This window comes from Carassius carassius, chromosome 2 (assembly GCF_963082965.1).
Source record: "Carassius carassius chromosome 2, fCarCar2.1, whole genome shotgun sequence".
Classification (NCBI taxonomy): Eukaryota; Metazoa; Chordata; class Actinopteri; order Cypriniformes; family Cyprinidae; genus Carassius; species Carassius carassius.
This window is the reverse complement of record NC_081756.1, coordinates 34237696-34309784: the sequence shown is the minus strand read 5'-3', so window position 1 is coordinate 34309784 and position 72089 is coordinate 34237696.

Sequence of the window (72089 nt, the reverse complement as noted above, 5' to 3'; positions counted from 1 at the left end):
ACTGACCATGGTATTACTGTGCTCAATTGGGCTGCCAACTCTCCTGACCTGAACCCCATAGAGAATCTGTGGGATATTGTGAATAGAAAGTTGAGAGACGCAAGACCCAACACTCTGGATAAGCTTAAGGCCGCTATCGAAGCATCCTGGGCCTCCATAACACCTCAGCAGTGCCACAGGCTGATTGCCTCCATGCCACGCCGCATTGACGCAGTCATTTCTGCAAAAGGATTCCCGACCAAGTATTGAGTGCATAACTGAACATAATTATTTGAAGGTTGACTTTCTTTGTATTAAAAACACTTTTCTTTTATTGGTCGGATGAAATATGCTAATTTTTTGAGATAGGAATTTTGGGTTTTCATGAGCTGTATGCCAAAATCATCAGTATTAAAACAATAAAAGACCTGAAATAATTCAGTTGGTGTGCAATGAATCTAAAATATATGAAAGTTTAATTTTTATCATTACATTATGGAAAATAATGAACTTTATCACAATATGCTAATTTTTTTAGAAGGACCTGTAGATTCAGACATATTTCTCAATTAACCGTAACCTTTGGGAGCATTTGGGACATTATTTAACCCAAAATAGGATGCCATATGACAATAAAGTACATGTACGCTCTGCCAGTGCACTGAAAGAAACTGAAAGACTGACAGATTTACAGTTTCACCCTTAACTCACTTTCATACGCAGCCCAGCACGTCATCTGTAGGAGAACATACAATCCGTGGCAACGGTTTTGCAATCCATCCCATCGGTTTATAAACCGTACTCACGAATTCTTAAACTGTTCTCTCGGTTTAACAAATCGTGATGGTTTATGAACTGACAGGATGGATTGCAAACCGTCGCCATGGATTGTATGTTTTTCTCCTACAGGTGACGTGCCGGGCTGCGCGTACTTTAAAGACCCTGTAAAGGCAATTCTAAAAAAAAATTCTAAACACATTATAAATGTTAGAAATGTATTGCTAAAACATATTACAAAGACTGTGAACTGTGAAGTGCTGAATTGTGGCGTTAGACCGTTAAACAGTTTTTCACCATTGCTGTGTTACGGATTTCGGGGGCTCGATGACACACTGAGGCCCCCTGGGCTATTGGACACGCCCCTACTTGATGACGCACTGGAGCCCCTGACGCTGGCCCCTCCCCTAACAATATAAATAGAGCAGATTCACATCAGTTTGCCGCTCAATCGCGAGTTACTGTCAGTATTACATACTACAGCTTTCTACATTCTCTGTTACAGCCTACAGTTTGCTAACTAGCTATGCCTTCGTCACGGAAATGCGCACTACCTGGATGCGATCGCGTTCAAAACAGATCGGTGTCCTTGTTTAAATTTCCGAAAAACGATCACATCAAGAAAAGGTGGATTAATTTTGTGAAGAGCCAACTTGATGGAGAGTTCAGGATCACCACCAAAACCCGCCTCTGTAGTGATCATTTTACACGAGATAGTTTTATTAACTTTAGTCGGAGACAACTGCGATTTACTGATAATCCGCTGTTACTGGTGAATGGGGCCGAACCGACTATCTCCCGCCTCGGCCTTCATCCTCCCGTCGCACCGACAACTGGTGCCATCATCGGCAGTGCGTGCCCACCAATGAGTGTAAGTTGCCTTGTGTGCTTGCTTAATATGTTATAATTATAGTTGGTAGTCCATCGTAACTACTAAATTGTGAAACTCTCTAACGTGATTTTTTTTCTTGTTTGTTTATGCATCAATATGATTCCTTAGTCAAGTAATTTCAACTATGATCTCTTTACAAAGCAGTCCCTTCCAACCACAAGAGAGATAGAGTTCCAGTGTGACAACATGCAAAAAGTCACCCGAGAAGTTGGATGTCAGACAGATTACTTTGTGGGGAAAAGGACTGTGGCCACACAACTGTCTAAAAGAACACTAGCCAACAGAAAGAATACAGGTATGTTGAGAGGTAAAGTGCCTAGTTTGTACGTGTTGTCTTGCTTGTTTTCACATTCAATAGATTTCAAACCATTTCATCGCTAAAAGAGGAAAAAGGTAATTTAATTCCGTTCTCACAGCTCGCGCGCTTTGTGTGCTCACTGCCGCGCAAACCCGAGGCGCGTTTCAGAGAGCGAGTGAACAGGGTTATTATTATTTTTTTTACATATAATTATTACATTTTTGTACCTGAAATAAAAGAGTAAACCTTACTTTATTTGTAGCTTCGATATACTATATTGTATTTATCTATGCTTAATTAATGCATTTTATAGTGATTACTTGCTTTCATAATGTTTTAACTTTATTAGCTAGGCTACTAGTCTTTGCTCTTCTATCAGAGTAGCAGCTAAAGCTTTAAGTATGATTTTTTTTTCTTATTAATCCGAAAAATTATGATTTGTGGCTCATAAAAAGTAATATGATCCGAACTGTGAGTTTTGTGATTCCTTGGACCACTATCTTACACCAAGGAACACGGACAGTACGGTTATCGTTCATTTTTTACTTCTAGTAACATTCTGATGAATGTAATGCGTCATATGAAATCTTGCAAGTACAGAGATGTTTTTTTTTTCTTTTAAATCTGTTCTATTTACATAGCTCCACCTCTCTTACAAATATAAATGCTATACATAACTCTTATTACTATCCTTATATTTTCCAGGTTCTCAAGCTAAGGTGGCCACAAAGAGTGTTGCTGTTGGCAACACCACAGCCAAGCTTCTTCCGCTCTGCTCTTCAACTCCACTTAAGCGGAAAGCAGCATCACCTGATAGACCACCAAAGCGTTCTCTCTTAGAGTTTCCCTCTTTTCAGGACTCTGTAAACCGTTTCAACATGGCAGATCCTGATGACTCCACCTACCTCCCCAGCATGTCTGAATTGGTTGACACCAGCAGTGAACAGTAAGTTAACTTTTTGTTGTAGATCCTTGTTAATCAAACATATGAACAATCTCTTCCTCAGCATAATTTTAATTGATTTTGATGTGATTGTAGTGTAATTTTACTATGAAGTTGAGAAATTAGAAAAATACAAACAAGTTGTTACAAACAAGACTTTTTTTTTTTTTGTGGTTTCCTTTGTCAATAGAGCACCATCCAAGCCACCACTGGACATGGTGAAATACTTGATATATGAGGAGTGCCTGCTTGAGCTTTTTAAAATCTGCCCCACCTGCTCAAGAGTCTGCAAGGTGATCAAATTTGTAAAAGGAACATTCCTTTCTGTGACCCAGAAGTGCCTCTACCAGAGTTGTTCATACACCAGAGAGTGGAAGAGTCAACCACTTCTGGGCAGCTGTCCAGCAGGGAATCTGCACCTATCAGCCGCTGTGTACTACACTGGCTCTTCTTTCATCCAGACTAACAAGGTTTGTAAAAAATAGTTTATTAAAATAGTGACCTTATTTTTTAAAAAGTTTATAAGGCCAGTGCGTAGCACAATGCTGTGGTGGTATGTAGTACATGTAGTAGTACATGCTATTTCTGATTTTACTTTACAGGTACTCAATGCAATGCATGTGAGAACCTTCAGCAGAATGACACATCGAAATCATGTGCACAACTACATTCTGCCTTCCGTGCTGCATAAATGGCGATCACACCAGTCCGACCTGCTTGAGGGACTAAAACAGAGCGAACATGATAGTCCAGATTTGACAGTAAGTTTTGACGCATACAAACATGGTTGACTTTGAAATTTATTAAGTGTATTGAATAATTGTTTACATGGCTCATGTCCCAAACAAGTACAATATATTTTTTAAATTTAAATGGGAGGCCTAAAGCCTGTGTACTCCCCATCTTCATCCGAGTACTCCTGGTGAATACGGAGTACAACACAAGAAGGTATGACAACCCTGTTGTGCTTTCCCAAGTATCCCCAACACCAGGAAACAAAACATCTGTAGGCCTGGTAGCGAGCACGACTGTAATTAAAAAAATAAAAACAAAATGTCATGTCACATAATATATTATTTATATAGGTTTGTATTTGGTCTGTGGTCCTCTCTGATAATTGCAACAAAAACTGACATTGTGAAGTTATCAATATCTGGTGTCTTTGTACAACAAAAACAGCCTTTGTCTTATTTTACCTATTTTTGGTCAGGACTAACAGAATGGGACCCCAGAAGATGACCGTTTGATTCATCAACCTGCAATCTGCCTCATATCATTCATGTATACATTAATAAACATTTCCTAATATGATTGCATAAACAGTGTGACTTTGTTCTTGTGTCCTAAACCTTACCAGTTTTTGAAAGACAGGCATGCCATTTGATCAGCACAAACGTAATTTATACACATTCAAAATTATTTTGTCTTAACTTACACGGCTCTTTCCTTCATCTCCAGTGGCCCATGGTCTGCCTGGTAGGTGTTTAGGGCATTCTGCAGGGAGTAGGGGTTCAGGCAGACAGGCTCAAGGCCTGGATGAAGAGTCCTACACCGTGGCTCTTCAGGAAGCTCTCCGCATCTATTCTGAACCTGTTGGAGTATGTGTTATAAGGTGTTTTAGTGCTAGAGATCTAATACTCTTCTAGTTGGGCATTCATACTTTTAATGATCATTGTGGGAGGGAGACACATTTATAAATCTTTACATACAGCATTAATGTCTTTGCAGCAGACATTCTCATCCTCTGTGGGCATTGTCCTGCATTCTCCACAGGTGCACCTACAGTTTAATTCACAGTGTGACTTAACAGTGTTATAACAGTTACAGAAAAGTTATCTGAACAATTAGAGCATATTTGGAGCATATTCTGTTTCTCAGCTTGTGTGTTATAGTAATATTCAGCAGTCCATTTCTCATGGATTTATGCACATCATTTTCATACTTAAAAACAACCATGATGGCTACTAGTTAGATCCGTAACTATAAAGCGTAAAAATGTTTTATTCTGTTATTTATTGCTAGCTTAACTTTATTTGGCTAAGTGAGGTTATGCTAGTTACATATAACTCTAGCTAACTTGCATAAAAGGGAGAAAAAAATCTTACCATTCTGTTGCAGACCGAGGGGGATGATGATTCTCTAGAAGCTGGTCAATGTCCTCTGAATTATATTCTGGCTCTGGAGGCTCAAACATGTATGGCTTTGTAGAACCAATTAAGCTGCTAGGAGCATCCATTTCGGCTGTAGCGGTGACAGTTGAGTGTGACGACGGCAGCTTTCCCGCGAGTGGGCGTGGTTTCAGCGCAGCCAGCGGACACGCCCGCAGCGTTTGAGAGCAGAGTCTACTGCTCATTTTTTCAATATTTTGATAGCTTATTTTATGTACTTGACGGCTTTCTTATCATTCAAATTTGGCTGGGTGGCTAATAACACATTTTTCTGTGGTGTGATAGACTCAGAACACATACTTTATTTTGACTTTACAGGGACTTTAACGTACGATACTTGCATGATAGCGCGTTTGTGTCTTGACGAAGATATGAAATGACAGACATGATATTCAGCGCTGAGAACAAGCAACGCAAGACAGTAGCGAATATAAGTTTTTAAACATGCTCTAGTCTCAGAGTTTTGCATTAGATAACGTCCATCAAATGACTGGTAAATGTTCCGCGCTATAGCAGCTCTGTCTGCAGAAAGACTGCACATCTGAAGCGGCGAGACAGACACTTCAACACGGTGTTATGAGTCACAAAAACGAAGTTGTTATTAGCGCATAATGAAATGCCGCACTCAATGCTTTCAAAAACAAATACATTTACCATTTGACGAATTCTCTCATTCGAGTAGAAAACCTACTGAATGTAAAGTTAGCTGCTTCAGTCTTCGGCTTCAGACTCCAGTAAACCCAGGCCTCGGCGGGAACAGAGGCGAGAGGATGTGTCGCCGAACAAAAATGAAAGAAGCGTAAAGCATAAATGACTTACATTGTAGGCACATTCCAAAAAGTTATTTTACACGGAACGTTAATTACCTTTTTTAGTGTTTTTTTTTTTTATTCTGCACTTTTAGTGTAAAAGTGAAATTACACCATATAACAACACTGAACATGATTACTATTTAACACTGTAGATTTTTAATTCAACTCTTTGGGAATTAATGACTTTTAACACTGCAAATTTTACACTGCTGATTGTACTGAAAGCCCTGTAATAACCATGCTATAGCCCTATTCGGACAGGACTAACGTTAGTTTTCTAAAATATGTTTGAGTTTCGATTCTTACCACTTGACGTCTGCGATTTTCATGTACCAATTCAGACGGGACTAACATCTCTATGTTTATTACAGAGGTGGGAGGGTCTGATTTGTGCATCTGGGCGTCACAGAGATCAAAGGCTCTGTGTGCATGCATTGCATTCATTCATAATGATTGCCATTAGTATTATTACACAATAAATACTAAATGGCTAGTATAGCAAAACCAAGTTAATGTGTGGTTCCTTTAGTTTAACTTGCTGTCCTTTTTGTTTTGTGTGTGTGTGTGTAGTAGGCTAAACTCACCGTATGTTTTATTTTTTTTTATAAAGGTACATATGTATTTAAAACATGAGTGCATAAATGAACGTGAGTAATCTTACCTGATGTTGATATTACAATAGCCGATATTAACAGTTTACGTGATCTGGCTCTTGATTTTATTATTTTTATTAATTTTATTATTATTTCTTTGCGGGGAGTCAAATATATCAAACATGAGCGCGGTAATACCATCTATGGTAATTTACATTGGCGAAAACACACAAGGAAACGCATTGTGAAATAAAATATCACCGGCAATCACAGACATTCGCATTCGGACGGGATTAGTTTTCTCAGAGGATCATTGAGTTTGCTGAAAAACAGTAGGTAATTTGCTCTGGAATTATCACAGAGGTTGTGTGAGAAAAACAGACGTGGCAGATTCGGATGGGATTAAAATCACCAAGTACTTCTGTGAAACACATATTTCTCTAACGACCCCCTGTAAAACTAGTCTTGTCCGAATAGGGCTTATGACTTCGTCTCCGCCAAAAGAAAGACCGCGGACTGGACGTTCTTTTCAAATGAAAATCAAGCAGACAATCAGGACTGGCTCTTGATATTGTACCTTAACCTTTAAAAGAAATGGTACATATATATATACCTTTAAATGCTTGGGAACATACCTTTTTGACCCTCAAAAAGGACATATATGTACCTTGAGGTCCAATAATAAGCCTTATGGGGTACATTAGTTATATTTATTATAAATAAATGATCAGTTAAAACATGCAACAGTCAGACCTAAACTGAAAAAGTGAATTTAGAGCCAGCTTTACTGTATAATTTTAGACCTATCTCAAATTTGCGTTTCATGGCAATTATTTTATTTTTTTAAATGTGGTCTCTGCACAATTACATCACTCTATGAGCAGTAATTCTATTCTTAATACATTTTAGTCTGGCTTTAGATCCCAGCACGGAACTGAAACAGCCCTTCTTAAAGTATTAAATGACATCTATCTCATACTTCTCGATCTATCAGCAATGTTTGATACTATTAATCACTCTATTCATATTTCTCATTTAGAACACTGTATTGGTCTGCAGGGAAACATTCTAAAATTGTTTATATCTTATTTGACTAACCATTCTTTTTCAGTTAACATTGATAATTTTGCTTCTTCCTTGGCACATCTTGCTTGTTTGTGGAGAACGGCAGGGATCCATTTTAGATCCAACTTTATTCTCTTTATTCTCATGATTCCTTTATGCAATATTCTTATGAAACATGGGATAGTGTTTCATTGCTACACTGACGACACACAAATATACATGCCAATTAAAAAAGGAAATGCAAAGGGTTTAGAAACCTTGACATCCTGTCTTCAAGACCTCATGAAGTGGATGTCCTCAAATTGTCTCCATCTTAATGAATCTAAGACAGGAATCATTCTATCTGGGTCAGATTCTGCTACTGCAGTCCTTAAAACATAATTTAAAAAAGTTTAAACCAAATATGAGATTGTATGTTAAAAATCTGGGCATCCAAATTGACAGTGAACTTAAAATGGATGAACAAATTAGTTCTGTGGTTCGGTCTTGCTTCTTCTATTTACGTCAAATAGCAAAAATTAAGCCGTTCTCACATTTTTCAGATACTCTGAAAATTATTAACGTGCTGATATTTTCCCGCCTAGACCACTGCAACTGAATTTACTGCAGTATTAATAAGGCATCTGTAGATCGGCTGAAACTAGTCCAGAATGCTGCTGCTTGACTCCTGATCTGGACACGAAGATATGAACATATCACTCCCATCCTTGTTTCGTTGAATTGGCTACCTGTAAAATACAGAATTGAGTTAAAAATGCTGGTCATGGAATTTAAGTCTATTAATAACTGCGCTCCACCTTATCTTGCAGACTCTAAAGTACACTCACCTAAAGTATTATTAGGAACACCTGTTCAATTTCTCATTAATGCAATTATCTAATCAACCAATCACATGGCAGTTGCTTCAATGCATTTAGGGGTGTGGTCCTGGTCAAGACAATCTCATGAACTCCAAACTGAATGTCAGAATGGGAAAGAAATGTGTTTTAAGCTATTTTGAGCGTGGCATGGTTGTTGGTGCCAGACAGGCCGGTCTGAGTATTTCACAATCTGCTCAGTTACTGGGATTTTCACACACAACCATTTCTAGGGTTTACAAAAATGGTGTGAAAAGGGAAGAACATCCAGTATGCGGCAGTCCTGTGGGAGAAAATGCCTTGTTGATGCTAGAGGTCAGAGGAGAATGGGCCGACTGATTCAAGCTGATAGAAGAGCAACTTTGACTGAAATAACCACTCGTTACAACCGAGGTATGCAGCAAAGCATTTGTGAAGCCACAACATGCACAACCTTGAGGCGGATGGGCTACAACAGCAGAAGACCCCACCGGGTACCACTCATATCCACTAAAAATAGGAAAAAGAGGCTACAGTTTGCACGAGGTCACCAAAATTGGACAGTTGAAGACTGGCAAAATGTTGCCTGGTCTGATGAGTCTTGATTTCTGTTGAGACATTCAGATGGTAGAGTCAGAATTTGGCGTAAACAGAATGAGAACATGGATCCATCATGCCTTGTTACCACTGTGCAGGCTGGTGGTGGTGGTGTAATGGTATGGGGGGTGTTTTCTTGGCACCATGTACCCATCCTCTGATGGCTACTTCCAGCAGGATAATGCACCATGTCCCAAAGCTCGAATAATTTCAAATTGGTTTCTGAACATGAAAATGAGTTCACTGTACTAAAATGGCCCCCACAGTCACCAGATCTCAACCCAATAGAGCATCTTTGGGATGTGGTGGAACGGGAGCTTCGTACCCGTGTGCATCCCACAAATCTCCATCTGCAACTGCAAGATGCTATCCTATCAATATGGGCCAACATTTCTAAAGAATGCTTTCAGCACCTTGTTGAATCAATGCCACGTAGAATTAAGGCAGTTCTAAAGGCAAAAAGGGGTCAAACACAGTATTAGTATGGTGTTCCTAATAATCCTTTAGGTGAGTGTATGTTTATAATTGTAAATCATGTACTTCATGAATATACAGTAGGATATGAAAGAGATTAATACAAATGTACAGAGCTTTATAATCCTGCAAAAAATGGTGTCCACTGTTAGGTTAGGCCATTTTTGAAGCGCCACAGTATAGATAGTTTAAAATGGCCCCTCCCTTCCTGTTTTGTGTACCAAAGAGAAAATAAATACTTATGGGATTGAAAAAAGTCCCTCATGCTCTTCCATCCCTTCATTTACTCACTAAAATGATGCTCAGTGAACCATCATGAGGCAGCTTGACACCACTTTTTAATAGGCTCCCATTAGTGCCATTCACACTTGTCTCAGCATATTATAATAAACCAATAATGTATGTTGTGCAAATGGCTCCCTTAGTATTCGTTAAGTGAGGAAGACATTGCCTCCAACTTAAGCCATGGTGGTGGGATGCAGAATGATCTTTAAGATGACAGTGCTCATATGGGCTATTGTCTTACAGTGGCCAGTAATTCGTAGCATTGGGAAAGAGCTCTGTCTGAGGCTGATGGGTAAGTGATGGCTGATAATTGTCTGGATACGCACAAACACACACACACACACACAAAATTAGTTATCCCTTGGTATTCAGACAGATACATTATCTGATAGGAGTGTGTTCTCATAAAACAAAAGGCTTAAAAACATACAAAACTGTGTGTTATTAAATTGCCAGTAGTTTTCTATAAGTGTTAGGTAGATGGTGTAGGGCGATAGAAAATACAGTTTGTACAGTATAAAAACCATTACGCCTATGGAGAGTCCTCGTAAACCACAAATGCAAGTATGTGTATGTGTGTGTGTGTGTGTATTCATGTGCTCAGGTTTGACAATAAAGAAAAATAAATATATTTTCGATGAAAGTCACAAGGGTCAATTCATTAAACAGTTAAACTCTTAGTATATCAATGAATATCAGCATCTATTTGAATGCTTGGCCAAAGAGATGTGTCTTTAATCTAGATTTAAACAGAGAGAGTGTCTCTGAACCCCAAACATTATCAGGAAGGTTATTACAGAGTTTGGGAGCCAAATGCGGAAAAGCTTTACCTTCTTTGGTGGACTTTGCTATCCTAGGAACTACTAAAATAGCTTGGTAGAGGGCTAGTTAGGTACGCAGGAGCTAAACCATTTAGGGCCTTATAGGTAAGTAATAATATTTTGTAACTGATACGGAACATAATAGGCAGCCAGTGCAGAGACTCTAGAATTGGGGTAATATGATCATATTTTCTTGAGCATGAGACGTTGTTATTTTTATCGGGCCATGCTCCCCGTCAGTGTTATACATAAACGCACATTAACTATGCACAGTACAATCAGGTTGCGTGAGATTTTCCTGTTTTGTTGTTGCCGGAGCATGAGTCCTAAAAGATCTAAAAATTTCTGCCTATCTTTATATTCATCAAAGAATACTGAAAATTGTATTACAGTTTTAACAGAATATTAAGCATTACAACATTTGTCAACATTATTAATGATAAGAAATGTATTTTGAGCACTAATAAGCACAATAAAATGATTTCTAAATTTCAACCATGTGACACTGAATATTGAAGAAAAGTCACCCGTGCCATCACAGGAATAAATTACTGTATAAAATATAAAATATATAAAAATAGAGTTATTTTTGAAGGGTAATAATATTTAACAATATTGCTGTTTTGTTTGCCATGTTTAAGCATTTTCTAATTGATGTTGAACAAATAAAACATCACATTTACATAAAAAATTTTTTACATTTCATTTTTAATTACTTTTTTTTCTCCTGTGATTTTATGTTGTGAATAATGTTGAACTCTAGAGCAGTTTACCATAAACATAAAATTGTTTCTTTGACAGTGAATGAAAAATGGATGGATGGGCTGAATTCTTACTACTTGTTTGTTTCAGACATTTCATTAAGCTCAAACATCCGGAGACTGCTGAGAAAAAAAGAAAAAAAAACCTTGAAGGCATTATAACTCGATTAACAAGGGTAAACCTAATCACAAAAAAGTAAATGAGGGACCATTTATTTTTTTTAATCAATCAATTTCCAATCAGGCTTAAGAATATGTATAACAGTGGGGTGGAGGTAGGCAACATTAGCTACACACTGAATGAGGAATGGGTTATATAGGAAACATTTAGAGAGCTCTGTCATACGAAACAAGTCTCCTGAGACTTGTGTGCATGCATTCCGTAGTTAAATGAGCTGATATAAATGGTCCAATGATATACGAAAAAAAAGTGTACTTTGGGAAATCACAGAGTAAGAGGAGTGGGAATGTTGCTTTTCATTACCTGTGAAGCCTAGAAAATCCATTTCCAGCATTCTAAATCTCTACTGAGCCCTGCAGCCTGGTGGACTACAGCAAAGCATGATGGGATATCTAAGATACAGGTAGAAATCTGACATGTGCATCTACACACAGACACACACTCACTCACTTACACAAAGTTGTATGATAATGTCTCTAGGTTCTCATTATATAAGACTAGGAGAGAATCAGCCCTCTCATTGCAAGACTACAGGACTGCAGGCAAAAGAGCAATGTTTCAGAATACTATAGCATCGAGTGCTTGCCTTGAGAGAACAAAATAAATCAAAACAAACACAAGACTTGCATTTCATGCTAGAATGCAGATTGCACTGCTTCTCTACACTTAAACTGGGCAGTTTTTTCTTCTCTCTATTGTTTTGTTGGCCCAAGTCTGTTGTGTCTAGCTCCATCCCTCCGTTTCAGTTGGTAGTGTGTGTGCATTCATTACAAGGCTGTGAATGCCTAACCAGCCATCTGAAAAGAAAGAGAGGTGTGTGGGGGTGGTGGAGTCAGCTAAGGGCATCATTGGAGGCACTGTTTTACATTGTCTGAGGTGTGATTACTCCCATGGCCATCTTATCCAGGTTAAACAGGCAGCGTTCCTGGCCAGTGGAGATGTGCTTGGAAGGCCCTAGTGGGGCTTTACTGTAGAGCGGTGGAAAAAACAAACAAACAAAAAAACTTTATTTGCAGTAGTTTGTACCTCAAGGAGCCACCAGCAATCCTGAGAGAAAAGTCCGAAAGCCAGTATTATGCCCAGAGTCATGGGAATGCAACTGGGATTTATAAAGAAGGAAAAAAGATACCTGTGAGAGTTTGAAAGAAATGGAGACAAAGAATATACCATTTTGTGGCCTAGATGAGTGTGTTTTAATGTAAAAAATTAATAAATAAAAATATAAAATTAAAAATATAAAATAAAATATAAATGCATGTGTATAACTGTCTATATATGGCATATTTTCAGTTCATGCATGTGAATTTTAATTGATTTGGCCTCATCCCACATGATATTGAAGATCAATTTGAATTGGTATGACAAAATTGTAATAGACTGCAAAAGCTGGTTTCTGGAAGTAAATGTAGCCCTGAGTGTTTATTGCCCCTTTAAGAGACACATATGAACATTGCCCCTTTAAATTTTGATTTCAGTAACGGAGTTCTGATGATAAGAATTACGGTGACATTTGGTGATAATACTGTTGTGATGTATTTTTAGAACAAGTGTTACTGTTGTGAAACTCAGCTTCACCAACAGAGGGCACCCTTAGCTGTACGCTCGGCTGAGGATTGGTCACTGACGCTAGAGTGAAAGAGCGATCAGTATGTAACGAGTGAGTTTGAGTGCACATGCTACAGAGAGTGTTCCCGATCTAAACTGTCTTTCTCATACTTTCATACAGGTAAGCTGACAAAATTCACCTTCTAGTAATTCACAGTGGTATTATGTGCTTCTAAAACAGAAGTTCTTGCAAGAAATATATTTAGATGTTCAATGTTACACTGGTTCAGCGTTTTGCACCTAAAATGGTGGACGATCAGATTAACAATCCTGATAAAAGATCGTAACTTTCTGCAAGAGTGAAAATAATAGTAAGTGTGTAAAATACCATGATTCACATAAAAATGTAAGATAAGTGATAGGTGATGCACTAAATTGATGTTGAAGACCTGAAGTAGTCATGTGTAGTGTTAAAGAAGTTAAGCTAAAATGCACACATGTGAGTAGGCCTATAGTCATCCCACTCACGTGTTAACTTTATCGAGAGTCATTCCATCATTAGCCATTAACTGTGGAAAGAGCATTTCATGGTGCATTATTAATAAGAAATCAGACTCGGTGTGTTAATGATTTTATAATCCATTTGCTGAGAATGTAATGTTAAAACATAGAAACCGTTATTGGGTTAAAACTGTGATTTAAAGTAATTAATAAAATGATAAAAAGAGCAATAAGAAAAAGTTTATACAATTTATAAATGCTGGAATAATGTAGCCATACACTGAATTGTAATTTTCAACGTTTGAGTAGAGAGTTTGCACTGTATTTATGTTACCAGAGTCTAATGTGATACTTTAATGTTATTTACTATACTTGCCTCTGCACAGTGTAAGAGTAAGTATTGAACATGTTTAGATTTATTGTGTTATAGTGTTAATGGGTTTAGAAAGGGTAACTTTAAGGATATTGTAATGGTGTGTCCGGTCAGTGTCATGAATATGCATAAATGCTTGCACTTTGAGACATTATTTTTGATACTGTTAAGAAAACTGACGCTAGTAGAGTGAAAGAGCGATCAGTATGTAGCGAGTGAGTTTGAGTGCACACGCTACAGAGAGTGTTCCCGATCTAAACTGTCTTTCTCATACTTTCCTACAGAAATAAATGTGTTGCACAAAGGAAGAGCACTGCCTCATCTTTGAAAAGTGTAACATAAACATCCCATTCATATTTTCCATATTCGAAATTCATTGTTAATGATCATTTATAAACCACTAAAGAAGTCCTAAGAAGATATCTGTGGTTGTTAATGAAAGATATAAGCTTTTGTTGAAGTCTTCAGCCTGCATTGTTTGTATTATTTGAGTAATTAAAAAAATTAATAAAAAAATAAATAAATCATGTTTAACATTGGAATTCCTGGAGGAAAAAAAAAAATCTTTACCAACCAGAGAATCTGAATTTTTCTGTTCATTTAAATTATTCAGCCTTACATTTAAAATTCAAATTCAATTCAATTGCAATTCTACACTTGTTCTTAATATCATTAGAAACTGAAAGTATCTGAACTTCTTATCTGAATGATATTTTCGCTAAATATTACACTTTAAACAACTGTGGCAAATAAAAAGTGGAGAGTTAGTTGATGCTTTGTGGGGCAGAGGTTGAAAACACAACCCAATGTCAGGCCAGATCAAGCTTATAATGAGCACCCAAAAAATTGCTCTAATCAGCAGTAATGATTAGACTATATAAATCGTATTAGATGACAATAAACCTGTTCTTCAGAAGACAGAGGGCCATCTGCAATTTAATCAGCATGGATCATTGATTGGGCAACAGTAGCAAGTGTCAGCAGACCACATCTCTGCTGTTTACTGGACTTGAATGACCTTACCTGTACCACATAAAAAAGAAGCTCAACAGTGCCTTCATTTTCCATGAAAAATGTCTCAGTGGTCTAACTGTTTCTGTAAGCTGTTACTAAACCACAAGAGAGAAGTGCATCTGGGGATGTCAGAAGATTATGGAGCTTCCCTCGAGTCACTATGAGGAAATGTGATAATTAGAGGGTACAATTTAGGGTCCTGTGAGTACTGATGGCAAGCTTGACAATTCATGGTCATGGATTGTACAAATAAGGGGACAGTGAGTGAAGTTTGTAAAGTGGGGGTGTAAGATTACTAAAGATTCATGGTTCTAAAAAAGCAATCTTCTTACTGGGCAGCTCTATAGACAAGCACAAAACGGTCTAATGTTATGAATTGTGTCAGTGGTGTTGTACTGTATATACCAATCATAGACAAAGATCATTGAATAGCTATGAAAAATAATTTTGTGTTGTAAAATTATGTTTTAATTTCTATGAAGCAGGTATGTAAGCATATGAAGGAGTAATTTAGCTTCAACATTATCTCATTTAGGCAATCACAACTTCATAATAAATAAAACCCTTAGCTGGGCACTTCATCACAGAGTCACATCTCCTGTGCCCAAATAGCTATTCAGCTCATTTGCTTAAGTCAATCTAAGATTAATCAAAATTATATGAAAATTATATCTGCAGCCTGCAAAATACAGTTAAGATTGTAATACAATCATGGTGACAAGTGAGAAGTTAATTTGACAAAAGTAGAAAATTAAATGATCTAAACAGCTCACTTTTAAAACTGTTTCACACTTAATAAACTATCTATCTATCTATCTATCTATCTATCTGTCTATCTATCTATCTATCTATCTGTCTGTCTGTCTGTCTATCTATCTAGTATTTGATTGTACTGTTGTTCACCATTTTAAAACAGCAAAAGTATGGTGAAAATTGAGAAAAGCACATTACCTTTTGCTTAGAGTTTACACAGCTCATCAAACACACTTAAAAGCAAATTAAAGGATTCACAATACTCTGGAAAAAGCAGGCAGCCTCATTAAAGGGTCTAATTGCAAATTAAGTATTCATCACAAATGAGAAAAAGCTATTGAGGGTGTGTGTGTGGAAGGTAAGGCAAGGACAAAGAGGAACATGGACAGTACTGTTGCTCTGTTGATGTCATGACGTCACTAGGGTTGTCTCCTGGGGCAACCAGATGCTCATTGAACTCTCCCTTGTGAGGAAGACGTTGAGACAAATGGTTTCTGGTGGCGAATTCGGTATGTTTTCCCAGAGGAGGAATAAGGAGGAGAGATAAAGATGAGAGTAAAGTTTTTGATAAAGTTTTCAAGAGAGCGAGAAGGGAAATGTGTGTTGTTCCTTTCACTTCCTGGTAATAACAAAATCAGAGCTCATAATTTTTTTTTTTTTTTTTAGAAATAATTTTCTACAGCTGTTTGAGTAGCACACATAACCTGCTGTTGACAGTTTAAACATGCACGATTAAAATTTTATAAAAAATTAGGCATAATGTTTCCTTGTCAATCAGAGGTGTAGCAGCAGACCAGGGTGGAAAGAACTAGATCAAGAGCAGAATTTGTAATTTGGCTTTGTGTCAGGCATGCTGACATCTGGTACATGCCCTTCCATGGCAGTCGAAGATTGAAGATTATGTGTTAACAAGAGGAATGCAGTGCCTCATTTAACAACATATTCATCTAATGAAGAATGCAATGTATTTTACCAGAACACATTCTAAGGTCTAGAAATTGATCATTCTCTCTTTTGCAGTCAATAACTTTGAACTTTGCCAATAATATGTCCACCCTCATGCCTCTGTCCTTTTTATCTTTTAGTTTATCCATATAATTTTGAAGTGAACATGGCTACATGTCTAAATTAAGATATGTAATGTACATCTATATAGACGATTTAAATTGTTACAATAGATATACAATAAGTTAGGGATGCACCGAATATTCGGCCACCGAAGATTTTCGGCCGAAAATGGCCCAAAAGAGCATTTTCGGTTTTTGGCCGAAAGACTTTTATCACCGAAACAACACGGCCGAAATGTTGTGATGATGACGCAAACAGAAACCGCGACCTGAACGTGCACCTGCATAGCGCAGACCACGAGCTCCCCGCGACATTCACTTCACACCAGTGAGAACATTCTCTCTCTTCTTATTCCTTTATTCGCAGCACTAAAGCGTCTCCTAACAAAGAGATTGAGACGGACCACGAAGTGAGAACAAAGAAAGGTACAGTCTTATAGAGTCTGTTAGCACACGTCTCACTGAGATCTTTTCGGATCCTCTGCACTTCATCGCGAATGTGCTTGATCCGCGTTATAAAGATCATTACTTGGATGCGGAAATAAGGCAGCGCGCACGAGAAATGATCCAGGCCGCGCTGGATGCGGAGAGCCCGCGTGGAGACGGAGAAGCGCCAAGCGCAGGAGACAGATCAGAGCGCGGAAAAAAGACTCGTCTCTTGGCATTCACCCTCGTTGTCTGATATTTTCAGTGAAATTCTGCAAGAAAGTGCCTCAAATAATAATACATTGGCTATTGTTCTAGTTCTTAGGCTACTATATATGTGACATTTTATTTACAGTAGCCTATATATATATATATACACACACACACACACACACATATATATATACATATACATACATAATATCAGATTGTAGCCATATTTCTGCTAGATTTTCTGCTAGATTTCTGCTTTAATTTGATAAAACAAATTATTTATGCCCTGCCCCTATTTAAATACACTCTCTCAAATATTTCTCAAATGTCAGGCAGATGACAAGCTCAACTGCTCAACAGCTAGATGGTTATCTGTCTGAAGTCCCCATCCCCAGAAGTGATAACAGTCTTGCCTACTGGAGAAGTAATGCACTTTCTTGTCCTACAGAGAACAATTTCAAATGCACTTGACCTAAATGCACTTTGTTTTTATGAGAGAACAGTTCATTTTAAAACCTTTCTGCAGGCCAGTAGGCCTGTACATTATTATTTAATATTCACATGAGTGGGATACATTTTTAGTTTGAATTTTATTTTATACTGTGCATTGTTGCAATGTGCTTAATAAATATTGCATAATTTGTAATTATGTATTTTTATGTTTTTTTATAATTTATGTAATTGTAATTATCTTTGAAACTTTAATATTAATTTATGCAATTGCAATGTCTTAATTTTAGTAAAGTTAGTACATGGTCATAGCAATAAATGCAATGGAATAATTGGCATAATTTCTTTCGGTGTTTCGGTTTCGGTTTTCGGCCTTGGTTTTCTCTTTTTCGGTTTTCGGTTTCGGCCAAGAATTTTCATTTCGGTGCATCACTACAATAAGTTTCAGTTGTAAATTTCAAATCTAAGCTGTTTTTTATTTTTCTGTATCTCTTTCTTTAGAGAACAGCAGCTGGGTCACCTTTAAAAAAGGGGAGGGAAGGGAGGGGGTAGGGGCAATAGGACATTGTAAAATTGCTGATGCTGACGATTCCCACATTACCCAGCAGTGAGAAAAGCGGATGTCCATTACCTGCAGAAGTTGTCCTCACTTGTGTGCATTTATTTTGGCACAGGAGCCTGTTGGATAGGAGTTGATTGGCAGACGGATAGATTTTTTCACCCTTTTCTACTGTTAGCCTCTCAGTTCTTTCAAAGTGGGACATCTTTTCTCTGTCAGCAGAAGAAAATAAAATAAAACATAATCCATTATTATTACTTTTCAGCAGAAAAACTTTTTTTTTTTCAAGCTCCTTTGAGCTATAAACCGTTTACATAATTCAAGATGTGTTAATATAATTATTTACAGTGTGTTTAGACAAGATTTTTTTGTTTTGTTTTTTGCAACACCACTACTCATGCATGTGGCTGTTAAATAAAGACAGTAATTAGGGAACAGGGACATTAAGCCATGGTGTAATGCTACTGTGGGAGCTGAGAAAGGCGAGATGAGACAAATTCATGTCCATGGAAAGATGTGCACTGAAACGGCTCGACTGTATCTCAGCAGTGAAGTGTGGGCAATCAGGGGATGCCAGGCGGCCCAGTTTGTTCTTTGTCCAATTCTGTAAGAAATGACAAACAGATTAACATATTAAAGTTCGTCTCAAGCAGTTATTCAGCAAACTGAGATGTCGGTGTGGATCCCTGCTTTTGCTGATGAGCATGGACCTGGAACAGCTTTGCTCCAATTTTTACAGCTCTATCTGTGAGCTACATGCAGGTTCACAATGCCACTTTAATGTGATTTAAAAAGTTGTGAATTATTTGCTGTAAATTAAGTTTTATTAGAATTAGGAAACTACATATTTCATGATGCATGTAATATATATATATATATATATATATATATATATTACACACACACACACACACACACATTACATACACAGGCTTTGCTTCCATGATCTCACCCCACTCATAACAATGAAAAGTATTTACAATTTGCTTCCATTTAACAGAACATTCATTCATATAGATAAGTGTTGAAAACAGCACACTGACATGTACTAATATAGTTACCAAAATGGCTCACAATACTTACATGTAAATAATGTAACAACATGCAGTATGTATAGTCTTCAAGTTTTGCTGTCCTCAACCTAACCACAGGCTCTACTCTTCACCACAATGGTAATGTGGGGCTTAGAATAATATTCCCTGTAATGTTAATGTTTTGAGAAAGAGTACCCCCCCCCCAAATGTCTTTATTTTATTTTCAATTTTTTGTAATGTTCACTTAGTTCATATTTATTCTAAATTTATGATGGGGTTAATGCAGGAAATGTGTTTAAATCAAGGTTGGTGCAAATGCATTAATTTATAGTGAGTGATGCTCACTATAAATTAAGGCATATTGTTATAGCGATCTTACAGGAGAGGGCGCCCATGGAAGACAGGGGCGGGCACGGAGAAGACGCAGAAGAAGAGTGGTTTTTGTAGTATTGTGAACGCACACAGTTTTGTTTAATGTGAATAAATACCATGCAGTGAACAAGATTAAACGAACCCATCAAATTATGCACGTCTTGGAATTGATTCATTTCGACATGCAACAGTAACACTAAAAAAACAACATATCAGAAACCTATGTACTATAAATCCTAACATACAATATTTAAGTACTAACTAATGTCTTTCTATGTTAATATTGTGTAAAAACACACAGAATAACACTTGATTTCTACACTTTCCTTGTTGTGTCATGCAAAGCATGCTGGGAACTAGAAATCACAATCATTTTAACTTCACCTTACTACAACAACGTTTTGAGTTGATAAAACTTATTTCAATTAAGTCCAATAAACTTTCATTATTATTTGAGTGAAATTAACATTTCATTTTTTTTATTAATTTCACAGTTTGCTTTTACACTGAGCACATAAACTGCACTTGTTAAAATTACAAATGACTTGCTTCTTGTGTCAGACCAAGACTGCATCCCATTGCTAGTTTTACTTGATCTTAGTGCTGTGTTCGACACCATAGATCATGACAGTCTCATATCGATTACAAAACTATACAGGTATTCAAGGGCAGGCTCTAAAATGGTATAGATCCTACCTGTCTGATAACAACCACTTTGTTTATTTGAGGAGAGTCATTTCAATTATCACCAGTAAAATATGGAGTGCCACAAGGATCTGTCCTTGGTCCTCTTCTGTTTTCAATATACATGGTATGCAATTTTTTTGATTACAATTTGTTATATTATTATAGTTATATTATAGTTATATTAGACAGCAATTTGTCTTTTGAAAATCATATTTCCCATGTTACAAAAACAACATTCTTCCATCTTAGAAACATTGCCAAGCTACGGAACATGTTATCTGTTTCTGATGCAGAAAAGCTAGTTCATGCATTCATGACCTCTAGACAGGGCTATTTTAATGCATTGCTAGGTGGTTGTCCTGGAGCTAATTTTACACAATGATTTAAAAATTTGTTTTTATTTAATGAAAAATTAACTGTTATTTTTAAAGTTTGTTTTCCTTCTGGGGCCTAAAATGGAGGAATTTGGTTCAATACTGCTAATTAAACAATATTTAGCTGAATGTGTTTTTGTTCTAGATGGTTTAGGTCTTTCATTGATAAAGATGACAATAAAACTGCCAGTAGGTGGCAGCAAATCCCTGTTTTAATAAATGATTTATTGACTCATTCAAATCAAACAATTTGTTCAAAACGGCTGAAAAAAGTGAATGGCCCATTTAATTACTGGCTCACGATTCTTTCAAAAACAGATTAATTAAAAAAAGGAAACTCAGCGTTGCTATACTCTTAAAAAATAAATAAAAAAATAAAATAGAACGTATTTATCTGCTGATATTCAGAAAAGTACATTGCTTGAGCAATGAATATAAAAACATATAAAATAAACTAACTAAACTAAAAAACTAAAACAACTTTCATTGATTGAATTATAAGGGCATCCTGACTGCATTCCAGTGGGTTTCATCACGCAATAAATGCTTCTGGACTCTCAAGTTGTGTTTTTGTTTATTTACTTGTCATATTTTGTTTTTTGTTAACATGTCAGCTCTCCAATCATCACTCAGTCCCTCAAAGTCACACATTTAATCACAATAACATTATGTTAGGGGAATGTCTTTAAATTCTAATCTTACCATTTGTTGTCTTCTTTTTAAAGAATTTAAAAAGTTGCGCTTGAACAATTTTGTACGAAAAAAGACAGAAACTTGCTTCTGCTTAATGCAGCTTGTTACAATACCGAGTTCTGAATGGACAATCACTGTTATTCAGTTTGTGAATTATCATGAGTAGAGAATTTTAACATTTAATTTGCATTTTACATAATACATAACTTTATTGATCTAAAGGGGATGGTTAGGGAGGATGGTGGTTTGACTAGGGGAATGCTTTTTGTCATTTTTCTTCCGAGGCATCCCCCCTCAATTCGAGCCCTGCCTATAAGGCCCTTAATGGTTTAGCTCCTGGTTACCTAACTAGTCTTCTACCACACTACAATCCATCATGCTCCCTAAGGTTACAAAACTATGGACTTTTGGTAGTACCTAGTATAGCAAAGTCCACAAAGGAGGTAGAGCTTTTTTGCATTTGACTCTAAAAGTCTGGAATAGTCTTCCTGATAATGTTCAGGGTTCAGACACACTTTTTCTGTTAAAATCTAGATTAAAGCATTCAAATAATGCATCTCATAATCATGGACTGAAGTTATATCTGATCAAAAGCACATTATTATTCTTTAGCTTGGGTTGAACTAAATAATTTACTTGGTTGGAACAGCAGCTATGCTAATTATGTCTGTTTGTTTCTCTGTTTTTAACTATGATTTACACACGCTTCATGGATGCAGAACACCTGAGAAGAAATGATGCCAACTCCTTAGATGATGCCAACCCTGAAACAACATACAGAACTACCAAATTGTGCTATAAGTTTGATTGCATCATAATAATTGATGTTAATAGTGTTTTTCATCTGTTTGATTACATCTTTAATTGATTTCTCCATACACTTCTGCCATACATAAACTAACAGTCACCACTGATAAGCTAATACTAAATATTTCATAATATTCTGTAAAGCTACTTTGCAGCGATTTGTACTGCGCTATATGGTATGAAGTGTAAAATAACCAGGCATGCCAGAGTCCCCACTGTCATAGGCTCCATTACAGTTCAGATGGATCTCTCAACCCTGTCAGGAGGGCCATTATTATCCAGAAGTGCTTTGCTAGTCATATACCAGGAAAATAAGAACTAGTGCTACGTTCTGTATTCCCACATGGAAAAAAACCTATATAAACATATTATGTTTCAATATAGGTTTTGATATAGGTTTCTTAATATATGTGACATATATAAAATTGGCCGTTTTCCTATATTATATGTACATATGTGCACACATATATATGTACATATATATGAACATATATATGTACATATATGCACACATATTTACACATATATGTACAAATATATACACATACATGTACATATATGCACACAGTGCATTTCAAGAAAAAGGTTATAAACACATAGCAGCAATGTAATGATCGTTTTCGTAGTTGGAAAAGTGTAAAAACGTTGTTAAAGTTGTTACAAATGAAATAAAACTAGGTTACTGGTTATTTATCTAAAACAACCAAACAAGTCAAAAACTATCAGATATGTTTTTGTTAAGCAACACGTGAAAAAGATGTGAGAGCTTGTAGCATTACAATTTAAAAATGGTGTTTTGTTACCAGCTAGAAAATAAAGAAAACTAGGTAATAGAGTTTTAGCATTTGTACCTTACCTCAAACTGAAAAAAAGAAACCAATGTAAAGCAGCGATACAAACCAGAAAAGTAGGAGTTTTGTCACGATGTTAGAGAAAAGTTAAAACAAAAGAAAAAAGATGGTAGGCATTTACGCTGATCTCAAAGAAAATACATCGGACCCCGTCTTTAAAACACCAGCACAAGATACTTGTCAAAACTATGTTGTACTTTACCACTAACTAAAATTTTACTGACAAGAGTTAAACAAAAGAAAAAAAAGATCTCAAAGCAAAGTGTTACGACGTCTCCGGCAGAGATGTACAGTATAGTAACGAAGTAGAACTAGAGAGAGAGAGAGAGAGAGAGCGCCGTCATTCACCGTCATAAAACAACACTAGCGCTGTCTTGCTCTCAAATTGCTCTCTATTTGTTTACATAGTTAATGTGCACTGTGAAGTAACATATACAAACAATGAACAGCTGTATTTTTATTAACTAATATTAACAAAGATTAATAAATACAGTAACAAATGTATTGATCATGGTTAGTTCATGTTAGATATTAGTCTAATACATTAACTAATGTAATGTTAACAAATCAAACCATATTGTAAAGTGTTACAAACAAATCATCCACTCAGAACACCTCTTGAAATGAGAATATAAGTGTGCTTACCCCATTTTTTTTAGTAAGAGTGGTTAGTAAGATTTAATCTTAATGAACTACTGTATTTTCAGGTTATTTATATGATAATGTGTGGAAAAATTACCTAAAAAAGAATTTAGCCTAGTTCAGACTGGAGTAAGGTGAAAACAGAAAAAAAGTGCAAAGCAAGTTGCTGTTAGCTCAGCCTGATCTCATAATCAAAACGTACATATTTAGAAGTAAATTCAAACTGTCCAATACGTATGTGCCTTTACGTATTTACAGTGTCATTTACGTATTATCTGGACGTAATTACAGGTTCGATACGTATCAAAATTTACGTAAAAAAAAACCTCAACTACGTACAGATTGAATGTGTTTTCTGACCAGTCAGTTATCCATAGAAATTTGCTCATGAAGCTGCTTTTCAATGCGTAACGGATTATTTTTTTAAATATTTATGTATATTTTCCCTTTTTAGAATTTTTTTGTGATAAATGTAAGATCCCTATACCTCACCCGAACCTAAACCTACCAATTTTATACAGAATGTTAAAAGAATAAAACATAAAACACAATTTTTGTAAAAATATAACATTAAAACGTTATTTTGAACCACTAACGTTAATCTTACACCTACCCCTAAACCTACCCATAACCATTTCTAAAAACTACATAACGTTACTGTTATACATAAACAAATAACAGACAAACAAACATAATGTTAATCATTTATTTTTTGCGAAAAAATATCAAAAGTTGTACCAAAAGTAGTTCAAATGATAATGAGTTCCAGTCGCAGTCCTCTCTGGAGGTAATAGTTTCTATAGGGTACAGAGCAGAATTTAATTAAATTTATTAATCCGTGAAATTATGAATCTGTCTTCTCTCCGTGAAGGCGCACTGGCGCAGTAGTGATCCCTTACGAAAATTAACCATGGTTTTACTACAAATAAAACCAAAAAACCATGGTCACTATAGTTTAACCATGGTAACCACAAATTAACCATGGTTTTGCTAAATTAACCATAGTTTAACCATGGTATTTGTAGTAAATCTGTGGTTATACAAATGGTAGTCAACACGCCAAAAAACCATGGTTTACTACAGTTTTACTATAATAAAACCATGGTTATTTTTCGTAAGGGATGTGTCTTTCTTGAATTATTCGTTCATTTTGAACGAATCTTTAATGTGACTCGGGAAGAACGAGTCATCTCGGGGAGTGATTCGTTCAGTCGTGCATGCGCATTATTCTATAGGTTCTGTTCTAGTAGTAGTGATTCACCTGTCAGTCAATGCAGTCTTGAGCCGGAAAGAGAATTGATTAGTTCATAATTCGGGTCTATCGGGTTTTTGACTCGTTCCTTAATCACGTGACAGCCACATACGCTAAACCCAATTGCAGTCTGAGCCGGAAAGAGAATTGATTAGTTCATCTCATGAGTCTTCGGATCGAGTCATTCCTTAATCACGTGACAGACCCATAGCCTACGCTAAAACCATAGACAGTAAAATAATGCAGTATTGAGCCGGAAAGAGAATTGATTAGTTCATCTTTCGGTTCTTCGGGTTGTGTGTTCTTTTGTCCCGTGATGTGACAACATTGGCTAGAGTAATTATTAAATCAGATTGTCTGTATAAACCATACTTTTGTAACATATGACACTCTATAAACATTAAAAACACAGTGTACATACTTTTGAATTGTTGTTTATTGTTTATTTTTGTGCCAGAAAAGCTTTGTAACAAAGAGGACAACTATTCCAAAATAAATCAAAATAATAAAAAAGTAAATAATTAAAAATAAAATTAAACTTAAAAGATAATAAAGCCACAGGGTCTAATAACCTTAACAAATGAACTTTAAAAGTACAATATAAAAAAAGAAAAAAAAAAGAAAAACTAAATATTGCACAACAAGCTTTGCTTTTTTTATATAATAATTTAAAATGAATATGTTTTAAAATAAATAACACTTTTGTGCCAAAATAAAAACTTTATATCAAAGAGGATAACTATTCCCCAAATAAGTTTAAACCATTTAAATAAAAATAAATGAAAATTAAGAGATACTAAAGCTACGGAACCTTATAACAATAATAAATTACCTTTAAAATCACAACAACAACAACAAAAATATTGCACAACAAGCTAGTCTTTTTCTAAATAAATAAAAATAAATAAGCTTTAAAATAAATAACACACTGTGGCTATATTTTTAGGACTTGCTTTAAGGCATGTTTGCATTTAAAAAAAAACAAGCTCCCTGACCTCGGATGGGCTGAGTCTGTTTCTTCTATCTGAAATAATCTGCCCAGTTTTAGAAAAAATTATTTCAGATGGCACAGATGTGGCCACAATGCAAAGTCTTGTCTTTGTGACTTCAGAAAGAACATCTCCTCCACCAGGCCAGAGGGTCTGATGTGCGGGGTAAGAGTGGCTCTGCAAGGTAGGCCTGCACCTTTATAGCATCTGATGTCTTAGAAGAGGTAGCAGAAGGCCTCAAGCTTGCTACCCTCTCGTCAAAGTCTTCCCAAAACATGGCCCCTGCACTGGCAGTCACACCAGGATCTGAACTATCCTCCTCACTCTTAGCTGGGTTAAAACTGTTAAAGCTGAAGTTATCATAACCTTAATGTTTTAAACTAACATTAATAATTCAAATTCAAAATTTTATTTGCTTTTATTGTATATGGCATTATGTCCTTTTTTGAGCAATCTTCTTATACATATATTACACCAATATGTCAAGTCTGCCTAGGAAAAGCAATTATTATACCAGCAAACTCAAAATTGGAGTAAAAATGAACAAACTAGTCTATAAATACTTTTTATTGTAAGCTTGGATTATTATATTATTATATAGCCTAGTGTTTATTTACCGATAGACAGTCAAAAAGACAAATTAATCAATATTTTATTTATAACAGGGTTTTATTTATTTATAAAATAATAACAAACCACAGATCCTCAACAAACAGTAACAAAAACACAGTGACAGAAAATGTGAGAAATAGCGTATGGGGCTGTCACGTGATTAAGGAACGAGTCAAACTCGACCCGAGACCCGAAAGACTCATGAGATGAACTAATCAATTCTCTTTCCGGCTCAAGACTGCGTTAGTTTTGCGTATGGGTCTGTCACGTGATTAAGGAACGAGTCAAACTCGACCCGAGACCCGAAAGACTCATGAGATGAACTAATCAATTCTCTTTCCGGCTCAAGACTGCGTTAGTTTTGCATATAGGGCTGTCACGTGATTAAGGAATGACTTAAACCCGAGGACTTCTTGTCAGATAAGAGGTGAGGTGAGCTAATCACAGACTAAAGACCCAGGTAAAGAATGATTTTTTTTGTATCTTATAGCATTTTAGTTTTGTATTGTTTTTAGTATGATCAACGTTTGCGTAAGTACTAGATGTGTTGGGGAAGTAACACGTAACATTTTCATTACATTTTGCCAAAATTAACGAAATGACTCGAAAAAAAATTCGTTCATTATGCTGAACGAGACTCAAAAGTCCGAGTCGGTAAAATGATCGGAACTTCCCATTTATATCAAACTTATACTCTTTGATATAAAGTTTTTATTTTGGCACAAAAGTGTAATTTATTTTAAAACGTATTCATTTTAAATTATTATATAAAAAAAGCAAAGCTTGTTGTGCAATATTTAGTTTTTCTTTTTTTTTTCTTTTTTATATTGTACTTTTAAAGTTCATATGTTAAGGTTATTAGACCCTGTGGCTTTATTATCTTTTAATTTTATTTTTAATTATTTACTTTTTTATTATTTTGATTTATTTTGGAATAGTTGTCCTCTTTGTTACAAAGCTTTTCTGGCACAAAAATAAACAACAATTCAAAAGTATGTACACAGTGTTTTTTAATGTTTATAAGATGTTACAAAAGTATGGTTTATACAGACAATCTGATTTAATAATTACTCTAGCCAATGTTGTCACATCACGGGACAAAAGAACAAACAACCCGAAGAACCGAAAGATGAACTAATCAATTCTCTTTCCGGCTCAATACTGCATTATTTTACTGTCTATGGTTTTAGCGTAGGCTATGGGTCTGTCACGTGATTAAGGAATGACTCGACCCGAAGACTCATGAGATGAACTAATCAATTCTCTTTCCGGCTCAGACTGCAATTGGGTTTAGCGTATGTGGCTGTCACGTGATTAAGGAACGAGTCAAAAACCCGATAGACCCGAACTATGAACTAATCAATTCTCTTTCCGGCTCAAGACTGCATTGACTGACAGGTGAATCACTACTACTAGAACAGAACCTATAGAATAATGCGCATGCGCGACTGAACGAATCACTCCCCGAGACGACTCGTTCTTCCCGAGTCACATTAAAGATTCGTTCAAAATGAACGAATCGTTCAAGAACGATACATCACTAATTCGAATCATAACGAGCGCGGGCTTTGACTGTGACAGACGCTGTTGCTGAGAATGAAGATGAAGATCGATTGATATGGTTATGTTCCTTGCAAACATCTGGATTCTAAAGATGGAGTACAGCAAACAAATAAAATGGATGTGATTTGTAATTGTATGCTGTGCTTTTGTGTATCTATGTGTTGCAGCATGCACAGAAATGTTATTTCCTATGAAGTAGATGAGTAAACTGCTTTCAATAAATTCAATAAAAACATTTATTGATATGACAATTAAATACAACAGATTTAAATCATTAAAGCCACGATTTTAATATTAATACATGGGAATTCATATAAATTCACACTGTACGTTCGATTATTTACGTTTTTTTAGCTGCTAACACGTAAGTATTTGTACGTTTTACTGCTATAAATACGTCTAAGTTGTACATTTTTATGTGCATGAAAACGTAAGTAAATGTACGTGTGGTAGAACCACATTAAACGTAAAAATACATACGTATTCTCATGAGATCACGTTGGTTAGCTAGCTGTTAATTTTATTCAATTGTATATGGTAGAAAATTTGACTATTAGTCAAAATAAACTTTTTGGTAATTAAATCAAAGTACTGACAAGAAACAAAGCATCTCAACTTGTCTGCATCTCAAGTGGTCTTCGCGCACTCCCGTTTCTCATGATGCATGGTTGGTTGTATCAAGTTAGGCCTACAGGGTTTTGCAAGTAATTGCAGAGAAGTACTAAAGCAGAATCCATGAAGGATCTTTGGTTATGGGGTTTCTTAAGTTTTTTTTTTTTTTATATAGAATTATGGTGGATAACTGACTTTAATTGAATTAATTTGGCTTTTATCAATAGTGTCACAGCAGTTATTACACAATACACTCACCTATAATGTTGCTCACGTTATCATTCTGTGAAGGTAAAACTATATTTTTTTTTGTCTCTTTTCAGAGCAAGCATGACTGCCACTTGAGTAGATACGAGGAACTCACATCTGCAAAGCGAAAGAAGAAGACTGTGATTCCCTCCCCTTCCATCAAGCAGGCCACATTAATGGGTAGCTGGAACACGATGCCTCAGAGATCCATCGACAAGGCAATCATGAAGTATGTTGTCCGAGGACTTCAGCCTTTCAACATTGTAGAGCAAGTAGCTTTCCGCGATTTTGTGTTAGACCTGGTGCCAAATAGCAAAATAATGACAAGAATCACACTCACATCAATGATTGATGATGCTGCCAAACAGATGAAGATCAAGATTATTGAGGCAATGAAAACTGTTGACCACATCGCAACAACCACTGACTGCTGGTTAGCCAGGCGGCGTAGTTTCATTGGGGTCACGGCTCACTGGCTGGACCCGGAAAGTTTAAAAAGGTGCTCAGTGGCCCTGGCCTGTAAAAGATTAAGAGGCTCTCACACTTTCGACCTTCTGGCAAATGCACTTAATGATATCCATGCTGAGTATGACATTCGGGGGAAGATAGTCAGAACAACCACGGACAATGGCTCCAACTTCATTAAAGCCTTCAAAGTCTTTGGTGAAGATGGAAATAACAATGCTGGTGCTCTAGTTCAGGAGGAAGAGGAGGAGGAAGAAGAAGCAGACAAAGATGATGAGGAGGTAGAGTTTGTCGATGTATCTTCACTTTTGGATGAGGATGATGGTTTTGAGTTCAAGCTCCCAAAGCACCAGCGTTGTGCATGCAACATTCTTAACCTAATAGCCACTGCCGATGCCAGCAAGGCAGTGTCCAATGACTTGTACAAGAAATTATACTACTCAACATTTGGCAAGTGCAATGCACTTTGGAATAAGTGTTCAAGATCCTCAACAGCAGCTGAAACTGTGGAAGATGCTTGCTCCCTCCAGCTTGTGCAAACAAATGCAACAAGGTGGAACTCTGTGTTCATGGCTGTGGAGAGACTGCTCAGGATAGTGAAAGAAAAGGGAGAGGCAACAATGAGAGTTTTCTGCACAGATTTGAAGGTTCCAATGTAAGCTTAAAAATGTTTCATATGGTAGTCCTTCTGTTCAAACTCAATTCTGGTCCATATTGTCTACTTGTACAACATTGAATTGAATGATTAACATTGAACGATGTACCAATTCATTGCATGATAATCATCCAATCATGTAGGAATGTTTGGCCCTATGATGGAATACCCAGAGCTGGTGGCCGCTGCTATTCTGCTTCCAAAATTCAGGACAAATTGGACACAGGAAGATGAGACAATCAAAATAGGTAAGAAATATAGTGTATGGGTGCATTATTTGTGTATTTTACCAATTTGCAATCACGATTCACACATACAGTACCGCTCAAAAATTGGGGATTTGAATTTTTTTTATATGGAAACACACATGAGCTTGTCCTGTATATAAGATGTTGCAAACATACCTATAAACAGGGCATTATGATGTTAGAGTGAGAAATGATGTGGTATGGGAGCCTTCCTCTTTAGCCTTGTAGTATGGCAGCCAAGCCTTCCTGTCTAAGGTCTGCCAGGCTGTAAATGCTGCAAAAGACTTTTTGTTTAAGGGAATTATTTGAAGTATAAAGTCGTCATTTCTATTAAAATCATTTACTGACAATGTCATCATGTCAAATATGTGGTTACTGTCATGATGGGTTGAAACTATTATTATTGTTTATAACACACTCTTACATTTCAGGAATGGACTATATCAAACGAAGCATTGAAGACCCCTCGTTGCAGTCTAGTGAGGTCAACAGGTCCAGCTCATCTGATGAAGGCACAAGACAGCGCCAAACAGCTAGATGCGCACTTGTCATGTTCAGCAGATAACATGGACTTGCTCAAGTCTTTTCAAGCTGTGTGCAAGTTGTCTGTTAAGTTAAACACACCCCTTCCAGCATCAGCAACCTGTGAGAGGCTTTTTAGTATCGCAGGATTAGTCTTTAGCCCTAGAAGAGCGAGACTGAATACGTTCAATTTTGAAAACCAACTACTTTTGAGGTTAAACCAAAGATTTCTAACTTCCTAAATACGACTGCTTTATGCATACCAGTTTAAGAAGGGAATAAGCTGTGGAGGAAAAAAAGCACAAGGTGGGAAGAGAGGGTAGAGATGCTTTAAAGGGGAAGGGGCATATTTGATCTGTTTTTGTTTACAAATATTTAAGCTCAGTGTTTTTTGATGCTCTAATCACTTTTGTTTTTACATAAGAAATACTTGAATGTGGCCTACTGGCTTTTGAGATCTTTTAGTTGCCCTTACAAGTTGAGGGTGAAAAGAAAATGTGTAACTTCCAAAAATGACTGCTTTATGCACACTAGTTTAAGAAGGTAATAAGCTGTGGAGAAAAAAAAAAAACAAGCAGGGAAGAGAAGGGAGGGAAGTTTTAACGGGGGAAGGGACATACTTAATCTGTTTATGGTTTACAAAAAGTTACAGTCAAAGGAATTGTGATTGTGATCCTTTAGGTTAATCATTTGAAATAATAAAAACAATATGTTCAAACTTTTGACTACTTTCTTTAAAAACTACATAACACAATACTTGTACTTTTACTTTCAGTACTTGAGTAGTACATTTTAAAATAGACTACTTGCAATACTTAAGTAAAAAAAAGTTAAATACTTTAGTACTTCTACTTAAGTGTGGTGCTTAAAGAGCACTTCAACTTCTACTCAAGTCACTTTTTTGATAGAGCACTTGTACTTTTACTCAAGTCTGGGTCTCTAGTACTTTATACATCTCTGGTCTCCGGTAACATTAGATCGACTCAAACTAAAAAAAGAAGCTAACGTAAAGCAATGTTATAAACCAAGAAAGTAGGCGTTTGTCACGTCGGGTGAAAAGTTAAAACAAAAGAAAAAGAGGTAACTTAGGCATTTACGCTGATCTCAAAGAAAATACATCGGACCCCGTCTTTAAAACACCAGCACAAGATACTTGTCAAAACTATGCTGTACTTTACCACTAACTACAATTTTTAAAATCTAGACTGTTAAACGAAAGAAAATAAAAAGATCCTCCGGCAGAGTTGCGAAGCCTTCCGTAAAACAACCTCCCGGCACCGATGAACCAGTTAGAATGAGGCTTGGGAATGCTCCGGAAATAAACCACGCCTCCAGCGCTAGAGAGGGCCGGGCTGTAGGTGTGATAGCAGCATCAAATAGATTTAAATGTTACAATAATTAAACTAAGTAGTTTTTAATAAATAGACATCAGTCCTTAATTAGTGAAAACTTTATATCCGTTTAAACATATGGTCAATTTTTACTTTTTAAATGATGTAGGCCTATATGATTTTTATTTACTTTTAGTCTTAAAAAAAATAAAAAAATTTTTAAAAAAAAAAATCGTTGAAAAAAGCGTTATTTGTTTTTAATGTGTTAAGTTAATTACTTTAATCTTTGACTAGTCTAAATCTAGACTATCTCCGTCGATAGATCTTTCTGTCAATTAACACACACACACACAAACACACTTTCCTTCTGGCAAGTTTGTGTCGTGTTATCTAGTAAATAAACCAGACATATGTAATTAAAAGTACTTGGTTTAACAATATAGCAGGGAATAGACATCATCTCATCTTTTTCTTAAGTGTTGTTTTATTTATTTTACATTTATTTTGTTTTATGATGTACAGAGTGTGATCAAAAATTAAGTGTAATCTCAGACCGTATTTGTAAATCTACCAGTAATGTACGTCTTTATGTTTTTAATGTTTAAAGCATCGAATAAAAAATAAAAAACACACACTAACACTTCCCCCACCTCCCTAATAACGTTGGTCGCAAAGGTTTAAATGTATGTTAAAAGAATTAAACAAAGTAATGTTTTTAATAACAACACATCAGTTCTCATTTGATGAAAACATTCTACCTGGTTTTAATATTAGACCGATGTTTTTACTTTAAAATTAGGTTTACCTATACGGTTTAATTTTTTCATCTCAACAAATTTCCTTGTTGGAAAAAAGTGTTGTTTTATTTAATTTTAATAAGTCACTTACACATACTTTAGTAGTCTAAATCCTTGAATACGTCTTTTATGTTGTCAATATTAACTTCTATCATTGCTATATCGTTGCTATATCAATTAAAACATGCGTTTAGGCAAACACAAATATTAAACAGGAATGAATGTGATATGTCAAGATGGGCTTTTCTTGCCAAAGAAACTTTTACAACATTACAGGAAAGGGTAAATATTTCATCTCAAGTAGTGCGTAGAAACGTGTCTGGTGTCTTTGTGTTTATTGTTACGACCATGTCAGCGAAGACTGTAAAACATCTAAAGGTTTTTGGGGTTTGCAACTCAACTGTAATCTAATTAGTTTTCCGGGGTTCTGGTGTTGTAAATGGTGTGCTGCTGGTCAGCTAAAGTAAAAAAAAAAAAAAAATTGTGTATTCAGTGATCGAAGGGTGACAATTTCAACTTTATGGCTTAGACCTGGGATCGCAATGTTAGCTGAAAGTTCATTTACTGGTCAAAAGGATGTGAAATCTTTTAACAAGTCAGACCATAGAAAAATGTAGTTTAATTCGAATTAATTTAGTTTATTTTAGTTACATTTATAATCTTTATTAACCCCTAGATCTTTCAACCTCAACATAGATGTAATGAGAATGCAAACAAGTACACAAACACAACCATACAATCATAAACACACACACACACACACACACAAAAATGTAAACATACAGAAAACATGAACATGTAACCAAACAAATACAAATATACACTCAAACAAGTACATAAATACACAAACAAACAAAATAGGTCACAAACACGAAAATACCAATATTAGATTAAAAATGAGTTGTCATAAGTTTTCTTTGAAACCAAAAGTGTTTGTTGCTACAAATGTCTCACAGAACTTTATACAATAGATTAGACGTCCTTTCTCACTTTCCAAATGGTGTTGTTAACCATGATGTTTAAAATAGTTTAAAAAAAGTATTATTTTTTAGCTTTCGTGTAGGATTCATGTCAGTACTCAAATGTTTTTAGCAAGAGTCCAGAGACAGATGAAAATAGATGTGTGAAGTAAAAAAAGTAAGAGTTTTTAATGACAGACTAAATGCTTTAGGTTGTTTAAAACAATTGAGTTTATGAATTTCTCTTGAATGTGTGTACGGTACCCGTTGCATACATGAAGCAGAAGAAATACATAAACGCATTGTGGTTGATGTTAAACAATAAAAAATATTATTTATATATCATAACTTACTTTCTTTTCAAAACACAATAAACATTCTTATGACTTTTTTAACTGCGAACAACCGGTTTGGTTGGAAAATAAAAAATAAATAAAAACATATTATGTTTCTTAGTTAGAATGCTTATAGTTTGTAGTAAAATCACATATAGAAGCTAAAACATTAGTCTTTCAAACCACACACACACACACACACACACACACCTCACAAAACCACCAACAAGGACCTTAAGTTTTTGTTTTAACGTTTAGCTGTAGCTGAGACCTTGGTGGAATTATTTTACGCACAGTTTTGGGGAGGTTACTATGAACTTTGTAATAGCTTATAGATCACAAATTACCCTATTTAAAATCTAAAAGGTTGTGCAACTATATCAATTTCTTTAAAAAAGTAATGTAACTGATAACATTTGATTACATGTTTTAAGACTTGTAATATTTTCAACCATTAATCTTTTGAAGCATGTAAAAAGGACGGGTTTAACATTAGAGTGGTCGACAACTAATGACCGTCAGACTTTTCAAAATCCTTCATCATTTTAATTAGGATTGTGATCGTGATTTCATTTTAAAGCTCAACCACCAAGATATCAGATTTGCTTGGAGATTAAATACATATTTAAAAACACAACAAGAAAGTTTAACAGCTATGATACTGTTTTGAAATCAGGTTTTTCCACACCTATGAAGGGAAATGCCACGGCATCTAACAAGGGGTTGGTAAAACACTACAATTTAACAAATATATATACATCAGCCAAATAGGAAATTAGCATAGGTCTTTAACTTCTGAAACATCTGACTCATATTTTAGAGTAGTTAAGGTAGTTTATGAAATATATCAATTAAATCTGGTCGTGTGTGAAAAAATATTCAGATGTAACATTTTCATAATTAACAGCAATTTAATTATTTTTTCTCACTGACTGTAACTGATTACATTTATTTTTGTAATCAAAGGATATAATTTAGCTATATGTAACTAGTCGATCCCCCTAACAATGATTAAGTGTTCTAACAATAATAGATGGTGAAAGAGTTCATTACCCTCTTTAACTTTAAAAATGTGGACAGTGTCGCTTAACACTAGTTTGGCAAACAAGGGTTTGCTCTTAAAACAACACCAGACCCCGACTTGAAAGCACCGTAGCAAGTATAGCCATTGCAGAAATGTATTATAGAGATGCAGTAAGATAAACTCTGGATGCACGATTGACCGAATTATGACATGTTTACCATATTATTACAAGGCCCTGCTTACCTATTTTTATGATGAAATATGTCTGTAAAAATAAACAAGCATACACACAATCTCCAGAATGGGGTCTGATGATGGGCGTTCATCATTTCATGATGAAGACAGACTGGATATTCAGACCACAGCAGCAGGAAACGATTGTCTTTTTCTAAAGATAAAGACAATTATTTGGTTTCAGGACACACGAATCCTAATGGTTCACAAGACAACATAACAACGGTTGCTCCATTACAGTATAGCCAACCCTATTTTAGCCTGTTTTAGCACATGTACAGTATATCGTATTATTGTTGAATATAGTCGTTTAGTCTAAATATGTGTTAACAGTTATTTTATTGTTGTTATATGTATTATATGTTTTTTTTTTTACAAAGGGGTTAAATTTAATACGTTTAACTAAAACCTCATTCAAGCTATGTAGATCTTCAGATCAGGGAACTACAATACCCATCATACACCTCAGGCTTCAAACAGGCCGTCGTGGATATTGTATGTGGCAACGCTCTAAATCATTGGACATCTGATTAAACACATGTGCAGATAACCTAAATAAAGTTGTGAAGTATACGCACCTACCTTGTTGTGATGTTACAAACCTCTTTTTTGTGATCTGTTTTAGTGATGCAAAGTCCGATTCACTTCTGAAAAATGATTCATTTGGACAGTTTGGTTCAATGAACCGATTCATAGGGCCCTTAAGTCATTTTCGCAGTTATGTCAGTACACATTTTTTTTCTTCTATCAACTCAAGAGTCATTTTATTTCCGTGAATCATCTAAATAAATTTATTGTGTGAACACATATTGGTGGTTATTATCATCTGTTCATTTAAGTTAATGCTGAATCATCTAAATAAAGTTAACTGTGTGAACACATATTGGTGGTTATTGTCTTTTGTTCATTTAAGTTAGTGATGTTTGTGTTCGCAGTTTTAGGCACAGTGCCTCTGTCGTTTGTTTAGCTTAAACATCAGTTTTTAGTCAGTTACAAAGGTGTCAGGCATTAAGTTTTTGTATTTTTAACTAACCTTATTATGACAGAGTTACAGGTTTCGGGGGTTTTTGGTGAGTGTAAGCGGTGAAAACTTAAATGTGACCGTCGAGTAACGTTAGCTACTCAAACAAAGAAAAATTGTGTAAGTGTTCATTAAGATGCCGAAATGAAAATAAGCGTACAAATATTCATAATGACAATAAGTACAATATACCCTAAAAACACAATAGCCCCTGCTAAGTACACCTACAATTTGCTAGAGTGGTGAGATATTTACTTTTACATTTAAGAAGCATGGTCTTTTAAATAATATAATAAATAAAAAGAAAACAGATTGAATAAAAAAAGAATAGAGCAAGTTAGAGATCTTTATACACACACACACACACACACATATAAATAGATATAAACTGCAATGTTTTTCATAGCGTTACACTTTGAAACCAGAACGATATGTTACCATGATTTTGTTTCTGTTTGAATCTGTTTACTGCAGTTTCCTAATTGCAATGGTTTGGTCTTACGCTTAGGGCCTTATACGAGTCCTTTTATTAGTTTTTGATCTCATGTTAACCGACCTCTTTGTTCATACAAAGCAATATTTCTGTGAATTTGGTTATTAAAATATTGCTTTAAACATCGTCTTCATTCGAGACGTTTACTTAACATCGTTATATTATCCTTTATAGATATAAGATATGTTGCTTATTATTATTGAATTATTAACAAACAAGCCAAAATATCACGGCCGACTCGAGTGATCATCTTGGGCGGAGCCATCTCGGGTGTGACCAATGTTTATGACTTCCTGATGACAACCCCCTATCGTGTACATTATACAAGGGGTTGAGGGTGGGTCCGATCACTAAAACCAACAAAGACCGTCTGATAAATGCTACAGTTGCCTGCTGTGAACAATAAACTATACAATAAATAAATAAACCGGAAATTCATCGTGAATTAAAACAGTACATCCGCATTCGGCGACAAAGTTCTATATCGATTAGGGCCAAAGTTTATGCCTTGGAAAGAATCGAATTCTGAAAAAGTCGTCTGACGCTGCACAAACGCCCCATGGAGGGTAAATGGAGCGGCGCTGATGAGGTCGAAAAACTGGAGTGCACCGCGGGAAACAACTGTTTTGTAAAAGACATTATCGACCCTGTTTTTAAACTACACTACAGAGGACAGATGATCGTCCAAGATGATCACTCGAATCGGCCATGATATTTTGGTTTGTTTGTTAACAATTCAATAATAATAAGCAACATATCTTATATCTGGTTCAATTATTAGCTGGTTCAAGTGTGTATAATTAGGGTTAAAGCTAACAGGGGCGTTACACAAGATCCTGGGCCCTATGCATAGGCAGTCCTGATGAAAATATCCAGGTAAAATAAAATATATTTCAGATTCATACTTTTCAAGGGCCCTCTCTTCCTTTGGGGCCCTGGTAATCAGTACTGGTTTTACCCCCAGTCCGACCCTGGGAGCTAAACTATAAAGGACACTGGCCCTCTAGAACAGAGTTTGGAACTGTAAGGTCAAATTATTATGTATTATGTACTTTATTCTCATTTTATTTACTTAATAATGCTGCTTTTGTTGAAATTATGTCTGTGGTCAAAAATGTATATGACTGATGCCTTGGCACAGTGCACACACACACATGCAAAGCTCGGGATATGACAAATGCACGCAGCAAGGCTAGAAGGGATACTAGTGCTTGCATAGACTAGTCGGCGCTGTCGAAAACTATCGACTACTCCAGCATACATTAACCATAATGCATACAAAGTGTTTACAAGTACGACGTGAATTTTAGAATTACAATATTCCGTGGAGCTGTTACTATATGACCTTATCTATGTTGCATGTAAAAATAAAATATGTAATGTAATAATTAGGGTTGTGCCTGAAGCCGAATACCTTATTCGGAATGGCAAGGATAATGGCTTAAAAAACGAATAACGGACAAGGAATAATTCTGCCTGAATACTCAGCTGAAGCTGACACAGTATGGTGTTTGCTAGATAACAGATGAGCCAGGGGATCAGCGCAATATTATACACAGAGTGTGAAGTGAATGAATGTAAACTTTATGAGCAAAAGAGCACAAATCAATCACCGCATTGCTGTTTCCTCTCTGTGCATCTCTCAGAAATCAGAGCGTTGCAAGAGTAATTTAACCTATAATAATACATCATACACGTTATAGTATTTGTATATATTTAAAAGGCAATGATTTAAAGCTTAGGCTATGATATGATACGAATGAATGGAATAAGCACAGCGTGCTCACCAATCAAACAGCAGTGTTGCGCGTCTCAGTCTCTCAAAAACCAAACCAGTTCTCTCTCTCAGTAGGCTAATAATCAGCTTAGATACGGATACATTGTCTACTTGGCCTACATGTTTGCATTTTCACCTTTTGCTGGTTTGCGCGGCACACACACATCTGTTTAGAACTTCATTAACATTAAGACTCGCTTAAAGAGTTAATGTAATGGAAACGTGCGCCTTGAATGGATTCAGCCGTGTTCAAATGAACACTAAACGTTTTTCATGACATCTCTCTGCTTGCATGATAAATATTATTTTAGAAATTAATAATTATTTTAGTTTAACACGACATAGCCTACTTGTTCAGTGATAACTACGAAAAAAAAATATAAAAAATCATAACGGTCTTATCAAGTAACTGTACGATGTTGTATCCGAATGCAGATAGGAAACATTTTGTCATTGTTACAGATACAAATACTGACTTTTACATTAAAATTTAAATATGTGATTTCATAATTATAAAGTTTTAAAAATTTACATATGTAATTGTTGCATAAGGCTATACATTAATAAGCGTTAATTGATTAAAAAAACTATTTACTTTGTTTTCATTTACAATGGCATGAACCACGAGTAGTCGAGTAACTGTCACGGTTGGTAAACTGTGATCTCTGGGTTTTGCACTTTGTGGGTGAAGTCTGCGTGTTACGCGTCAGCACTGATTAGTTTGTGGGCGTCTCCGTTAATTGTCATCAGCAACAGCTGTCACTCATTACTCATCCCTATACATTGGCTTGTCTAGCGTCTTGTGTTCGTGAGAGCGTTGTTTCATGTTTGTAACCTATGCCTTGCTTTCTTGTGTGTTTCTGTGTTGGATGTCCGTGTCTCCCCGGAATCCCATCCACTCTACGCAACCCACCACCAAGCAACACCACTTACCTTCGGCTTGCTTCCCCGCAGTTCCTGTGCCACCCTCTCCTGCTGCCAACTCACCTCCGCCTTCCGGATTCGTCATTCCTCACCACCATCTTGGACTGTGCATTCCTCCCAGCGTTATTTGTGTCTCAGTTTTGTATTGTCTCATTGTCTTCATTAAATCTCATTTATCTCGCACTTGCTTCCTGCCACTCCTTCACCCAGTCGTTACAAAATGCTCTCACCAACCATGGAAGCAGCGAGCACCACTTCACTGTCTGAATTCATTCACCACAGCGTCAACCGCATGGATCAGCAGCAGGAGAGCATCATGAACACCGGACGCGCAATCCAAGTGCTGGTGACACAGGTGTCCGAGCTCACCCAGCAGATTCATCAACTCACCTCTCCCACTGCGCCCACCGCACCGCCTGCGCCTGCTCGTCCCCCAAGAGACCTCCCAGGACCACTTCTGGCCAGAGCCGCGACTTCCGGCGCCAAAGAGTTACTCCGGTGAGCCAAACTTTTGCAAGACTTTCCTTAACAAATGTTCCATACATTTTGCATTGCAGCTCCGCACCTTCGCGACAGAGGAGTCCAGGGTTGCGTTTGCTCTTACCCTACTCTCTGGCAGGGGCGCCTTATGGGGGACGGCGGTGTGGGAGAATCAACATCCGTGTTGCGCCTCATTCCACTCCCTCTCCGAAGAGATAAAACTGGTCTTCGATCGAGCCGCGGCCGGCAGGGAGGCCGCTCACCAGCTCTCAGACCTGAAACAAGGAAAATCATCAGTGGCGGACTATTCCATTCAGTTCCGCACCTTGGCGGCCGCGTGCCAGTGGAACGAGGCGGCGCAGTGGGATCGATTCCTGCATGGGCTGGCCGACCGTGTTCAGAAGGAGATCTACCTCCTCGAGCTGCCCCAACGCTCAACGGCCTTCTCGACTTGGCCCTTCGGGTGGATGCTCGGATTAATCGCCTGGGCAGACAAGTCAGTCCTACACGCCATTACGTCTCTCCGGAAAGGGGCCGCTCGAGTCGAGAGAACATGGTCGGTCCCGTCTACGATCACGAACTCATGCAGGTGGGTAGAGCTCGGCTTTCCCGGAGGGAGAGAGAGCGGCGGAGGTCCCAAGGACTGTGTTTATATTGTGGTGGCTCGGAGCATTCCATCCATTCATGCCCGGTAAAAGAGCCAGCCCGGTAGTAAGTTTTAGGCTACTATCGGGTGGGATCTCCGCCGGGAAGTCCTCAACCACATCATCGACTCTCCTTCCGGTGAAACTGCGGTGGGAGAACAGCACTCACGACTGTCACGCCCTTCCGGACTCTGGGGCCAAAGGTAATTTCATTGACTCTCTCCTTGCACATCACTTGAACCTTCCTGTCCTTTCTGTTTCTCATCCCATCCATGTCACCGCACTCAATGGCCAGGAACTGCCACACGTCACCCAGTACACTGAACCCATCACTCTGCTCACCTCAGGCAATCACAGTGAAACCATATCCTTTTACCTCATGGACTCCCCTGTAGCTCCCATTGTTTTATGTCAACCCTGGTTAATCAAACATAATCTACGAGTGGATTGGGGTTCCAACACTGTCACCTTGTGTAGTGAAAGTTGTCATGAGTCTTGTCTGGTTTCTACTTGTCCTGTTGTGCCTGTTTCTGTCTTTCAGAAAGAGACCATGGTGTTATCAGACGTGCCCGCAGAGTACTTGGACCTGAAGGAGGTGTTCAGTAAGTTCCGTGCTGCTTCTCTTCCTCCGCATCGTCCCTACGACTGTGCTATAGATTTAGTGCCAGGTAAGTCTCCGCCTAAAGGCAAACTCCGCAAACTTTACTCTCTTTCTATTCCGGAGAGTGAGGTCTTGGAGAAATACATTTCTGATTCCTTGGCATCGAGGTTCATCTGCCCTTCCTCTTCTCCAGCGGAGGCGGGATTCTTTTTTGTGGGTAAGAAGGATGGTTCTCTGCGACCTTGTATTGACTACCGAGAGCTGAACAACATCATAATAAAGAACACCTATCCGTTACCGTTGATGTCTTCAGCTTTCGAGAGGTTACAGGGAGCATCCGTATTCACAAAATTGGATTTACGTAACACTTATCATTTGGTCCGCATCAGGAAGGGGGATGAATGGAAAACCGCCTTTAACACCCCTAGAGGGCACTTTGAATATTTGGTGATGCCGTCCGGCTCTCCAACTCACCAGGGGTTTTCCAAGCACTCGTTAATGACGTGTTGAGAGACATGGTAGATCAGTTTATATATGTTTACCTGGATGACATACAGATTTTTTCTTCATCTCTCCAGGGACATGTTCAACATGTCAGACGTGTCCAAAATAAAACCCGTGTTTTATTCACGTATTAATCCGCCTACCCCGGTTCCCCCACCGCCGCGTCTCGTAGATGGGGAACCGACCTATTTGGTTAATCGTATTCTGGACTCGAGACGGAGGGGACGAGGATTCCAGTACTTGGTGGACTGGGAAGGTTACGGTCCGGAGAAGAGGAGTTGGGTACCTGCTAGGGACATACTGGATCACTCCCTTATTGATGATTACAATCAGCAGGTAGGCCCTTCTGGGAACTCCAGGAGGCGTTCTTAGAGGGGGGGGGGGGGTACTGTCACGGTTGGTAAACCGCGATCTCTGGGTTTTGCACTTTGTGGGTGAAGTCTGTGTTACGCATCAGCACTGATTAGTTTGTGGGCGTCTCCGTTAATTGTCATCAGCAACAGCTTTCACTCATTACTCATCCCTATATATTGGCTTGTCTAGCGTCTTGTGTTCGTGAGAGCGTTGTTTCATGTTTGTAACCTATGCCTTGCTTTCTTGTGTGTTTCTGCATTGGATGTCCGTGTCTCCCCGGAACCCCATCCACTCTACGCAACCCACCACCAAGCAACACCACTTACCTTCGGCTCGCTTCCCCGCAGTTCCTGTGTCGCCCTCTCCTGCTGCCAACTCACCTCCGCCTTCTGGGTTTGTCATTCCTCACCACCATCTTGGACTGTGCATTCCTCCCAGCGTTATTTGTGTCTCAGTTTTGTATTGTCTCATTGTCTTCATTAAATCTCATTAATCTCGCACTTGCTTCCTGCCACTCCTTCACCCAGTCGTTACAGTAACTCAAGCATTTTTTATTAAAAAAAATCGACTAGTAGAAATCGGTAGTCTTGCAACCCCTATACTGTACAACATTAATTCGTATTTCTTTAAAGATTTTACTCCCTCTATGTAAATGGTAAGTTTAAGGCTATCTAGGTGTAGACGTAAATACAACACAATCCAACAGGTAGAAAATTAAATTAGAAACATCTCAACTTTTCAGGTCGCAGTAAGTGCACTGCTGGTCATGCACATCCTTTCCCGGAACAATACTGAAAGCTAAGCCAAGATGGAGAAACATATGATCATAGCTGTACAAGGATAGCCATTTTTTTTTAAATGAATCTATTAGCAGAGCTACGGCAAGGGATTTTTAGTGCTGGAATCCATTTTTCCTTTGCTGAAACTTCTGCGTCTTCATGGAGAGTGGGTCACGGTTACCCAGCAACAGCAGACGCCACTGGAGCGCAAGTGCAGATTACAGAGTGCTTTGGAAATAAGGAGAGCGGCGCGCCTAGCGTTTTCCACACGTTTTCAGTCGCGACATCATGCAAATGTGGTTTTGTTTTGAAGGAGAAATTTTTTATTTAAATTTTTTTGCTGGACTCGGTCGAGAGCAACTAGAAGACTTGGCGAGTCCAATGGCCAAGTCCGAGTGCAAATGCAACGAGTCCGAGACAAGTCTGAGACGACAGAAAAATGTCTCAAGTCCGGACTCGAGTCCAAGACCGGACTCAAGTACTACAGCCCTAATTACAAGTAAAACCTGATGCCTCAGGTGAGTGGTAGAGTGACTTAATCTTAGAAATGTAACATTATATAACACATTTGCAGAGTGATCAGACAATACAATTGGTAATATAGAGATGGAAGAGTTAGATGAAATTTTAAATAGGCTGAGCAATTTGTAATCTATCCTACAGAAAGTTTTATGTCTGTTAGAAAAAAAGTGAAGTCCTTAGATATAGTATTCATCTAGAAGATTGATGTAGATTGATTACATTAAGTTCTGTGATAACAAATTATTCAATAGCTTAGAGCAGTGGTTCCCAAACTTTTCCATTCCACGACCCACCTAGACAAGTGTAATATATTTCACGACCCACCAAAATATTAAAAAAAAAAAAAAAACAACGAGTGAAATTACTTTAAACCTAATCTTACTTAAAATTTTTATGACAGAAATTAAGTATTTAAGAAAAATAACCATTTTATTTTAGAGTACAACTGAAAATTTCACTACAAATTTACAAGTTTTAATTTTTGTTTACTGGCGTTAAAATATGTAGTGTCCATAAAAACGTGAAGCAGGCTCACTCCAGTGAAGTGTGATCTGCGCTGCTGTGTTTTGTTGCATTCATGATCCTTCCGTGTGTGTCGGCGAGAACGGAGCACAATCCAACACTTTTTTAGAAAAGCATAAGAAGCAAAGCAGAACTATCTAAAACAGTTTGGAGATTAAAATAATTGTGAAATAGGTAAAAAAAGACCGATTGAACCTTTTAATGACATTGCTCTGAGACCTTCAAAACACGCAACGCACACGGACTTAATTGCAATTTGAAAATCACACTAAGGATATTGCAGTTCATTATTAATGTTGGTGGGCTATATCGTTGTGATGAGTGGGTTCCCAGTTCCCGCCTCCTTCTTCCTGTGATTGTGAAGATTTTAATGTTTTACACTGGTGCCGAAGCCAGGGAGGAAGGAGGGGCGCGCTGCCGAAGATCCTTCGCCGCTGGGGTGAATCCGCAGTGCCATCGAGCAGGGCGAAGGAGTCTGCCGCCGAGGGTGCTCGATGTGGTGGGCTGGAGTGAGTTGCCGGGGGGGGGGGGGGGCGAACTCACTCCAGCCCACCGCCTCGATGACTCCTTCGTGGAAAGAGGTGGGAACCGGCGGACAATCAAACAAAGTTTTAATAACCAAATAAACACAAAACAGCGCGACAGCCCCTCTCGGATGACTGCCGTGCACAAATAAAAAACAAACACAAAATAAAACCCAGGCCTGGTCCTCTCTCGTCCTTCACTGTCATCGCTCCTCTTTTGTATCTTTCCGATCTCCTCCGTGGTTCTTGAGACCGGTGAGTGTTGCTCATTTCCCAATCACTCCACCGGCCTAGCTCTGTTCCCATGGCACTAGGCCCCGCCCCACTCGTCACATTCGTGCAGCCCTAGACTGAACTGTGTTAGTGTCTGTGTGTCATTGAAACGCAAAATTAGCTGCAGCCAAGTGACTTTGTGCGACCCACCTTGTTCCATTCCGTGACCCACGAGTGGGTCGCGACCCACAGTTTGAAAACCCCTGGCTTAGAGGATGGGTTAGCTGTAGTATCAGGGTGAGATTTATCCAGTGCAGGATTTAAGACGGCATTAACATCACCACCCATCACTAAAGGACAATCGATCTGCTCAAGTTATATATTGGAAATATTTGTGAAAAATGCTCTGCCTAGATCAGGCAGTAAGTGGAGACCAATGCTAACCTGTCATTATGTATTTTACAGCGTATAAAAACAAAATCTATCTTCATCATCATTCCCGGTATGTTCAATAGTTAAATGTAGCCTCTCATCAACTAAGATAAGCACCCACTCAGTTTTATTGTGAGCACAAGAGAAGGCTGCTAGTTTGTAATACTTGTTTTGAAAACATGCCACATCACATTGTTTTAAATGGGACTCTTGTATCAGGGCACAGGAAATCGATTTATGGTGCAAATATTCTAATATTTGGGTACCCTTAATAGTAGAATTCACATTCAATGATAAGAATGTCACGGTTCATAGATCTGTGTGTTCATTCTGCATGTCTGTTTTCTCGTTTCTGTCTGATTGTTCATTCAGCATTGCTCCGGCAATCATTGGGCTGATGAGCTAATCAGCATGGCTGCACCTGATGCTGGTTCTGTCCTGTCTTTATCTGTCTTGTGGTTGTTACTGCATGTTGTCAGATCGTTGTTTGTGTTTGTCGATGCTGGTCTTGCTCTCTGTCCTCAGATCACTCTTCTTGCGCTCTGCCAAGGAGATCGCTCAGTGTGCTTCCACGCCTGTTCCTAGGAGAATTCTCTGGGTTGGTTCGGGTCAGTGCCTCATAGTCTCCGTGTTACAGAGACAGCTCTCCAGCTCACCGATTCACCAGCTCACCTGTTCACCAGCTCACCTGCTCTATTTTCTTGTTCCCTGCTGTTTGCGTTGTGGCAAATAAACTGTTTTACTTGCAATTGGATTTTGTGTTCTTTGACGTGACAAAGAACCTTCATTGTGTGTTCACAATGACAAAATTATATGAAGCCAGAGGTGACAGTAGCAAGGAACTAAAATCGATCGGTGACAGAATGGAGAAAAAAAAAACATTTGGAGATACCAGGCTCAGTTGGGGAGGCAGTTCTCCCCTGGCCAAATGAAACCAGCAGTTCAAATTCCAGACTGCAGCAAAGTCAAATTGTGCAGAAGAATAATCTGGTTTCTGTGGCCTTGTCCACTTATGGCCGTCTAGGAGACAAGGTCTTGACTGGGCATCTCTCTTTGGGGGTCATCTAGTTGTCCTGGTCTCACTGAATGGCCACTGACATTCAGGGCTGTAGAGGTCCTCTCTAGGTGCTGATCCACAATCTGGGCTGGATTATGTACTGGATCTGGGTGACTGCAGTGACCATCTGATCTGGATACAGACTGGATCTGGTGGCTATGATGACCTCGGAATAAGAGAGAAACAGACTGATATTAGCGTAGATGCCATTCTTCTATTGATGTAGCAAGTACATCGGGTACAAAGAAAGAAATGTTGATTCGTGACCGGTCCACTTCAATGCAAGACATGTGCCCCCAAAAGGCACAATGAGCCAAAAGCTCAGAGATCGAACCTGCTCTATATTAGCCCCCAAAAAATAGTAATAAATAAAAATATAAAAAAATATTATTTACCAGTAAGCGGACGAACATACAGGACAAGAAGATTTCAAAAATAAATTAAAGCTGCAAGCAGCGATGAATGGCCCTCGCACCCGGGCTCACCGGCAGCGAGTGGCTTTAGTAAAAAGGTGAACGGTGAGAAATATGTATTTAAAGTCATAAATATAAGTGAAATATATCAAAGTATATACCATATATGTGTCAATCTTCCTGTTGCCAGCAGGTGGCGCTATCATTATAATCGAATATTGGCCTTCAGATATGTTCAGGCCAGGACTCTTATCGAACATGTGAAGTTTGGGGAAGATTGAACATTTTATGCCTGAGTTACAACAACTTCTCTTGCTGTGACGAGACATCAAACTTTGCCATGGCGCCATGGACACGCCCTTTAACATAAACTCAAGATCTCCACAATTTAAAATTGCACAGGCCTTTAGATTAGACTGACCACCAAAAATACATTAATGTCAAAATATTTCTAGCAGAAGTTTGTCGCAGCGTAAAATATGTCACTTCCTGTTGCCAGCAGGTGACGCTATGACTATAACTGAATATGGGCATGTAGATCATTTAAGGGCAGAAGTCTAACATGTGAAGTTTGGGGCAGATTGTTCATCGTATATCTAAGTTAAAGCAACTTCCTTTTTCATGGCGAAACATCGAAATTTGTCAGGCCGCCATGGACACGCCCTTTTACAAAACCTCAAGATCTTCGCAATTTAACATCGCAAAGGCCTTTAGATTACACTGACCAAGTTTGGTGTTGATCTGAATAAATCTCTAGGAGTAGTTCGTTAAAGTACAATCCCTGAAAATGGCAAAAACAACACCAATTTTGCAGAGAAAATTAAAAATAACCGACTTCCTGTTGGGAGTCGAATTTTGTACCAAGATACTTTTTTGTAGGTATTGGTGTGTTACATGTGTATACCAATTTTTGTACATGTAAATGAAACGTAGCTCGAGGTGCACTCCATTGAAAGTGTATAGGTGGCGCTATCGAGCCATTTTGCCACACCCGATGGAATATTGGCCTTCAGATGTGTTCAGGCCAGGACTCTTGTGACACATGTGAAGTTTGGGGAAGATCTGACATTTTATGCCTGAGTTATAACATATTTTATTCCCATGGCGAAACATTGAACTTCGCCACGGCGCCATGGACACACCTTTTAACGAAAACTCAAGATCTTCACAACTGAACATTGCACAGGCCTTTAGATTAGACTGACCACAAAAAAGACATTGATGTCATAAAATTTCTAGGAGTAGTTCATCGCAGTGTAAAATATGTCACTTCCTGGTGCCAATAGGTGGCGCTATGACTATAACTGATTATAGGCATGTCAATCTGTTCAGGTTCGGAGTCTTATCAAATATGTGAAGTTTGGGGCAGATTGGACATTGTATGTCTGAGTTATAGCAACTTCATTTTTCATGGCGAATCATCAAAATTCGCCAGGCCGCCACGGACACGCCCTTCGACGAAAACTCAAGATCTTTGCAATTTAACATCGCAAAAGCCATTAGATTAGGTGTACCAAATTTGGTGTTGATCTGAATAAATCTCTAGGAGGAGTTCGTTAAAATACAACGCATGGAAATGACAAAAATTGCACAGAATTTGCTCATAATATTAAAACTTCCTGTTGGGTTTAGAATTTTGCTCCAAGAGTCTTTTTTGTAGGTATTGGTGTGTTACATGTGTGTGCCAATTTTCGTGCATGTACGTGAAACATAGCTGGAAGGCTGTTGATTTTTTTAGTATAGGTGGCGCTGTCGAGCCATTTTGCCACACCCTCTTCTGAATCCTAAATCAAACGAAAATTTTCACCAGGTTTGACGCGTGTGCAAAGTTTCATGAATTTTTGAGCATGTTTAAGCCCTCAAAAATGCGATTCATTTTGGAGAAGCGGAAGAATAATAATAAGAAACAGAGCAGATACAATAGGGTCCTCACACCATCAGTGCTCGGGCCCTAATTAACAAGTGTCCATGGCCACCTTGTTATTGTCCTCTTCAGAGCAGTTAAGATTACCACAGAACTCTTTGAGCTGAAAAAATAGAAATGGTAGCCGTTACCTTCCCGCTGATTTGTAGTACTGCAGAATAAGGGACCGTTCACATATTGCGTCTTTTGCACGCTCAAGTTCGTTATTTCCAATGTAGGCGTGTGGTATGCGTGGTCAGAATGGAAGCGACGCGGTCCGTTTTTTCCAGGAGCGTCCGCACCGCATCGAGTTAAAAACATCTCAACTTTTCAGAATGCCGCAAGCGCACTGCAGATCATGTGACAAGAATCAACCAATCAGCTTCCTCACCTTTTCCGTTACTTTGAAACCTCTTTGAAAATGGAGGAGCAGCTCATAATTGTGGTCCAGGGATTTCCTGAGCTTTATGACTTGTCAAGCCCTCATTATTTTGACTCAAATAAGAAGAACAATGGAGACACATAGGCTTGGAGCTTGGAATAACTGGAAAGCATGATACTGTTTTTACATTGTTTACTAACTGGTGTATCAGTCATGCTAGCCTTTACCTTTTGCTTGCTAAGATACACATTTTCAGTGTCAAGCAAAATCCACTTTTTTTCCCTCATCAAGAGTATTTCATATAAGTATTATATATACAATGGTAGAGAATAATGCTCTGTCACTCAATGACATCTGCTTGCAAAAATGTAATGTTATATGTAGCTGTCCTCTGAACATTAATTATTATGTTTATTCAGAGGATGAGGGCAGAAAGAAGTGGAAATATTTGAGGGATAAGTATATAAAGGAGATGAAAGCAGAAAGGGAGAAGAGAAGTGGCTCTGAGGTAGGAAGTCAGAGGAAATGGAAAATCCCAGCAGCCTCAGATCAGCTAAACTCTGAATGTAACGAGGTAGCTTTCTACAGAAGTTTGAAGTCAGAAACTGTATGGGTAGCTGTCAGTATTTGAATAATTGAAATAAGCAGGATTTACCTGAGTAAAAGCTAATACATAATAACATACTTTATCAATCTTATGTCCTGATTTATTTTTCTATTAAAATAAACTTTCTTTTATTCTCCTAGGTGAGTCAAAGTGAGAGCCTCATTACCTTGCCCCTACTTCCTGCAGAGCCAGAGCCCCTAGCATCAACCAGCAGCAACAGCAGCCAGCCAGCAAACATACAGTCTATGTGTCCTATGCCTGCCACACCGGTCTCTAGATGTCCCACAGTGGGAAAGAGAAGGAGAAGCACAGAGCCAGACCTCTCTGAATTCCAGCAGAGCATTCTGAGTAACTTGAGTAAACCTCAAGACTACGATGAACTCTATTTCATGAGTCTTGTTGGAACATTTAAAAGACTTCCTCTGCAGAAAAAAGCTAAAGTGCGAATGAAAATCGAGCAAATTCTTTATGAAGCTGAGTCTGAGTAAGGAGGGGGTTACGGGTTAGTCAGTGGAGACAGAGTTGATTGTCTAACTTATATCTTTATTCGAATCATTATTGTGTTATTGTTTTTTATTTACTTTTTTTTTTTTTTTTTTTTTAAGTGTATTTTTGCAATGTTGATTAATACATGTGAAAGTTTCTAAAAACAATTTAACTGATAAATAAATAATAATTTGAAAATAACGCAATGAGACAAAAAGTTGTATTAAAATGTGATTAGTTTATGTAGTATATTACAGATTAGTTTATTCTTTGGTTATTCATATATTTTATCATCAAATAATGTTCTCCTTCATGATCGCTTCACGAGAGGAGTTGTTGCTGCCCATTGCCCTTGAACTGGAATTAGGTTCCAATGATGTTAATTGTGGATAGTCATCTGCCTGATCTACCCTCAGAAGGTTGTGGAGGATGCAGGTAGCCTTAATGGCTTTCTCTGCCATTTTTGGAGTCACTGGCACTCTTCTGTACAGCCGCCATTGTGTCGCTAGTATTCCAAATGAGCACTCCACCATTTGCCTGGCCTGGGAAAGCCTTTTCTCTCTTCTAATGTTTTGGCCAGGATGTGGATGCATCATGTGTCGTCTGAGGCGAAAGGCTTCATCTGCAACGAACACATATGTCATAGGCCCTAGATTCTCTGCACCAGGGAGAGGTTTGTCCTCTGGTATGCCAAAATCAGCTGCGATTTCTCGCCAACGTTCCGTGTTAGGTGATGGCATGTATTCTTCCACAAGGTTGTCCCATATGGCTTCACAAACATCTTTTAAGATACCTGTAACCAGTGTTGGGGAGTAACTAATTACATGTAACGGCGTTACGTAATTTAATTACAAAATAAATGTAACAGTAATCAGTTACAGTTACTAAGAAAAAATGAGTAATTAAATTACAGTTACTTATGAAAACTGTAACGATTACAAAGAGGATTACATTTGAATATTTACACACATCCACATACAGCTTATTTCTTTCCCAAATTGCACTAAAACATATGGCCCATAATATCCGAGACGCGGAAAACACATTCGTAGAATCCAGTCATAAAAATGGAATTCAGCCTATAACGCGGACGCAATATGCCACATTTTGGACGAATAAATCAAAATTAGGTCAGTACACTTGAATCAAAACCCGATATGGACTGATGTCTGTGAATATTAATCCGCGAAAAGACTGAATATGAATCCTGCACATTCTGCGTGTCTGTGGAAATCAGGCGCTGACTGGACATCGGGAGAACCGGGACTATTCCCGGTGGCCTGGCAGACGATTTGGACTTCTACTTTAATATTGTTATTGTATAATTGCATGCCGAATATACTAAAGCGATTATTTCCGAATCCGCCATTCGATAATTAAATCTCTAATAAATCATGAATCGGTTAGTCGTGACTGGCAATGGTTGGGCTCGCGCGCTCTCCGCGCCTCCGCCGAACGGTTTGGATCAGACTCCGAGTAATCAATGCGAGAGAGAGAGACCGGAGTGAACTGTGTAAGCGCACAGCTGGAGCAGAGAAGCGACTCTTCTGTTCAGGGTTTCAGGTGCAGGTCAGTTTCATCTGTAAATATGTAGTTTTGTCTTTGTTTACTTAGTCAAGCAGCAGCAGCACATTGCTCGCAATCACTCAAAATACTGTATAAACGACGTCATTATCTTTTGTAATGTTACAGTAGTAAGTTAGCAGACAAATCATCATATTTTATCATAGGTTTAGGGGGAGCTAGTGGATACAAAAACACAACCCTTAGGAAAATTAATGTAGCCTATGGTATGGCACTAACCATGGTTTAACTATGGAATTTGTAGTAAAAATAAATACAAGTGGTAATTCATTTGCCAAAAAAACTAAATTGCACTTACAAAACATGGTAAAAGTCAAATAAAAATCTTCAGTATTAAAGTCATGAGAGAGATGGATGGATAATGGAAGTGAAGGTGCAGTTCAGTAGAGAACTCTTAATTACTTTGCAAGTCCCCCAACCTAAGGATTCAAATCTTTTTCATGTCAGGTCCAAAAAAAAAAAAAAATAGGGTTGTCCATGTTTCAGAATGGGTTGTGGGTGTATGAGTGTGAGATTTCCCAGCCTATTTTTTTTCCCAGTCCGCCCCTCATGGAAATTAATCTCTAGAACAGTCACTTCATGAGCATTTTTTACTTATTTTGAGAAACTATCATCATATCATATACAAAGAGACAGCAGTGTTTCAGAAAGACACCAATGTTTCAGGAGTTTAGTACACAAAATAGGACACATGCTTATTAGATAACCGTATGTGAGTTGATGTATATGCTTTTATTTTTTTTATTAACTATTTTTCCCCAAACCATTGTTAGATGCAGTTAGATGCCTGTAGTTATGCAAAGAGTTGGTTTCAAAAACAGTATCTATAAACTATTTCTTTTGATTTTAAATCTGCTTTGAACTTCAGATCAATCTCTAAGTAAAAGGCAGTACTAAAGTCTGATTGTGTGGTGGATTTGTTCAAAATTGATCATCTTAATTCAGGTGATGAAGGATGGTGAAAGTCTGACAGTATTGAGCACTACTTTAAGGTTAAACCTGCATGGTGTAAAATGGTTGAAGATGATTAACAGTTGCAAATTAACATTCATTAGAAATTTATAAAAGTAATCAAAATGTACTCAAAAGTAATTAGTTACATTACTTTATTAAAGTAATTTAAAAAGTTACACTACTATTACATTTTAAATAGGGTAACTTGTAATCTGTAACCTATTACATTTCCAAAGTAACCTTCCCAACACTGCCTGTAACTGTAGAGTGACCCATGCTATAACTGAAGGCAATGGTTCTAAATGAATCCCCAGTTGCTAGATACCTGTGTCACAAGGTGACGATCTTTAGGGGCGGAACCAAAATTCGGGAAGTTTGGTTCCGCCCGGAAGTGTTTCCGCCCGGACCGGAAAAACAGAACACCGGAACTTCCGGTAGCGCCGTAAGAAGGAAAATCAGGGAATTCGATGCACCTGTGCCTAGTTAGGGACAGCGGTTGGTGATTGGAGGATACGCTGGACAAGGCAGTACTTAAGGCCAAGTTATTTCACAGTCGGGGAAGCTCTCTTTGGTGTGTGTGAAGCACTGGGTTGTGCCCGTCTTGGTACGCTGCTGGTAGCTGTCTAACTCTCTCTCTCCCTCAGGCTGGAATTGTATGATTGTGAAGACATCGCGAACCTTAAAGGTCGAGAAGTGAACAGATTATACGGCGAACTGAGACGACGTGAAAAAGGGGATTGGAAGTGGCATTGATGTGAGTACTAAGAGCCAGTCGAAAGTGCCCTGTATATTGACCTGGCGTTGTGTAGATCTCTCCAGGAGGAGGAGGGTGGCCCTACCCCTAATATAGTGTGGTGGGAGAGCCGAAGGAATACTTATTGAAGTAGTCGCAACGACGACATCACTAGCTAGGCCGCATATTCCATCGCCAGATCCGAACCAAGCGAAGTGAAGGAAGACGGGTGTCCTTTCCGTACACTGAGTGTGGTGGGTGAGTCTTCGTGCTGTGAAAACCTATAATTTTGACGTGGTGTTGTATATTGCTGTGGGCTGCTGTGTATTGCCGTGTGTCCTGTCAGATAAACCCCCGCCTTCACGCACTTCGGCGTGGGAGGACAAGGAGATTGCTGGCCCTAGCCTAGTTCAGTACGCTGTGTTCAGCCCAGAGGTGAGAGCCATTCAACGCAAACTAACGGTGCTATTGTGCCCAAGTTGATACCTGTGGAGAGGAAAGGAAAGAGAGTGAGTAACACAAGGAGAAACAGAGGAAACCTGTACTTACAGTACGCTGTGTCCAGCCCAGAGGTGAGAGCCATTCAAAGCAAACTAACTGTGCTATTGTGCCCAAGTTGATACCTGTGGAGAGAAAAGGAGAGAGAGAGTGAATAACACGAGGAGGAATAGAGCGAACCCTGTACTTACAGTACGCTGTGTCCAGCCCAGAGGTGAGAGCCATTCAAAGCAAACTAACTGTGCTATTGTGCCCAAGTTGATACCTGTGGAGAGAAAAGGAGAGAGAGAGTGAATAACACGAGGAGGAATAGAGCGAACCCTGTACTTACAGTACGCTGTGTCCAGCCCAGAGGTGAGAGCCATTCAAAGCAAACTAACTGTGCTATTGTGCCCAAGTTGATACCTGTGGAGAGAAAAGGAGAGAGAGAGTGAATAACACGAGGAGGAATAGAGCGAACCCTGTACTTACAGTACGCTGTGTCCAGCCCAGAGGTGAGAGCCATTCAAAGCAAACTAACTGTGCTATTGTGCCCAAGTTGATACCTGTGGAGAGAAAAGGAGAGAGAGAGTGAATAACACGAGGAGGAATAGAGCGAACCCTGTACTTACAGTACGCTGTGTCCAGCCCAGAGGTGAGAGCCATTCAAAGCAAACTAACTGTGCTATTGTGCCCAAGTTGATACCTGTGGAGAGAAAAGGAGAGAGAGAGTGAATAACACGAGGAGGAATAGAGCGAACCCTGTACTTACAGTACGCTGTGTCCAGCCCAGAGGTGAGAGCCATTCAAAGCAAACTAACTGTGCTATTGTGCCCAAGTTGATACCTGTGGAGAGAAAAGGAGAGAGAGAGTGAATAACACGAGGAGGAATAGAGCGAACCCTGTACTTACAGTACGCTGTGTCCAGCCCAGAGGTGAGAGCCATTCAAAGCAAACTAACTGTGCTATTGTGCCCAAGTTGATACCTGTGGAGAGAAAAGGAGAGAGAGAGTGAATAACACGAGGAGGAATAGAGCGAACCCTGTACTTACAGTACGCTGTGTCCAGCCCAGAGGTGAGAGCCATTCAAAGCAAACTAACTGTGCTATTGTGCCCAAGTTGATACCTGTGGAGAGAAAAGGAGAGAGAGAGTGAATAACACGAGGAGGAATAGAGCGAACCCTGTACTTACAGTACGCTGTGTCCAGCCCAGAGGTGAGAGCCATTCAAAGCAAACTAACTGTGCTATTGTGCCCAAGTTGATACCTGTGGAGAGAAAAGGAGAGAGAGAGTGAATAACACGAGGAGGAATAGAGCGAACCCTGTACTTACAGTACGCTGTGTCCAGCCCAGAGGTGAGAGCCATTCAAAGCAAACTAACTGTGCTATTGTGCCCAAGTTGATACCTGTGGAGAGAAAAGGAGAGAGAGAGTGAATAACACGAGGAGGAATAGAGCGAACCCTGTACTTACAGTACGCTGTGTCCAGCCCAGAGGTGAGAGCCATTCGAAGCAAACTAACTGTGCTATTGTGCCCAAGTTGATACCTGTGGAGAGAAAAGGAGAGAGAGTGGGTAACACGAGGAGAGACTGAGGAAACCTGTACTTACGCCGCTGCCTGTGGAGAAAGAGAAAGCGAGTGAGCACCCAAGGAACGAACTGTGTGAACCAGTACTTACTGTGAGCTGTAATCAGCGAAGAGGTGAGAGCAAAACCAAGCTGAACTAACTGTGCCTGTGTGTCCCAGCCGCTGCCTGTGGAGAAAGAGAAAGCGAGTGAGCACCCAAGGAACGAACTGTGTGAACCAGTACTTACTGTGAGCTGTAATCAGCGAAGAGGTGAGAGCAAAACCAAGCTGAACTAACTGTGCCTGTGTGTCCCAGCCGTTGCCTGTGGAGAAAGAGAAAGAGCGTGAGCACCCAAGGAACGAACTGGGTGAATCAGTACTTACTGTGAGCTGTAATCAGCGAAGAGCCGTTGCCTGTGGAGGAAGAGAAAGAGAGTGGGCACCTCGAGAACGAACTGTGTGAACCAGTACTTACCGTGAGCTGTATTCAGCGAAGAGGAGGAAGAAGGAGGGCGCTACGGATACCTAAGACTCAGGCCGGGGCCCGAGCCCCACGCCCCGGATCCCCGTGGCCCCCTTGCTCCCTGACCTCTTCCCGGCCATAGCCCATCTGGAGGGCCGAGTCAGAGTTTAGTTTTAATTGCCCTTTCCCTATTCCCTAAGCTATTTTTAAATATTTAAATAAAGATTGTTTTATCACTTACTCGTTCTCGTGTTGTTTGGCCATTGGGTCGGGTTTGGGGACCTCCTCGAGGTGGAAGTTGAGAAGGGGTGTGGCTTAGTTAAAGCATAGCCAGCCCCTGGGTGTGACAGATTTGGCGTAGTCGGCAGGGTTTCCACCTCGAGTTGAGTAACCAAGGTCGTCCAATGACCGACAACGCGGGGCTTTCAGCCCAACCCCGTGCCATGCCCGTTTTTATGGGGAGCCCCTGGATTCAAAAATATGGGGGGACAGAATCCGAGGTACGATTGTCTGAATGGAAGGCTCAACTAGAGTACTTGGCCGACCTACAGGGCCTTAGTGCAGCCCAGCGGCTTCAATTTGTGTTAAACTCCCTGGATGGAGAAGCGCGGCGAGAGGTGCATGCCGCCCCCGAAGCCGTTAGAGCCAACGCCCAAACCATGTTCCAGTTCCTCACTGAACAGTATGGTGACCACACCCCCGTAGCTGCCCTTCGCTCCCAGTTCTTCAATTGTAAGCAGGGCCCCCGCCAACCGATTAGAGCTTTCGCCCTGAGGTTGCGAGAGCAATTCGCCCGACTACAGACCCGTCGGGACCACGGGTTGGGAGATGGAGAGACTCTATTGCGGGACCAGTTTCTTCTGGGGTTGAAGGAGGGTCCGGTGAGACAGAGCCTACGTATCCAGTTTCGAAGGGACCCGGGTCTTACGTTTGAAGATCTGAAGAAAGAGGCACTGGCCCTGGAAGGTGATGAGACTGAGGTGAGTGGTTCCCCAGTGTGTGCGGTTGTCAGTGAAGTAGCACCAGCACAACCCGGAGGCCCTGACTGGAAGCAAGCACTGAAGGCTGAACTTTTGAAAGATGTCCGCGATCAGATGTCTGAACTGTCTAAAGCCCTCGTAGGAGAATTGCGCCAAGGACGGGCGCGGGAGGAACCACGGCCGGCGCCCCGAGACCGAGTGTACTCAGAGGGAGGCCGAGAGCCGTTCAGGCGCCCGAACCACTTTAACCGGCCCCGTTTCGAATGGGACGAGCAAGGGCGACCCATCTGCAACCGCTGTGGCAAACCAGGTCACTATAGCCGCCAGTGTGGGCCCCGCAGGGCGTCAGAAGGGGGTTTTTAGGTCGGCCGGCCACTGTGGGTCGTGTGGCCGGGACCCCTCGAGAAGACCCTGGAAGAGGATATGGCTCTAGGAGCCAGATGATTGGGCGTAGCCCCGTGGCGAAGGTGAGAGTGTGCGGCAAGGAGATTCAATGCCTGGTAGACACAGGCTCCCAAGTGACGTTGTTTGCTGAGAGTTTATCCGAAGAAGTGTTTGGGAAACAAGGGGCACCAGGGGCGGAGGCCCCCTGGCTTACTCTGAAGGGCGCAAACGGCCTCGACATCCCATATATTGGCTACCGATTGACGGACCTAGAGGTTCACGGAGTGATGGTCCCCCAGAAAGGTGTGATTATCGTGCAAGACCATTGTCTGGGTGCACATCGAGCCCTGTTGGGCATGAATGTCCTCGCTGATTGCTGGGAAGAGCTATTTCGGGCTAGGCCCGTATCGAAGATACCACCTGCAGAGAGGCCCAAGTGGGAGTGTGTGGTAGCTGACTGTCGAAGGGTGCAAATGAGCCAAGTCCGCAGGGAACAGGAAGAGGTAGGAAGAGTGATGTGTCGTTTTGCTTTGTCTGTCCCCGCAAAAAGTGAGGCTGTTGTGTGGGCGCGAGTACCGCCCCGAAGAGCGGGCCCAGAAGAGTGGGTGCTGGTGGAGCCCCATGTGGATTGTCCACAAGTGGAAGTGGCACGAGGACTATCGACGGTCCGGCGGGGGAGAGTCCCCGTGAGGATACGGAATGTACATCCATACGCGGTGCAACTACATCGGCACCAACGATTAGCCCGTCTGACAACGGTTACATCCCACCAAGTAAGGGAAGAGAGGGATATTAGTTTTCGTCAGGTGTGCCCCACTGTCATCGAGGTGGCCCTGACACAAGTAGACACCCCATGGGGTGGTATGGAGAGGAGTGTGCCGAGCCACCTGGCGGGTGAGTCGTTACAAGGGGAGGATTTAGAGCAGGCACAGACACAGAAGTTACAGGCCCTCCTTCGGAGATGGCAGCATGTGTTCGCCACCCACGATGAAGACTACGGATGCACCCAGGTGGTACAACATCATATACCTACCGGGGATGCAGGGCCCAGCCGGGAGAGGTATCGCCCAATTCCGCCCACTTTGTATACCGAGGTACGTACACTCCTGCAAGGCATGCTGAAGCAAGGAGTTGTTAGGGAAAGCAGCAGCCCGTGGGCGGCCCCCATAGTGCTGGTGCAAAAGAAGACGGGGGCTTGGAGATTCTGCGTGGACTACCGTAAGCTGAACCTCGTGACTAAGAAAGACGCTTTCCCCTTGCCACGGATCGAAGATTCGCTTGCCAGCCTCACGCAGTCGGCATGGTACTCTACCCTAGATTTGGCCAGTGGCTACTGGCAGGTGCAGGTGGCCGAAGCAGACCGGGAGAAGACTGCCTTTACAACCCCGTTTGGACTATTTGAATGGGACCGGATGCCTTTCGGGCTCTGTAACGCTCCGGCCACCTTCCAGCGGCTGATGCAGCGGTGCTTGGGAGGTCAGTTAATGGAGTCAGTATTAGTTTACCTGGATGATGTGATTGTCTACTCCCCAGATTTTGATTCACACCTGAGGCACCTCGAGGAAGTCTTTCGGGCCATGGAGAAGTACGGATTGAAACTACAGCCCAATAAGTGTCACTTACTACGGAGAGAAGTCAACTTTCTGGGCCACGTGGTCAGTGCGGCTGGAGTGTCCGTAGATCCTGGAAAGGTATCGGCCGTGAAGGACTGGAAGGCCCCGAGGACAGTGAGGCAAGTGCGATCCTTTTTAGGATTTGTGGGATACTATAGGCGTTTCATAAAGGACTTTTCAAAAATTGCTAAACCCCTTAATCAGTTGCTGGTTGGCACAGGTCGTAACCGGGGCCGGGGGTCGCCCAACGTAGACTGGGATGCAAATTGTGAGTCGGCGTTCCAGACATTGAAGCAGGAGCTGCTACAGGCCCCTATCTTGGCATACGCAGATTTCACAAAACCATTCCTTTTGTATACAGATGCCAGCAATCTCGGGCTGGGAGCGGTGTTGGCTCAACGGCAGGACGGAGTTGAGAGGGTCATCGCGTACGCCAGCCGGAGCCTCCACCCAGCCGAGAGGAACGATGCGAACTATAGTTCTTTCAAATTGGAGCTGCTGGCGTTGAAGTGGGCCCTAAGTGAGAAATTTAAAGACTACCTCTGGGGTGCCAAGGTGACGATCATTACAGACAATAACCCATTAGTACACTTACAGACGGCGAAGCTGGGAGCCGTGGAGCAGCGGTGGGTGGCCCAACTGGCCAACTTTGACTATCAACTACAGTACCGACCAGGGCGTGAACACACGAACGCGGACGCCCTCTCAAGGCTGCCCGAAGCGGAAAGCCCCGGAGGGGCCAGCCCGGAGGAGGGCTATATGGTAGGAGCAGAAGAGGCACCAGGCAGCAGACAAGAGGCCGTGCCTGAGAACTGGGGATGGGATCCCCGTCGGTGGAGGGAGAGACAGGCCAGGGATCAAGATGTGCGGCTGGTAAGAGAATGGCTGGAACAGGGCCGACGGCTGACGCCAGCGGAGAGGTTAGCCCAGACGGATACTGGGAGGAGGCTGCTGGGGCAATGGGACAGGCTGGAGCTGAGGGATGGCGTTTTGTGCAGAAGGGTCAGTGACCCGAAGTTGGGCGAAGAAGTACGCCAGATCGTGGTACCCGCAGATGAGGTAACGGCTTTAGTTTCGGCGTACCACAACCAGTTGGGGCATCAGGGACAGGAGAGGACCGTGTCCCTGCTTAGGAGATTCTTCTTTTGGCCCGGGCTAGAGGCATCGGTGCACGCCCTAATTCAAGCTTGCCCGAGATGCATATTGTTTAAGTCCAGACGGGAGGTCCGAGCGCCAATGGTACCCATCCATGCGAAGGCCCCCCTTCATATCATGGCTATGGACTTCTTGACACTGGGCCGACCACGAGATCGCTACCAGAACATCTTGGTAATAACGGATTTGTTCACAAAGTACGCTTGGGCTATCCCCACCCTCGACCAGACTGCAACCACCACCGCTACAGTTTTATGGCGGGCCGTCTTCCAGACGTTCGGATGCCCGGAGTTTCTGCACTCCGATCAAGGAGCCAACTTTGAGTCCAGGGTAATTAGAGAACTATGCCAGTTGTACGGTTGCACGAAAACTCACACCACTTCGTATCATCCTCAGGGGAACGGCGGCTGTGAGAGATTCAATCAGACCCTATTGGGGCTGCTGGGGACCTTGGACCAACAACGGCAGGACGATTGGGTGAGTGCCTTGCCAAACCTCCTACAGGCCTATAACAACAGTATACATAGTACTACGGGTTACGCTCCCACTTACCTGATGTTTGGCAGACACATACGAATGCCTACTGACCTGGTCCTAGGAGTGATAGCCGACCAAGAGGAAGCAAGTGTAACGGAGTGGGTGGGGCGCCATCACCAGCGCTTGCATTTCGCCTACGAGCAGGTGTCGAAAAGGATACAGACGGCAGGAGAGAAAAGTAAGCGGTTGTATGATCGGACTGCTAGAGAAGCCCCTCTACTGCCAGGAGAGAGGGTGTTGGTGAGAGATAATCGGCGGCAGGGGAAGGGGAAACTGAGTGACCGTTGGGAGGCCACCCCTTATGTAGTCTGCCGGCAGCAGAGGCCGGGGCAGCCGGTCTATACCATCCGGCCAGAAGGGAAGTCAGGCCCCGACCGTGTGGTGCACCGGAACATGATTCGCCCATGCCCTAACTACCCTGAAGCCGTGGAAGAAGTCCCCACGGAACCTGTACCAGCGGCCCCCTGGATTGAAGGTTGGGCTGTGGTACCAGGGAGACCCGTGGTGGCACCACCCCCGATCGCCCCGAGAGAACCAGAAGCAGCCCCTGAGCAAGCTGAGCCCGATTCACCAGTGAGACGATCCCAGCGAGAGAACCGAGGCCGACCCCCTGCCCGCTATGGGGAGTGGACAGCCCGAGGACGTTCTAGGGACTAGAACGGATTGGCGGGGGAGGATGTCACAAGGTGACGATCTTTAGGGGCGGAACCAAAATTCGGGAAGTTTGGTTCCGCCCGGAAGTGTTTCCGCCCGGACCGGAAAAACAGAACACCGGAACTTCCGGTAGCGCCGTAAGAAGGAAAATCAGGGAATTCGATGCACCTGTGCCTAGTTAGGGACAGCGGTTGGTGATTGGAGGATACGCTGGACAAGGCAGTACTTAAGGCCAAGTTATTTCACAGTCGGGGAAGCTCTCTTTGGTGTGTGTGAAGCACTGGGTTGTGCCCGTCTTGGTACGCTGCTGGTAGCTGTCTAACTCTCTCTCTCCCTCAGGCTGGAATTGTATGATTGTGAAGACATCGCGAACCTTAAAGGTCGAGAAGTGAACAGATTATACGGCGAACTGAGACGACGTGAAAAAGGGGATTGGAAGTGGCATTGATGTGAGTACTAAGAGCCAGTCGAAAGTGCCCTGTATATTGACCTGGCGTTGTGTAGATCTCTCCAGGAGGAGGAGGGTGGCCCTACCCCTAATATAGTGTGGTGGGAGAGCCGAAGGAATACTTATTGAAGTAGTCGCAACGACGACATCACTAGCTAGGCCGCATATTCCATCGCCAGATCCGAACCAAGCGAAGTGAAGGAAGACGGGTGTCCTTTCCGTACACTGAGTGTGGTGGGTGAGTCTTCGTGCTGTGAAAACCTATAATTTTGACGTGGTGTTGTATATTGCTGTGGGCTGCTGTGTATTGCCGTGTGTCCTGTCAGATAAACCCCCGCCTTCACGCACTTCGGCGTGGGAGGACAAGGAGATTGCTGGCCCTAGCCTAGTTCAGTACGCTGTGTTCAGCCCAGAGGTGAGAGCCATTCAACGCAAACTAACGGTGCTATTGTGCCCAAGTTGATACCTGTGGAGAGGAAAGGAAAGAGAGTGAGTAACACAAGGAGAAACAGAGGAAACCTGTACTTACAGTACGCTGTGTCCAGCCCAGAGGTGAGAGCCATTCAAAGCAAACTAACTGTGCTATTGTGCCCAAGTTGATACCTGTGGAGAGAAAAGGAGAGAGAGAGTGAATAACACGAGGAGGAATAGAGCGAACCCTGTACTTACAGTACGCTGTGTCCAGCCCAGAGGTGAGAGCCATTCAAAGCAAACTAACTGTGCTATTGTGCCCAAGTTGATACCTGTGGAGAGAAAAGGAGAGAGAGAGTGAATAACACGAGGAGGAATAGAGCGAACCCTGTACTTACAGTACGCTGTGTCCAGCCCAGAGGTGAGAGCCATTCAAAGCAAACTAACTGTGCTATTGTGCCCAAGTTGATACCTGTGGAGAGAAAAGGAGAGAGAGAGTGAATAACACGAGGAGGAATAGAGCGAACCCTGTACTTACAGTACGCTGTGTCCAGCCCAGAGGTGAGAGCCATTCAAAGCAAACTAACTGTGCTATTGTGCCCAAGTTGATACCTGTGGAGAGAAAAGGAGAGAGAGAGTGAATAACACGAGGAGGAATAGAGCGAACCCTGTACTTACAGTACGCTGTGTCCAGCCCAGAGGTGAGAGCCATTCAAAGCAAACTAACTGTGCTATTGTGCCCAAGTTGATACCTGTGGAGAGAAAAGGAGAGAGAGAGTGAATAACACGAGGAGGAATAGAGCGAACCCTGTACTTACAGTACGCTGTGTCCAGCCCAGAGGTGAGAGCCATTCAAAGCAAACTAACTGTGCTATTGTGCCCAAGTTGATACCTGTGGAGAGAAAAGGAGAGAGAGAGTGAATAACACGAGGAGGAATAGAGCGAACCCTGTACTTACAGTACGCTGTGTCCAGCCCAGAGGTGAGAGCCATTCAAAGCAAACTAACTGTGCTATTGTGCCCAAGTTGATACCTGTGGAGAGAAAAGGAGAGAGAGAGTGAATAACACGAGGAGGAATAGAGCGAACCCTGTACTTACAGTACGCTGTGTCCAGCCCAGAGGTGAGAGCCATTCAAAGCAAACTAACTGTGCTATTGTGCCCAAGTTGATACCTGTGGAGAGAAAAGGAGAGAGAGAGTGAATAACACGAGGAGGAATAGAGCGAACCCTGTACTTACAGTACGCTGTGTCCAGCCCAGAGGTGAGAGCCATTCAAAGCAAACTAACTGTGCTATTGTGCCCAAGTTGATACCTGTGGAGAGAAAAGGAGAGAGAGAGTGAATAACACGAGGAGGAATAGAGCGAACCCTGTACTTACAGTACGCTGTGTCCAGCCCAGAGGTGAGAGCCATTCAAAGCAAACTAACTGTGCTATTGTGCCCAAGTTGATACCTGTGGAGAGAAAAGGAGAGAGAGAGTGAATAACACGAGGAGGAATAGAGCGAACCCTGTACTTACAGTACGCTGTGTCCAGCCCAGAGGTGAGAGCCATTCGAAGCAAACTAACTGTGCTATTGTGCCCAAGTTGATACCTGTGGAGAGAAAAGGAGAGAGAGTGGGTAACACGAGGAGAGACTGAGGAAACCTGTACTTACGCCGCTGCCTGTGGAGAAAGAGAAAGCGAGTGAGCACCCAAGGAACGAACTGTGTGAACCAGTACTTACTGTGAGCTGTAATCAGCGAAGAGGTGAGAGCAAAACCAAGCTGAACTAACTGTGCCTGTGTGTCCCAGCCGCTGCCTGTGGAGAAAGAGAAAGCGAGTGAGCACCCAAGGAACGAACTGTGTGAACCAGTACTTACTGTGAGCTGTAATCAGCGAAGAGGTGAGAGCAAAACCAAGCTGAACTAACTGTGCCTGTGTGTCCCAGCCGTTGCCTGTGGAGAAAGAGAAAGAGCGTGAGCACCCAAGGAACGAACTGGGTGAATCAGTACTTACTGTGAGCTGTAATCAGCGAAGAGCCGTTGCCTGTGGAGGAAGAGAAAGAGAGTGGGCACCTCGAGAACGAACTGTGTGAACCAGTACTTACCGTGAGCTGTATTCAGCGAAGAGGAGGAAGAAGGAGGGCGCTACGGATACCTAAGACTCAGGCCGGGGCCCGAGCCCCACGCCCCGGATCCCCGTGGCCCCCTTGCTCCCTGACCTCTTCCCGGCCATAGCCCATCTGGAGGGCCGAGTCAGAGTTTAGTTTTAATTGCCCTTTCCCTATTCCCTAAGCTATTTTTAAATATTTAAATAAAGATTGTTTTATCACTTACTCGTTCTCGTGTTGTTTGGCCATTGGGTCGGGTTTGGGGATCTCCTCGAGGTGGAAGTTGAGAAGGGGTGTGGCTTAGTTAAAGCATAGCCAGCCCCTGGGTGTGACACCTGTAACAAATGTACATTTATATATTTAGTGTGTGTAAAGTATGTATAAAAGACAACAAATTATCAAGTTATTTATCTATAAAGTCATTTACAAATACTTGTAGTAAGTTAAATTCATCTTCAAAACTGTAAACTGCTGTACTAGTTACTAATATAAATATTTTAATTCTCACAACTAATTCATTGTTAAATACATCATTGTTTATACAGAATTGTTCTATATTCTATACATGAATATGTGTGTTTGCCATTTCTGTTAGCTTATTTATTAATTTATTATTTGTTTTAGGCGTTTTATGACCACTTCAGTTCACGAGTTCATGCTTACATATAATTAGCTTAGGTATGGTATGCGTATTTGGCGTGCTGTCCGGGGAAGGGCTCCGAGCTCGGGAATGGCCCGAACCTAGAGTACCCCTCCTTCCCCGTCTAATTATAAAGTGAACTCGAAGTGAGGAGATGGGGTGGAGGAGGGATGCTGATTAACCGTCAGTGGATAGAGGTAAGTCAGCGATATTTATACTGTGGGATTGATTACTAGATTGTAGTCCACCTGTGTTGATTAGGCTAAGTATCTGATAGTGGATAGAGGTAAGTAAGCGATATTTATACTGTGGGATTGATTACTAGATTGTAGTCCACCTGTGTTGATTAGGCTAAGTATCTGACGCGCTCCTCCTGAACCTTGTTAACGAGAACATCATTTATTTCAGACAAATGCAGAGCCGTTGTGCAGGAGAGATGGTTTCACGGCAGAAGCTCTGTTTACTGATGCTTGGGCCAACTTTTCTCAAAATACAATCTAATATAATCTAATACTGGTCCTTGTCCACTCTGAAATAGGCTTTGAAGCTCCCGTTGTCCAGGCAGAGCTCCTGAATCAGCTGGTGAAATTCCCCGTGGTTTTTGAAGAATTGGGTGCACCCAAACACTGCGGCGTTTTTTAATTTTCTTCGTAAATAAATCTTGCAGCAGAGTTACAGCAAGGGTTTTTCGGTGATTGAAATCCATTGCTGAAATTCCCTTGTTGTAACGGAGATTGCAGGTGATGGTTGCTTAGCAACAACAGACGCCTCAGGAGCGCAACTGCCCGAGTGCTTTGGAAAGAAGGAGAAAGCGACGCGTCTAGTGTTTTCCACGCGTTTTTAGGCGCGATATGTGAGTTTTCTGTGACAGTGAAGTTACAAAATCCTCAGCCTTTTGAGGAGAGTCGAACATCATCTGCTCAACTTTGTGCCATAATTAAATTACCGCAGGACAAGTGAGGAAGGCCTGGAGACCGAGTGCTGTCATCTTCTTCAAGACTGGATTAAAGCTTTCTCTTGTTAGTTGTGGCTGGACTAAAAAAATAGTAGTGTGGCATTGTTCTGTGTATATTTCACTGGATATGCCTGCTGAGCACCCTTCACGATCCCCGACCTGTCATGCCATCTTAGTAAATGGAAAATGAGAGTACGCGGCCTATCAGAGTTTTTCCTTCCGTCATTTACACGATGTGCCCGGTCAATCTCGATGTAACAGCCTTTATTTTTCCTGCTCCTATCTTAAATGTCTGAGTTGTTCTGAAAGTTGTGATACAATTTCTGACAAAGTGCATTACTGCCAAAGGGTCACGTGATCCTCCTCCATCTATTTCAGTTTTTAAGTCTAAATTTTGAATGCACTTTTATTCTGTGGCCTGATTTTTAATGTATATATTATTCTTGTTACATTGGATTTTAATTTGTATATTACTTTATTTTATTTTATACTTTACTGTATTTTATGATTGTTTTGTACAGCAATTTGGTCAGTGTAAACTGAATTTAAATGTTCTCTATAAATAAAATGTACTTACTAAATTTACAATATAAACTTAAAATGTCAAAGTTTGTATTTTTTTATCACCTTGACAATGAAAATGAGTTCACTTTACTCAAATGGCCTCCAGAGTCACCAGATTTAAATCCAATAGAGCAGCTTTGAGATGTGGAGGAAAGGGAGATTCGCATCTTGGATGTGCAGCCAACCAATCTTTAGCAACTGCATGATGCTATCATGTTAATATGGACCAAAATCTCTAAAGAATGTTTCTAACACCTTGCTAAATCTATGCCATGAAAAATTAAGGCAGTTCTGAAGGAAAAATGGGGGTCCAACCCAGCGCTAGCAAGGTGTACCTAATAAAGTGGCCAGTGAGTGTATGTATTGTATATTAAAAGGGTTGGGGTCATTCATTGTAATATGTTTATTTGTTGCTCAAGAAACATTTATTATTTGTTAATTATCAATCAAGGTGAACCTAAAATGCTATACTCCCCGGAAGCCACAGATCATATTAAGGGGTGCTGGCAGATCAAGGTTTGTTCTTGGTTTGATCTGCCATAGTTCATGGGAATGTGTTTAAGGAATTTTTTTTTTTTTTTTTTAGAGTGATGGGATGGTTGGGGGTGGTTTAATGGTAGACTCAACTGGTTATATTTTCACATTTGTATTATTGTATTATTGTTTTATTATTCATTAATTCTGTTTGACACCTATGACTGACCTTAATATTTAAAGTTGTAATATTAATGGCCTAAATTGCCTGCACAAACGTACAGGTTTTCTGGATTTTTTGCGAAAAAGAAAGACTGATATAGTATTAGTTCAAGAATCTCATTTTAAAGAGTAGGATGTACGCAGGTGTAATAATAAGTTTTATGAAGTGGTATCTCATTTATCTTCGGATACTTAAACCTCTTTTAATTGATCTCTCTTGAAATTTAATTTTGAAATTGTATTGGGTGCAGATACAAATTCTGTAATGTTGCATATCCTAGATAGATCTAGACCAAAGGAATCACACTCTCAAGCTTTTTGTTCTGACAAACTTTTGCAATTTGTAACCTCGTCCTCATTGGTGGATAGTTGCCGTTTATTAAATCCTTCTGCTTGTCACACATGTTGGTGTGTAAAGCAAACGCACGACGAAGGAGATATCAAAAATTGTTCTTTTAATGATCCACAGGAGAAAAAAGGGCACAACCAAACACAAATCCAAATGATCTAACATTAATAGCGGACAAAGCAAAAATGGACACAGATTTTTAAATACTGGGAACGTAATCAGTAGGAAATAGAAACATGTGTGGGGCTAATTAACTAAACAAGAAAAGGAACATGACCAAATAAGGAAACTCAGTAAGAACAGAAGTCCTTAACTGTGACATAAGTCTCCTTTTCCTTTTTCTCTGCTATTCATAAATCCTATCTCCGAATAGACTATATTTTCAATTCTATTTCTTTATCTTCAGCTGTTTGTGATGCTGATTTCTGTTCCTTATCTTTGTTGGATCATGATGGAAATTTGTGAAGATTATCTTTGATCCCACTGCCATCTCATGCCACTAGATGGCAATTTAACCCTAAATTGTTACAGGAGGAAAACTTTTGCAGTCAATTCAGAAATAAATGTGCTGTGTTCATTGAAATTAACCAATGTTCATTGGATGATCTGCGAACACTCTGGAATTTATAAGGAATAACTCAATTTCATATGCCTCTTTCCTTCAGAAAAACAAACACAAAAAGATAGTTGAACTGGAATCACAGCTCCAGAATCTGACTAGAGATAAACAACATTGTTTCTCAGACAATACACTCAGCAAAATAATGTTCATTACTGAGATCCAGGGCAGAATTCCTTATTTAAAGATATAGGCAGAGTTACTATTTTCAAGGAAGTAGATCAAGCCACCTTTTAGCTCTAAGATTACGCAACAGTGAAAAGTTTGGTAATATTTCAGCAGTGAAATCCCAATCTGGGTTCATTATGACAGACCCAAAAGACATAATGCCTTCCACACATTTTATTCTAACCTCTATACTTCTTCTACTTATGGTAACCCTGACTATTTTGCACCTTTTCTGTCCAACCTTGATTTACCTAGGCTGTCAGATGCGGATTTGGATTGCCTGGCTAAACCGAGCCACTTCAGGAGCTGGAGTCAGCAATCCATTCTATGAACAAGGGGAAATCCCCAGGCATATATGGTATTCCAATGAAATTGTATACTACTTTTTAGTTGGATTTAGGCTCCCTCGTGTTAGATATGATAAATTTTTTCAGTTACTCAAGATTCATTTCTCTCAAAAAACTATGATAGTATTCTAGCCAAAGTTTCCACAGATTTGGAAAATCCAGGCTCATATATTGGAGATTAAAATGAATGTTCTCCCACGTATTAATTTATTTTCTTCCATGATTCCTCTTGCTCCACCGGTTGGCTACTGGAACAAACTTGATGCATGTGTTTCACGGAATATATGGGATGGGAAATGCCCTTGTATTAAACTGACTACCTTACAATGAAGTAGATTGCATGGAGGTCTTTCTTTTCCCAACTTATGACTGTATTTTACCTTTTCCCTCCACCCTTTATCAGTTTGGTTTAAACCTGATGCTTCTGTGTCTTGGAGAGCAATTGAGGAATCTATTGTTTATCCATATAAATTGAAGCATCTTGTTTTTAACGGGGGTTCCGCTTAGTGTAAATCTCAGTTTGGTCCCATTGTAACCCACCTTCTCTCCACATGGAGGATATTTTTCACAATAATAATCTTTTGTCAGGCAGTGCTCCATTTGATTGTCCGCAATGGACTCATAAAAAAGTAGACACTCTGGGAGATATCTAAGATGAAGGATTGGTTTACAAACCTTCCAGAATCTCAAAACTCAATATAATCTGCCAGGCACCTCCTTTTTTATGTATTTGCACATAAGATAAGCCCTACGAGCATATGGGGTGCCTTGGAACTCTTAACTGCCTATTCACCCTTTGCGCAAAGTAATCCTTCCCTCTGAGGAATCTCCCTCCTCTGCTTCAGTTATCAGTTATATCTTTCTTATTGAGAATTCATACAAACCTTTATCTATTGCAGCTGTTTGGGCCAAGGATCTTAATGAGGAGGTGCATGTTTTATTTTTGGATCAGGTATGGGGAATGTCTTCTAAAATCACTAACCACCAATTGATTGATTGGAAATTGCTGCATAGGGTTTACTTGACTCTCACGGGACCTTTCTTATTTGTTGGATACTGAGATATGTTTGACTCCACGTCATTTTTTCATGAATGACTTTTGGGACCTCATCTTTGGGACCGTCAAACAAAGATCTTTACTGTTAGTTGCTCTCACAACAGCAAAAAAGTTGCTAGTCTACCATTGAATACCTCCTCACACAATGGACAGATGAAACTGGACTGTGTATTTGTTGGACATTATTTCGATGGAACTGTCAACTTCTTGTATACATGGATCTAAAGTAAAAATGTATGGCTTTCGGTTTTTAATTTTGTGTCATCTTTTGTAGTCCAGTCCAAATATAAGAAACATATAAAAACACAAGGGAACATGAGAAAGCCGGGTGACGGAAAACAAGGACTCCATGAAACAGAAAGTGTGTCATTACTGTGACATTACCCCCCCCCCCCTCTAAGGAGCAGCTACCAGATGCTCCATCGAACACAAGAACAAACCAAGGAACACAGAGACCAGGAGGGAGGTGGACTGGTGGAGGATAAGAGGGAGGGACGGAGGGCCAGGTCCATAGAGGGAAACAGAGACAGGAAGTGAAAAGAACTAAAACAAAACAACAACAAAACAAAGAGGCCAGGATGGAATGGAAAGGAGAGTTCAGGGTCCCAGGGCAGAGCCGACAGGGCTGGAATCCAGGGTGGAGCAGGTGGAACTGGAGCCCACCGGGATGGCGCAGATGGAACTGGAGCCCACCACAGCCGAGCAGACGGGACTGACGCCCACCAGGGCAGTGCAGAGAACCACCAGCGCCCTGCGGTCGAGACAGAGGCCCACCAGGGTGGCGCAGAGGGTCACCACAGCCGAGCAGATAAGACAGATGCCCACCAGGGCAGCACCGAAGACCACCACAGCCGTGCGGTTGAGACAGAAGCCCACCAGGGTGGCGCAGAGGACCACCACAGCTGTGTGGTCGAGACAGAAGCCCACCAGGGCAGTGCAGAAGACCCCCACAGTGGGATCGATGGCACAGGAGAGCAAGTCTGGTTAGGTAAGCCTGAAATAGAGAACATGAACAGGTTAAGGGTGGCCTCTGTGGCCCTGTTGAGATGGTAGATGGTCTCCATGGCCATGAAAGGGCAGGCGGTGAGTTCCTGGATGGGATCCATGGCCATGACAGGATAGGTCGAGCGCTCAGGAAGTTCGGCTGAGACGTGACGAGGCTCTGAAAGTTCCGCAGAGACGTGAAGAGGCTCTGGTAGTTCAGCAGAGACGTGAAGAGGCTCTTGTAGTTCAGCAGAGACGTGAAGAGGCTTTGGTAGTTCAGCAGAGACGTGGAGAGGCTCTGGTAGTTCAGCAGAGACGTGGAGAGGCTCTACTAGTTTATCAGAGACGTGAAAAGGCTCTGGTAGTTCAGCAGAGATGTGAAGAGGCTCTGGTAGATCCGTGGTGATTTGACTGGGTTCAGGAAGATCAACTGTGGCTTGACTTTTTTCAGGAAGATCAACGGTGACTTGACTTGACTCAGGAAGATCAACGGTGTCTTGACTTGACTCAGGAAGATCAACGGTGATTTGACTTTGCTCATGAAGATCAACGGTGATTTGACTTTGCTCATGAAGATCATTGGTGATGACTCACCCTTGCTAATGAATATCATTGGTGACTTGACTCCTGAGGTCTAACTGTGGTAGTGCTTGACTCATGAGTGTTAATGGTGACTTGACCTGACTCTGGAGGGTCAACGGGGACCTGGCTCGACTCTGGAGGGTCAACGGGGACCTGACTCAACTCTGGAGGGTCAGCGGGGACCTGACTCGACTCTGGAGGGTCAACGGGGACCAGACTCGACTCTGGAGGGACCACGTGGACCTGACTCAACTCTGGAGGGTCACCTGTGGTTGCCATCTTGTGCAGTGGCTCTGGCCTGGCGGTCACCTGGTGTTGTGGCGCTGGGCTTGCGGCCATCTTGTGCAGTGGCACTGCGCTGGCGGCCACCTTGTGCTATGGCACTGGGCTGGCGGCCATCTTGTGCAGTGGTGCTGGGCTGGCGACCACCTTGTGCAGGGGTGCTGGGCTAGCGGCCACCTTGTGCAGTTGCGCTGGGCTGGCGGTGGGCTGGGGTGTCCCACTGAGACCGATGTTGTAGGTACATGGTGAACCCCAAAAAATCTAGGATCTCCAGCTCCTTCATCACCCACTCAGGCACAGGGTTATCCAAACAAGCGTTAAAAAGGTCTTTAAGTGCCTCATCATTGTATCCCAATCCTACCTTTCGTATCCTACCTCTAGGGTCCAGAATACAGCGCCAAGCCACCCACCTCACTCCCCTTTTGACGGAGGGTAGTTAAGTTCGAAAGTCTCCCCATCCGCTCCTCTA